At 47.2% G+C, this 69569-nt stretch overlaps 6 protein-coding genes and 1 long non-coding RNA gene across 12 annotated transcripts in view; 4 read left to right on the forward strand and 3 right to left on the reverse strand.

Annotated features, from left to right (window-relative positions):
* Positions 1-11714: 11714 nt before the first annotated feature.
* On the forward strand, positions 11715-12414 carry LOC121634142 (spermatogenesis-associated protein 45-like). Of its 2 annotated transcripts, none has more exons than XM_041976636.1 (2): positions 11715-11813; positions 11908-12414. In XM_041976636.1, exon 2 carries the CDS (start codon positions 11941-11943, stop codon positions 12367-12369), a length of 429 nt encoding a protein of 142 aa, XP_041832570.1. In that variant the 5' UTR covers positions 11715-11813; positions 11908-11940; the 3' UTR covers positions 12370-12414. The 2 variants fall into 2 exon arrangements, with proteins under 2 accessions (XP_041832570.1, XP_041832571.1); XM_041976637.1 differs by having other exon boundaries at positions 11715-12181; positions 12286-12363.
* Positions 12415-12795: 381 nt separating this feature from the next.
* Positions 12796-27006, reverse strand: tatdn3 (TatD DNase domain containing 3). The gene is given in 11 exon segments (XM_041975756.1): positions 12796-12924; positions 14956-15048; positions 18583-18695; positions 19488-19543; positions 20056-20117; positions 20119-20160; positions 20468-20530; positions 20689-20773; positions 25472-25545; positions 25792-25824; positions 26924-27006. Coding segments are annotated over 11 exon segments (798 nt in total). The 5' UTR covers positions 26972-27006.
* LOC121634143 lies at positions 15960-17094 on the forward strand. Its single transcript, XR_006009194.1, has 3 exons — positions 15960-16027; positions 16104-16167; positions 16600-17094. It is a non-coding gene; the product is annotated as an uncharacterized LOC121634143 (long non-coding RNA).
* Positions 26986-31143, forward strand: nsl1 (NSL1 component of MIS12 kinetochore complex). Of its 2 annotated transcripts, none has more exons than XM_041976634.1 (6): positions 26986-27352; positions 27575-27647; positions 27758-27891; positions 28159-28213; positions 30653-30720; positions 30794-31143. In XM_041976634.1, exons 1-6 carry the CDS (start codon positions 27173-27175, stop codon positions 31040-31042), a joined length of 759 nt encoding a protein of 252 aa, XP_041832568.1. In that variant the 5' UTR covers positions 26986-27172; the 3' UTR covers positions 31043-31143. The 2 variants fall into 2 exon arrangements, with proteins under 2 accessions (XP_041832568.1, XP_041832569.1); XM_041976635.1 differs by having other exon boundaries at positions 27097-27352; positions 27761-27891.
* Positions 31144-35725: 4582 nt separating this feature from the next.
* Positions 35726-37767, forward strand: batf3 (basic leucine zipper transcription factor, ATF-like 3). Of its 3 annotated transcripts, none has more exons than XM_041975964.1 (4): positions 35726-36120; positions 36243-36347; positions 36548-36592; positions 37492-37767. In XM_041975964.1, the coding sequence occupies exons 1-4, from the start codon at positions 36046-36048 to the stop codon at positions 37717-37719; spliced, it is 453 nt and encodes a 150-aa protein (XP_041831898.1). In that variant the 5' UTR covers positions 35726-36045; the 3' UTR covers positions 37720-37767. The 3 variants fall into 3 exon arrangements, with proteins under 3 accessions (XP_041831898.1, XP_041831899.1, XP_041831900.1); XM_041975965.1 differs by having other exon boundaries at positions 37495-37767; XM_041975966.1 differs by lacking the exon at positions 37492-37767 and adding an exon at positions 36899-37484.
* An 8661-nt stretch (positions 37768-46428) lies between these two features.
* Positions 46429-48950, reverse strand: atf3 (activating transcription factor 3). Its single transcript, XM_041975963.1, has 3 exons — positions 48763-48950; positions 47778-48144; positions 46429-47676 (listed from the first exon to the last, which is right to left on the reverse strand). The coding sequence occupies exons 2-3, from the start codon at positions 48141-48143 to the stop codon at positions 47401-47403; spliced, it is 642 nt and encodes a 213-aa protein (XP_041831897.1). The 5' UTR covers position 48144; positions 48763-48950; the 3' UTR covers positions 46429-47400.
* Positions 48951-62674: 13724 nt separating this feature from the next.
* The window catches only part of pex3 (peroxisomal biogenesis factor 3), a 12202-nt gene continuing 5307 nt past the window's right edge, over positions 62675-69569 (reverse strand). The window contains exons 9-12 of one of the 2 annotated variants that reach the window (XR_006009119.1): positions 69536-69569; positions 64783-64879; positions 63570-64587; positions 62675-63332 (exon numbers count right to left, since the gene is read on the reverse strand). The exon at positions 69536-69569 is cut by the window's right edge and continues 89 nt beyond it. Coding sequence is in view for 1 of the 2 variants with exons in the window: in XM_041975961.1 (XP_041831895.1) it covers positions 64504-64587; positions 64783-64879; positions 69536-69569 (215 nt within the window). In the remaining variant the exon portion in view is untranslated. Of the gene's footprint in view, positions 63333-63520; positions 64588-64782; positions 64880-69535 lie in introns of those variants that run through there. The other variant, XM_041975961.1, reaches the window with a different exon arrangement.

A 69569-nucleotide genomic window follows, 5' to 3' on the forward strand; every position in this document is an offset into this window, starting at 1 on the left:
TATATGTACCTGTCTAGATGTACCTGTCCAGGGGTACCTATCTAGATATACCTGTCCAGGTGTACCTGTCTAGATGTACCTGTCTAGATGTACCCGTCTAGATGTACCTGTCCAGGTGTACCTGTCTAGATATACCTGTCCAGGTGTACCTGTCTAGATGTACCTGTCCAGGTGTAACTGTCAAGATATACCTGTCCAGGTGTACCTGTCTAGGTGTACCTGTCCAGATGTACCTGTCTAGATATACCTGTCCAGGTGTACCTGTCTAGATGTACCTGTCTAGATGTACCTGTCCAGGTGTACCTGTCTAGATGTACCTGTCTAGATGTACCTGTCCAGGTGTACCTGTCTAGATATACCTGTCCAGGTGTACCTGTCTAGATGTACCTGTCCAGGTGTACCTGTCTAGATGTACCTGTCAAGATATACCTGTCCAGGTGTACCTGTCTAGATGTACCTGTCCAGGTGTACCTGTCTAGATGTACCTGTCCAGGTGTACCTGTCTAGATATACCTTTCCAGGTGCACCTGTCTAGATGTACCTGTCCAGGTGTACCTGTCTAGATATACCTGTCCAGATGTACCTGTCTAGATGTACCTGTCCAGGTGTACCTGTCAAGATATACCTGTCCAGGTGTACCTGTCCAGATGTACCTGTCTAGATGTACCTGTCCAGGTGTACCTGTCTAGATATACCTGTCCAGGTGTACCTGCTTCTCACCTGATAACTTGGACAGACTCCAGCTTCCCTGCGACCCTCGTTGGACGAAGCGGTGCAGAAAGAGGAGAAACAGCGTTTTAAGCTCCGCGGTTCTAAACTGAAGAGTTGAATGTTCATCCTCTGCAGATCTACAGGAATCTGTGTTTAAGCCGACAGACACACACTGGTGGGAACAGCCTGCTGAGTGGGTGTTCGGCCACTAGATGGCAGCACTACCTCCAGCAGGTATTCACTAAAAGCACCATCACACATGAACCCCTCTGGTATCAACCCACTATTTAATTTCCTTACGTCTACTTTTCTTTTTTATTTGCTTTTATTCACTCTTACTTGTTTTATTTCTTCATCATTATTTGTGTTTCTTTTTTGTCGTCTGTAAATTCAGACGTTCAGGGGCTGATTGTTCAGTCCTGCCGTGTTCAGCTGCAGAACATCTTAAAAAGCTGACGACGATGATGATGATGATGTAGACCCTTGTGGATGCTGGGTTGTTTGTAAGACTTCTGTCCGGCTTCAGGCCTGTTGGGGGGCATTACTGAACAGTAGCACAGCGGTGGACAGGTTCAGATGATAAAGGCTGAATCCCATTTCACCCCTTAGCCCTTCCCCTCCGTTAGGGGGTGTAGGGGTAGGGGTGTCCCAATTTCTTTTAGGACAGAGGGGTAGGGGTAAGGGGTAGGGCTATATACCCTTTCAAACGAAGATTTTTCAGAGGCCCACTTGAAACGGAGGGGTATGAAAAATGTCCTGTTCTATATGAGAAAGCAAGTGTTTCTACGTATCACGCTTTCTTGAGGTGCAGGGCAACACACACTCGCACAAAAAAAAAAAAAAAAAAAAAAAAAAGCCACAGAGAAAAAGAGCGTATACCAGCAAACACAATTAATTTTAATTGCATGCAAAATTCGTACATTACGTCCCACACATGCCTGTCGATAAGCAATAAGTCAATTAATTGCACTGTAAGGAAAAAATGAGCGCAACAAGTTTTAGATAGTTTTTATTAGCTCCCCCATCTTAATTCAGGTTTCACTATGCAGTATCTGGACTGAACGCTCTTGTGGAGTGATCTCTCTCATGTCATGTTTGACAGCAGCATGTTGCAGCACGAGACCGTGGTGAACCATAGCCTGTGCGAGCCGGTACGCTGCGTTTGTTTACAGGGCTACTGTCACGCATCGGTCGTGAGACTCATGCATTTGAATGGCTTCTTACGCTCTCACGCTAAACCTCTGATTTCTCACGCTGGAATACACTTTAAGAGCAATGCCGGCTAACGGAGAGGTTCTAGAGGATTCCCAGTGGGCCGCATTTCTTTTGTGCCAGTGTCCCGGGGTATATGTTAAAAAGACGCAGCGTCGCGTTGCAGCGTCGCGTCGCAGCAGCGTCACGGCAGCGTTGCAGCAGCATTGCAGCAGCATTGCAGCAGCGTCGCGTCGCAGCAGCAGTTCGCTCACCGCTCATAGATCAGACTGACACGCAGTGATGAGGGAGATATTTCAGCTTCACAAACAGCAACGATGCACAACATAGTTTTTTTAAATACAGCCGGTAGTTTTGCTGGTTTTTTCTGTTTGAGCTCTGTGTTTAATATTTTTTAATATATTTATTGTTTTTTTATTTAAAGTTTCTTCCAGTTCCTGTAAAATGTTCTTTGGTGACTACTGATGACGTATGTGACTGTTGAAGGGTGTCCCAATTCGTAGGGGTTGACTTTTCAGCCCTACCCCTTCTAGCTCCGTTTTAAGGGGTGAAATTGGGCCTTACACACCTGCGGCGAGTTGGGAGGAAGAAAACTTGAGCTGAAGATCTTTGGTCCTGATGAACCAGGTCTCATCCCGCACATCTGATCCAGGAATGATCACGACCCCACGAGCGAAACGTTCTGACCGATCAGCAGGGTCTCATTTCTAAAACATTCTGTAAGAAATAAACTTATAAAAGCACGCGCGCCGACACACAAGCTCCCTGTTTCCATCATCCACCCACAGCTGCACCTCACCGCCAGGACGGGTCAGTGGACGTTTGTAAATGAGCCAGCTGACCCTGGTAACCACGGCAACCACGGAGAAAAGAACACAGAAACCGAGGCGGGATCAATGAAGACATATGAGGGTGCTGAGGGAGGAAGAGGTGAGCTCTGAAGGAGGCGCCGGTGTCGTGCTGAGAACGGCAGGTCTGCACGTCTGCTTCACGTCGCGGGAACGCACACAACTCAGCGAAATCGTGTCGTTGTTTGAGACGTTTCACATCTACAATCGATGTTATTGTTGTTTATATTGTACTTCAGTCACATCTGGAGTCAAACTCTCGTTATTTGCTTCTTTAGCTCGTTTATGAAGTTTAACTTTTTCTGTCTGGTGTTCCTGCAGCGGTTCACCTGCTGTAAGGAAAAGCAGTTTATTTGTACGACACATTTCATGTACAGGACAATTCAAAGTGCTTTACATTAAACAAAGACATTACAGATATTTAGAAATAGTAAAAGGCATCAACACATAATCACAATAAAATAATAAATTACATTAAAATGATTAAAAGCAAGATAAGTTAAAAAAGTTACCGTACAGATTTCATGCATAGACATGAGAAAAGAAATGTTTTTAACCTAGATTTAAAAATGTCTACATTTGGTGAAAGTTTAATCTCCACTGGCAGTTTGTTCCATTTGTTTGCAGCATAACAGCTAAATGCTGCTTCTCCATGTTTAGTCTGGACTCTGGTCTGGACTAGTTGACCAGAGTCTTTGGATCTAAGAGCTCTGCTAGGTTTATATTCTCTGAACATATCACAGATGTATTCTGGGCCTAAACCATTCTGGGATTTGTAAACAAGCAGAAGGGTTTTAAAATCTATTCTGTGACTGACTGGAAGCCAGTGTAAAGATTTCAAAACTGGTGTGATGTGTTCAGATCTCTTAGTCCTGGTTAAAACTCCAGCAGCAGCGTTTTAGATGAGCTGCAGATGTTTAATGCTCTTTTTAGGAAGTCCTGTTAAAAGACCATTACAGTAATCCAGTCTACTGGAGATGGTTCATGGATGAGTTTCTCCTGCTCTTACTGGGAGACTAAACTTTTAATCCTGTTGATGTTTCTGAGCTGGTAAAAAGCTTCTTAGTGAAGCTTTGATGTGGATGCTGAAAGTCAGATCTGAGTCTATCAACACTCCCAGGTTACCAACTTGGTTGGTAATTTTAAGAGCCCGAGTCTCCAGGTGTTTGCCAATGCTGACCCTCTTCTCTTTGCTACCAAACAGAATAATCTCAGTTTTGTCTTCATTTAATTGTAGAAAATTCTCCTTCATCCAGGTGTTTATTTGCTCCAGACACTGACACAATAAGTCTATTGGACTGCAGTCATCTGGTGACAGAGACACATAAAGTTGTGTATCATCAGCATAACTTTGATAACTAATACTATAGTTCTGTAATATTTTACCCAAAGGGAGCAGATACAAGTTGAACAGAAGAGGTCCAAGGACTGACCCCTGGGGGACTCCACAAGTCATGGCCACTCGCTCGGATTCATAGCTGCCGATCGTAAGAAAATAACTCCGGCCTTCTAAATAGGACCTGAACCAGTTAAGGACCGCTCCAGAAAGTCCAACCCAGTTTTCAGCCTGTGCAACAGGATTCTGTGATCTACAGTATCAAACGCAGCACTGAGATCCAACAGAACCAGGACTAATACTAGACCAAAAACCAGGACTAGTACCAGACCAGAACCAGGACTGATACTAGGCCAAAAACCAGGACTAGTACTAGACCAGAACCAGGGCTGATACTTGACCAGAACCAGGACTGATACTAGACCAGAACCAGGACTAGTACTAGACCAGAACCAGGACTGATACTGGACCAAAAACCAGGACTAGTACTAGACCAGAACCAGGACTGATACTAGGCCAAAAACCAGGACTAGTACTAGACCAGAACCAGGACTGATACTAGGCCAAAAACCAGGACTAGTACTAGACCATAACCAGGACTGATACTGGACCAGAACCAGGACTGATACTTGACCAAAAACCAGGACTAGTTCTAGACCAGAACCAGGACTGATATTTGACCACAAACCAGGACTAGTACTAGACCAGAACCAGGACTGATACTGGACCAGAACCAGGACTGATATTTGACCAAAAACCACGACTAGTACTAGACCAGAACCAGGACTAGTACTAGACCAGAACCAGGACTAGTACTAGACCAGAACCAGGACTGATATTTGACCAGAATCAGTATTCAACCTAATGTCATTTAACACTGTGACCAGAGCTGTTTCAGGGCTGTGATGAGGTCGGAAGCCGGACTGAAATTTATCAAGATTTCCACTTTCATTTAAAAAGTCATGAAGCTGGTGAAATACAACTTTCTCAATAATCTTGGAAATAAAAGAGGTTAGAGACGGTCTATAGTTGTTCGTTATAGAGGCGTCTAGAGTCCTTTTCTTTAGGAGGCTTAATAGCAGCTATCTTTACTGACTTGGGTAAAATGCCTGATGCCAGTGAGCTGTTAACTATCAGTAGGAGATCACTTTCTACTGAGGTAAAAACTGTTTCTTGTAGGACTTTTAAATCAACCATTTTAAATTGCGACATGACATCAGAATTATTTCCGGGTTTTAGACACAGACTAGTTTTCTTGTGTGACTGTGTGGAATTAATATTTTGCCTAATTGTTTTAATGTTTTGGCTAAAAAAGTTGGTAAATTGGTTTTATTTCTCAGTGGAAAGGAGCTCTGGGCTTATCTGTATAGGAGGATTAGTAAGTTTTTCAATCATAGCAAACAGAGAGAATTGTTGACATTCCTGTTAATCATTCCAGATAAATGCAGCTCTCTGGCCTTCACAGCTCATTGTTATAGTTACGCAGGCTTTGTTTGTACAGCTCAGAGTGAATTTGAAGTTCATTTTTCTGCCATTTCCGCTCAGTTTTTCTGCTTTCTCTTTTTAGGCTGGTAACCACAGTGGTGTTTCTCCATGGTGTTTTCTGTTTGATCAAAGTTGCTCCTGGTTCTTATTTATTCTTCTTCTTTCGTGTAGCACGTGACTGGTTAAACACACATAATCTTCCACTCAGATGATCCAGAAATGATGTTTTTTTCTTCTTATGTTTATTTCTTGTCATGTTTTGCTTGGGACAATAATAAAGGTGAAAGTTTGGTTCTGAGTTTCTATGTTTGTATGGCTCCATGTTTAATGGCTGCATTTCCATTAATGAAGTTTTATTTCTATAACTCTAGTGGATCAAAGTGCTGACAGAGATAAAACCAGGATAAAACAGCATCACGACTTTCTCACGCGACACGAATCAAAGGTGGATCTGAAAAAACAGCTTTTCATTCTTTCTTAAACAGGCAGGTTAACCAGGTAAGAAACAGCGAGGAGTCATAATAGACGAGTTACAAGGTGGAACCCGTTTCAACCGGTTTGGATTTTAGCTCCGTGAGGGGGTGCATCATGTGGCAAAGCAGGTCTTGCAGAGATTTGCTTCCCCTGGTTTATTAGTTTGTAAGTTACATGTAAGAAAGTCACACTAATGGCTGAACACACACTTGTTATGATGCAGGAAACACATCTCAGCTCCACCTGTTTGTATGTTTGCAGCAGCAGGGGGGCATTATTTGGCAGGGCAGATTGCTCACTAGTGTCATGGCTGAACTCTGGCTGGTTCATGTGTGGACACTCCTGAGACGGCCCTGGTCTGCTTCACACCTTTGTGGGGACATGGTAGCATCACACCTACACACTGATAACTTAAAGTACTAAGTACTAAGTACATCTCTCACATACGTTATTGCCTTATGAAGAACAATAACAGCTACATCGATTCTAGATGTGAAACCTCTCAAACGACGACTAACATGCCGTTCTCGGCCTGAACCGGCACCTTGGAGAGAAGGATGGTCTCCACAGGAGAACAGGACAGCCGGTAGAAGCACAGCGGCCTCATGGGATGTCTTCGTGTCCTCGGGCTTCTGAGTCGACAGGGTCCGGGCTGGAAAGGGGGCAGCCCCCGTCCCCTGGAAGAGGCCCTCAGAACTTCTCACGCACAGCGCTGCCTGCAGGCTACACCACCTACACCGCTTTGCACCAGGATGGAGTCATGTTGAATCAGCCCATCATGAGCTACAGTCTCGCTTTACATGAATAAAACATGCTTTCTCTTTACACTCAGAGTCGCTGTCATGGACATCCTGAGACCCTTCCAGCAGGACTGCAGTCAGCTGTGAGACTACTTACAGCCGAGGGTCCGGACTGCCATCCACCTGGACACTTTCACAGATCCCGATGTTTCTAAAAGCGGCTCCGAAGAGTTCGTGTTGCTGGTGTTAAACACAAACCTGTCGGCTAATCCGTCCGGTTACCAGGAGGCCAGAGTGGCCTGTAACTGCAGGGAGGACGTGGCTCCGGCGGAGCGCCCATCCTGACTTAACCTGACGTTTAACCTGCAGGCTTTTAATCCTGTTAATGAAACTTATGATTTCATGGTTTCACTGCGACTTTTCGAGGCTTTCTGTGACGCTGTGTCCAGTAAGGCTGTGCTGTAACAAACTTCCATGTTAGAACAAAGAGCTGCAACACAAAGCTGCATGTGCACCGCTCTGCTGCAGGGCAGGAGCTTTTATCGGTTTTCTGGACATTCAGGGATCCCAGTTCCGGTCCTCTGGTGCTCCGGTCCGTGGTCCTGCAGGCTTCCCATGATCCCCTGCTTCCACACACCTGACTCATATAAATGGCTCATTGGCAGACTGAGCAGACCGTCAGCGATCCCTGGTCCTGAATCAGGTCTGGTGCAGCCAGGGTGTCCATGTGCAAGTTATGTCACGTGTTAAAAACTCTTCACTTTTCCCTCCGAGGCCGAAGCTGCAGACCAAACCATTCACATAGAAGATCATTTACAGAGAATCAAATATCTAAATGTTCCTACAGTAACTCATCACCAGTGCGTGTAAATGTGTAGTTTTTTGTTGGTTTTTATTTAACTGCTGTCATTAAGAAGATGACATGAACTGTGTGACACTTTGAATGAGGTCCAGCCACCAGATGACAAATAACAAAGCTCCTGTGTGAAGTAAAAGCAGCATGTTAACAAGAAAGCTCCTTTTTGTATCTGAAAGTTCACCAAATCTTTTCTTTTCTTTATTTTTTGTTCCTAATCTCTGATTCTTGGTGACTGCTCGTTGTTTTATGTGCAGGTCGACATTTTATTTTGTCCAGTTGTAGTTAGTCCAGACTGAAATATGTTTTATGTTTTTAATTTGGAACAAGAACCTTAAATGTAGGAAAACTACGTTTGTTGGTTTTTCCACTGGCTGGTTGTGATGAGGACTGGACATGTGGCGTCTGAAGCCTTTATTCAACAGTTAGCCCCGTACCATGTCCAGGCTCCGAAAAGGAGGGAAAGGTGAAGGACTCTGGGAGTCTATAATAATAACAAAATGACCTAAAACTCAATGATAAACTTATATCACGTAAATGTTTTAGATACAACACAATGATGCCACTACGGTTCTCTGTTTTTAAACCCCCCCCTCTATATTTCCCTTAAATGGTTCAGTCCACCTGCTCCATCACCTGCTCCATCACCTGCTCCACCAGGCAGCAACAGACAGGCAGTGGATGGTAAGACAGCAGGGAGAGAGAACAGAGGGGTGGACAGTACGTCACCCAGTTCTTCCAGAGACGAGGTGGTCGGTTCGCTCTTCTGATGGAAAGTTGTGGAACATCACATGAACATGTCCCCCTCCCCTCATGAACATGTCCCTTTCCCTACCTGAACATGTCCCCTTCCCCACCTGAACATGTCCCCTTCCCCTCATGAACATGTCCCCTTCCCCTCATGAACATGTCCCCTTCCCCACCTGAACATGTCCCCTTCCCCTCATGAACATGTCCCCTTCCCCTCATGAACATGTCCCCTTCCCCACCTGAACATGTCCCTTTCCCTACCTGAACATGTCCCTTTCCCTACCTGAACATGTCCCCTTCCCCTCATGAACATGTCCCCTTCCCCACATGAACATGTCCCTTTCCCTACCTGAACATGTCCCCTTCCCCACATGAACATGTCCCTTTCCCTACCTGAACATGTCCCCTTCCCCACCTGAACATGTCCCCCTCCCCTCATGAACATGTCCCCTTCCCCTCATGAACATGTCCCTTTCCCTACCTGAACATGTCCCCTTCCCCACCTGAACATGTCCCCTTCCCCTCATGAACATGTCCCCTTCCCCTCATGAACATGTCCCCTTCCCCACCTGAACATGTCCCCTTCCCCTCATGAACATGTCCCCTTCCCCTCATGAACATGTCCCCTTCCCCACCTGAACATGTCCCCTTCCCCTCATGAACATGTCCCCTTCCCCTCATGAACATGTCCCCTTCCCCACCTGAACATGTCCCTTTCCCTACCTGAACATGTCCCCTTCCCCTCATGAACATGTCCCCTTCCCCACATGAACATGTCCCTTTCCCTACCTGAACATGTCCCCTTCCCCACATGAACATGTCCCTTTCCCTACCTGAACATGTCCCCTTCCCCACCTGAACATGTCCCCCTCCCCTCATGAACATGTCCCCTTCCCCTCATGAACATGTCCAGGTGACGCTGAGGAAGGAGGTGAGCAGCTAAGTGTTGAATTAACTGATTATTGTGGAGAAAAAACATATTAAAAATCATTGTGAATTATTAATAATGAATAAAAACTGTATTTATTTTAGACAGACGTGAACGGTTCTCAGCTGTCTCTGTAACGTAGGTCAGGTCAGTAGTTCGGACTCAACCTGTTTTCCAGTAGGAAGATTTCTAGAGGAGCAGACTGGGCGACTGTTTCAATCCAACCAGAGAAATGTTCCCATTTTCTAGAAGATTAACCAGCATCAACCATATAGCATCATATATGTTCCCCACTTATCCATCCATCATCCATCCATCCATCATCCATCCATCATCCATCCATCATCCATCATCCATCATCCATCCATCATCCATCATCCATCATCCATCATCCATCCATCATCCATCCATCCATCCATCATCCATCCATCCATCATCCATCCATCATCCATCATCCATCCATCATCCATCATCCATCATCCATCCATCCATCCATCATCCATCCATCATCCATCCATCCATCCATCATCCATCCATCCATCATCCATCATCCATCATCCATCATCCATCATCCATCCATCATCCATCATCCATCCATCCATCCATCATCCATCATCCATCATCCATCATCCATCCATCCATCCATCATCCATCCATCCATCATCCATCCATCATCCATCCATCCATCCATCATCCATCCATCCATCATCCATCCATCATCCATCATCCATCATCCATCCATCATCCATCATCCATCCATCCATCCATCATCCATCATCCATCCATCATCCATCCATCATCCATCCATCCATCCATCATCCATCCATCCATCATCCATCATCCATCCATCATCCATCATCCATCATCCATCCATCCATCCATCATCCATCATCCATCCATCATCCATCCATCCATCCATCCATCATCCATCATCCATCCATCATCCATCATCCATCCATCCATCCATCCATCCATCATCCATCCATCCATCATCCATCCATCATCCATCCATCCATCCATCATCCATCCATCCATCCATCCATCATCCATCCATCATCCATCCATCTATCATCCATCATCCATCCATCATCCATCATCCATCATCCATCCATCCATCATCCATCATCCATCATCCATCATCCATCCATCCATCATCCATCCATCCATCCATCATCCATCCATCATCCATCCATCCATCCATCATCCATCCATCCATCATCCATCCATCATCCATCCATCCATCATCCATCCATCATCCATCCATCCATCATCCATCATCCATCATCCATCCATCATCCATCATCCATCCATCCATCCATCATCCATCCATCCATCATCCATCCATCATCCATCCATCCATCCATCCATCATCCATCCATCCATCATCCATCCATCCATCCATCATCCATCCATCCATCATCCATCCATCATCCATCATCCATCCATCCATCATCCATCCATCATCCATCATCCATCCATCCATCATCCATCATCCATCATCCATCCATCCATCATCCATCCATCCATCATCCATCCATCATCCATCCATCCATCATCCATCCATCCATCCATCATCCATCCATCCATCCATCATCCATCCATCCATCATCCATCCATCATCCATCATCCATCCATCCATCATCCATCCATCCATCATCCATCCATCATCCATCATCCATCCATCCATCATCCATCCATCCATCATCCATCCATCCATCATCCATCATCCATCCATCCATCCATCCATCATCCATCCATCCATCATCCATCCATCATCCATCCATCCATCATCCATCCATCCATCATCCATCCATCATCCATCATCCATCCATCCATCATCCATCATCCATCCATCATCCATCCATCCATCATCCATCCATCCATCCATCATCCATCCATCATCCATCATCCATCCATCCATCCATCATCCATCCATCATCCATCCATCCATCCATCCATCCATCCATCCATCCATCCATCATCCATCCATCCATCCATCATCCATCCATCCATCCATCATCCATCCATCATCCATTATCCATCCATCCATCCATCATCCATCCATCATCCATCATCCATCCATCCATCATCCATCATCCATCATCCATCCATCATCCATCATCCATCCATCCATCCATCATCCATCCATCCATCATCCATCCATCATCCATCCATCCATCCATCCATCTATCCATCCATCCATCATCCACCATCCATCCATCATCCATCCATCCATCCATCATCCATCCATCCATCATCCACTGAGAAGAAAACCCAGATGACCCAGCTTTATTTATTTATTGAATTTCCCTTTGGGATTAATAAAGTATTTTTCATTCATTCATTCATTTTCATTCATTCATTCATTTCCAGCAGCATTTAAACTCACCATCCACGCAGGAAGCGTGAAGTGTCTCTAACTCCCTCGTGCACGTGTAAACTGATCTGTGCATAAAGCAGTTTTGTGCACCAGGTAGTTCGTGCACGTATTAAATCGTTTGCTTTGCACATTTTAAACATGAAGCTACAGATTTGTGAGTTGAAGTTTGTGAATCTTGTCTCCATAGCAACCGCCTACAAGCCGGCGGCGGTGGGAAGACATGTCCGGGTCTGAGGAGAGGACCCTGCTGGACCTGAACCTGCGCAGGGAGACCTGGTGTCAGGTGGAAATGGACCCCCGACAGGCCTGGGACCGGACCGCGAGGAAGCACTACCGGAAGCACCTGCGGACCAGCCCGGTGCTCCTGGCGGCCATGACCGACGGACCGCAGCGCGGAGCGGCCCGCACCGAGCAGCCGCTGCCGGTCCAACGTCCGGAGAGAAGACACTTTGCAGAGAGCTGTAAGTCCGGCTCATCACGCGGAGCCGAACTCCAGGTTCTGGTGACCCAGTTTCTACAATACTGTAAGAACGAGCCCGTTGGATCCTTTTCTTCTTTCTTTCAGGTAAATCTCACCTGGTGTAGAAGCTGCAGTCTGACCAGAACACAACCAGGATCAAACTGGACTAAACCAGAAGCCACGATGTAGCGTTATGAGAAGAAAAGTAAAATAGAAATAATCAGTGAATACTGATGATTACTGCAGACTGATTGTCAAGCAGGTCTTCAGGGTTTTCGGTTTCTTCATCAAACTTTAAATAAAAAATCGATCCGGAAGAGAAACGTCTGGATGCTTTTAATGTTCTTGTTGATAATAATTTCTCATTATTTTCTAACTTGTTAACCCAGAAATGAAAAAAGGGATCAAATAAAAACATGAACCATGAAAAGAACCTGAATGTGTCTGGTGAAGATGGGCGTCGCCATGACAACAGCTCATGCATGTTCACCTGTTTTATTTAATATGAAGCAAATTAAATCTATAGCCGAGCCAGAGCCACGCCCACCGCGGCCTCCTGAACCCCCCACCCTGATTCCCAGGTCCAGCTGTGCTTCCAGAAGCAGGAATGTTTGTTTACGTTTTAGGAGCCTTGGAGAAGATTCTGTAGGCGTTCTGAGCCGTGATGACCTGAACCTTCTGGGGAGACACTCCTTTAACTTCAGACATGTAACGGCAGGACAGAGCGATGTCCTCATTCCTCACCTGGGAGACGGGAGGAAAAGGAAGGAGAAGGAAGGAGAAGGGAGGAGAAGGAAGGAGACGAGAGGAGACAGGAGGAAAAGGAAGGAGAAGGAAGGAGACGGGAGGAGAAGGAAGGAGAAGGAAGGAGACGGGAGGAGACAGGAGGAAAAGGAAGGAGAAGGAAGGAGACGGGAGGAGACAGGAGGAAAAGGAAGGAGACGGGAGGAGAAGGAAGGAGAAGGAAGGAGACGGGAGGAGACAGGAGGAAAAGGAAGAAGGAAGGAGACGGGAGGAGAAGGAAGGAGACGGGAGGAGAAGGAAGGAGACGGGAGGAGACAGGAGGAAAAGGAAGAAGGAAGGAGACGGGAGGAGAAGGAAGGAGACGGGAGGAGATGGGAGGAAAAGGAAGGAGAAGGAAGGAGACAGGAGGAGAAGGAAGGAGAAGGAAGGAGACGGGAGGAGACAGGAGGAAAAGGAAGGAGAAGGAAGGAGACAGGAGGAGAAGGAAGGAGAAGGAAGGAGACGGGAGGAGACAGGAGGAAAAGGAAGAAGGAAGGAGACGGGAGGAGATGGGAGGAGAAGGAAGGAGAAGGAAGGAGACGGGAGGAGACAGGAGGAAAAGGAAGGAGAAGGAAGGAGACAGGAGGAGAAGGAAGGAGAAGGAAGGAGACGGGAGGAGAAGGAAGGAGAAGGAAGGAGACGGGAGGAGACAGGAGGAAAAGGAAGGAGAAGGAAGGAGACGGGAGGAGACAGGAGGAAAAGGAAGGAGACGGGAGGAGAAGGAAGGAGAAGGAAGGAGACGGGAGGAGACAGGAGGAAAAGGAAGAAGGAAGGAGACGGGAGGAGAAGGAAGGAGACGGGAGGAGAAGGAAGGAGACGGGAGGAGACAGGAGGAAAAGGAAGAAGGAAGGAGACGGGAGGAGAAGGAAGGAGACGGGAGGAGAAGGAAGGAGACGGGAGGAGATGGGAGGAGAAGGAAGGAGACGGGAGGAGACAGGAGGAAAAGGAAGGAGAAGGAAGGAGACAGGAGGAGAAGGAAGGAGAAGGAAGGAGACGGGAGGAGACAGGAGGAAAAGGAAGGAAAAGGAAGGAGAAGGAAGGAGACGGGAGGAGAAGGAAGGAGACGGGAGGAGATGGGAGGAGAAGGAAGGAGACGAGAGGAGATGGGAGGAGAAGGAAGGAGATGAGAGGAGACAGGAGGAAAAGGAAGGAGAAGGAAGGAGACAGGAGGAGAAGGAAGGAGAAGGAAGGAGACGGGAGGAGACAGGAGGAAAAGGAAGGAAAAGGAAGGAGAAGGAAGGAGACGGGAGGAGAAGGAAGGAGACGGGAGGAGATGGGAGGAGAAGGAAGGAGACGGGAGGAGATGGGAGGAGAAGGAAGGAGACGAGAGGAGACAGGAGGAAAAGGAAGGAGAAGGAAGGAGACAGGAGGAGAAGGAAGGAGAAGGAAGGAGACGGGAGGAGACAGGAGGAAAAGGAAGGAAAAGGAAGGAGAAGGAAGGAGACGGGAGGAGAAGGAAGGAGACGGGAGGAGATGGGAGGAGAAGGAAGGAGACGGGAGGAGATGGGAGGAGAAGGAAGGAGACGAGAGGAGACAGGAGGAAAAGGAAGGAGAAGGAAGGAGACAGGAGGAGAAGGAAGGAGAAGGAAGGAGACGGGAGGAGACAGGAGGAAAAGGAAGGAAAAGGAAGGAGAAGGAAGGAGACGGGAGGAGAAGGAAGGAGACGGGAGGAGATGGGAGGAGAAGGAAGGAGACGGGAGGAGATGGGAGGAGAAGGAAGGAGACGAGAGGAGACAGGAGGAAAAGGAAGGAGACGAGAGGAGACAGGAGGAAAAGGAAGGAAAAGGAAGGAGAAGGAAGGAGACGGGAGGAGAAGGAAGGAGACGGGAGGAGATGGGAGGAGAAGGGAGGAGAAGGAAGGAGACGGGAGGAGATGGGAGGAGAAGGAAGGAGAAGGAAGGAGACGGGAGGAGAAGGAAGGAGAAGGAAGGAGACGGGAGGAGACAAGAAGACTGGAACATCTGTGTCTCAACAAGGACGTGTATTGAGTGCAGCTGAACGTTCGTGTCTCTGGAGTCCCAGCGAAGGAGAATCCGTTTCCAAGCAGATGTGTTCCAGAGGGAGGAGTTTGATCAGCTTCTGTCTCTGTTAAACACAAACACCGTCTCTACGTCACGCCGTCCCCTCGCCTTTGTCCGCTGGACGCTTTTATTTCTCTGGTTTTTCACCACAACAGGAGTAAAAACGAGACGTATTATTACAGTGTGTGAAGATTTATTTCATCTGTTGGATCAGCTGACGACCAGCTGATTAACTAGTTATTTCTCCCAAAGAGTAATTTGGGAGAAACTAGTTAGTGAGTTACAGCATTCTAACGGTAACTAGTCGTTCCGTGGGGGTCCGGGGTGGGGGCTGGCTGGGGGGCCTTGGGGGTCCATTGGCTCTGGCCGTTTCTCTGGATCGGTGGTCGGAAAGGGTCATTAGGTGGGAGACTGTGTGACTAACCGGATCCGGGGCCTTGGTGGCCTGGTGCTCCCTGGTGGCGGGCCAGGGGGCGACCGGGGAGGTCTGGGGCTGTCGAGGGGCTGGCCTGGGGCTGCGTGGCCCGGTTGGGGGGGGGGTGTCCCGGGGCACTGGTGCGTTGGGCTCTTGGCAGGGCCGGGCCTTTGCCCTTCTACCCGTGGGTGGTCCTGGGGAGGCGGGGGCGCCTACAGCGGCCAGCTGGGGAGTTGGCTGCCTGGGAGAGAGATCTCTCTTCCGGCTGTACCCCTCCCCGAGCCCCTCTCCTCCCCCGCCACCCACATCATACACACCACACATAGGGCTCTGTGGGGCGGGTGGAGTCGGTGGATTTGGCTGGGGGTCCACATTTCGGGATCCCCCAGTGGACCCCTGCGACTGCCTGCTCCACTAGATTTTAATCACAACCTAGACACTTTTAACGCGGGTGCCGAAACCGCTCTCACTGTGTTCTCTTGCCCTGCCTTTTGCTCTTTGATTCTCACGTGCCTTGTATGGCTTTGGTCACATGACTGCGGTCGACCAATTAGCTAGCTTTATCAAGCGCTACCCGGAAGCGATCGGTCACATGCGAGGGGAGAGCTACACAAATGTTTGCTACGAGGTATGTTTTGCTTCAGATTACTATTAACTCATCATGTCATGTTCTGAAACTTATTGCATGAACCGATGACTTGTAGGAGCCGACTATCAGTCCGAAACCGCCGCGAATGACTGCGCATTTAAATGAAATAAGCGGAATCGGTGAGTCCATGCTTCCTATATTGTTTGGTTGGTTAGCTTAGCATTAGCCACCCCATAGGATAACATGGGTCCGGTTAGCATTTGCTATCAATGCCAAACAGTGGACAGTATTGTTGTCTGAATGAATTGTATTTAATGTGACATGTCTGTTTATATTATCCATCCTTGTTTCTATTGAAATGTACTTATATGCATTTTAACTGCAAAGCTTTATTGCGACTGATTTATGTGACTGAAAGTTATTTAATTCAGTTACAAGTAATTGTTTTATTAATTGTTTGGAATACTTTGGATATATTGTATAATATTGACCTTACATGTGAAATTATTTATCCACTGTAATACAGTTAGTATTATTGTTTTGATATTTAGATTGGTGAATTGTGTACCCATAGATTTATTGGAATAACGTTGGTCCTGTTGTTTATACAGGCCAGATCTAGATGGCGAGCTAACCCTAATGAACCTGAATCAACTCAGCTGCTGAAGATTCCTACCAGGACCCCCTCCATCCCTCTGCTCAGCTCGGGCTGGTAGGAGGCTCCTGTAGCCGACACGAACTCTTGCACTCGCTCACGCACTTATTCTGCGACCCATTGCTCCAGCTACTTACACTATTCCATTCCCACACATGGACGTCTCTCTGAACTGGTACATCTGGGTCGTATGAACTGTTAACGTTCACTCTGCGTTGGACTGTGCGTGTGAGCTCTCCATTGATCTGTGCGCTCCCGATCAATGTTGAATTGAATATTAGATTTGAATATTGAACTGTTGTAAATAACCTTTGAACTGGGTAATTATTTGAATATTGAATCCTTGTAACACATTGTGGGTTTTACTCTTTAGAATGGCCATTCTCTCCCTCTGAATGTTAAATGTATGTTTTGTCTTTGTCTTTAATTATATTCAATACATGGTACCATCAAAAGCAACCCTTCCAGTCTCTGCCTCTTTCTCCTTGAGCTGAACCTTACTCTTCTGAACACTAGTCCATTACGATTATATTGCATAATGTTAGTACCTAGGGTCCCTCCTTTACTCACCCTTTAGTGATTAGTGACCATTTTGTGCAACATATATGCTACATACTAATATACATTGAGGGTCTCGGGGGGGCACATGGGCTGTGGGTGGGCGGACAGGAACCACCGAGGTGGCCCTTCCTCCATCCCCTCCCTTTGTGACCTCTCTCCCCCCGATTTTATTAACACAGTAGACACTACCACATTTAACAGTATTGCACTACACACATAACACACACACACACTGAGGGAGTCCTGCTGCCTGGCAGCAGTGGGACCCACCACCATCTCATGGCTCCTTCCAGTTTTTAATTGCAGTATAAATAGCCCACACTCACGCACACACAACTCAGGCGGGGGGGTGTTCGGTGGAGGTGGAGGTTCGGTGCCTGCCTGGAGTCCTTTGTGTCGTGCTGCTGGGCGCCGTTTGCCCTGGGGGCCGCCCTTGGTGCCGCATCGGGGGGCTAGAGAGACCTCTGGGAGAATGTATGAGGTTGTGTGAGTGTGTCATGGGCTGCCCCTGGTGTGTGTGTGTGTGTGGGGGGGGGGGGAACCTGCAGACATGTTCTTGTCCCTGGGGTGCTTAGCCTTGGTGTTGGGTTGGCATGGCTGGCGGTGGTTTGCCTGGGGCCCCGTCGGGTTCCTGGACGGGGCTCTGCTGGGGGGAATGGGTGGCCTTGTGGCCTTGGGCCTGTTGAGTGCCTGCACATGGCCACACACGCTCGTTCACACGTGCATGCTCACAAACGTGCTCGTCTCTCCATCTGCTTCTGACTAGATGTAGCTGATGTTTGTGTGTTGGTACGTTTATCTGCAGGTACGTTTGATGACTGCTGTACTTTTTCATATCATCCTTTTCCTATTTTCTTTATGTATCATGTAGTACTGTGGTAGTTTATATAGTTTTTTTGTGGTGTGTTTTAGGAAGCCTAGACAACTGTTATTTACACATTTTAATCCTGTCCTTTTCTACCTTTTTTTTCCACCTTCTTTTTCCTCTCTCTTCACTTTTCCTCTATCTCCCTGTCAGGTTCGGTAACGACAAAAACTGAAGAAAAAAAGATTACAATAAAAATAATAAAAATATCAAGGGCAGCCATGTATATAACATGTCTCCCTTGGTAGAGCAAATCTGTCAAGCAAAGTGTGGGACACAGACCACCGTTCTGTATGTTAGGATGCTGGACAGGACAGAGTTAAAAAAAAAAGTTACTAGTTACTGTTAGTGAGTTTCAGCATTCTAACAGTAACTAGTTACTGTTATCTATACCGAGGATGCTGATTGGACGGCTCTGCCTCCTTCTTCGCCATCATACCTTTTTTCCCATTAATACAGCTGATGAACCAAAATCCAGTAAAACCGCATGGATTATTTCCTAAATTCACCAACCTGTTGGTTCCTGCAGACAGCAGGTGGAAAAGAGAAGAAGAAACCAGCTTTCACACCTTCCAGACCAACCCGCAGTTTCCCAGCAAAGTTGTGGAGCAGAGCTCGGCTGATACCTGGCCAAGAGAGGGCGGAGCTAAACATGACTGTCCACTGGAGGGCGGAGCTAAATGTGGCCAAAAGATAGCTGAACATGACAGGGTGGTGCTAAACATAGCTAACCAGGGGAGGGCGGGGCTAAACATAGCTAACCAAGGGAGTGTGGAGCTAAACATAGCTAACCAAGGGAGTGTGGAGCTAAACATAGCTAACCAAGGGAGGGCGGGGCTAAACATAGCTAACCAAGGGAGGGCGGGGCTAAACATAGCTAACCAAGGGAGGGCGGGGCTAAACATAGCTAACCAAGGGAGGGCGGGGCTAAACATAGCTAACCAAGGGAGGGCGGGGCTAAACATAGCTAACCAAGGGAGGGCGGGGCTAAACATAGCTAACCAAGGGAGGGCGGGGCTAAACATAGCTAACCAAGGGAGGGCGGGGCTAAACATAGCTAACCAAGGGAGGGCGGGGCTAAACATAGCTAACCAAGGGAGTGTGGAGCTAAACATAGCTAACCAGGGGAGGGCGGAGCTAAACAAAGCTAACCAGGGGAGGGCAGGGCAAAACATAGCTAACCAAGGGAGTGTGGAGCTAAACATAGCTAACCAGGGGAGGGCGGGGCTAAACATAGCTAACCAGGGGAGGGCGGGCCTAAACATAGCTAACCAAGGGAGTGTGGAGCTAAACATAGCTAACCAGAGGAGGGCGGGGCTAAACATAGCTAACCAGGGGAGGTCGGGGCTAAACATAGCTAACAATGAGAGGTCTGACTTAAACATGGCCACATCTGCATGATATGAGGGAAAACTCACCGTGTTCTTTCATGGTTTCTATGGTAACCCCAGCTGCTGATCGTGAGTGGATGTTCCTGACAACAGAAAAGACAGAAAGGAGGAGGAGTCCCCTTCATCATCATTATCATTGTTTTACAGCTTTTTTTATGAAAATGAAATGTTACATGTGACCTGTGATGATCAGCTGTGACATTAACATCTGATGGTTGTCAATCAATAATCAATGCATGATGATTGTACTTGATCCTGATCATGAAAATCAGTTTTTATACCTGACCTGTTACTGACCTGTTACCGACCTGTTACTGACCTGTAACAGACCTGTTACTGACCTGTAACAGACCTGGTTAGACCTGTTACTGACCTGTAACAGACCTGGTTAGACCTTTTACTGACCTGTTACTATCCTGTTACTGACCTGTAACAGACCTGTTACTGACCTGTAACAGACCTGGTTAGACCTGTTACTGACCTGTTACTGACCTGTAACAGACCTGTTACTGACTTGTAACAGACTTGTAACAGACCTGCATCAGAAAACATGTCAAAAACACGTATGAAGCGGCTGCGTGTCATTCTGCCTCACACAGGCAGGTCCAGCTCCTTGGCGATGTCTAGCTGTTTAACGAAGACCTGGTTGTCTCGGTCCGCGCTGAGTCAGAGCGCACCACGGTGTGAAGTCCAAACCGATCTGAAACCAGAACAAGGAAAAACATCTGTCATTCAGCATTATCTCCTCTCATTGTTTTTCTAACTCATGTCCTGAAAATGCCTCCTTAAATAAACTGATGGAACAATTTCTGAAAGGTAAATTCCAGTCGGTAAAAAGTTTTCAATCTGCTGCAGACGAAACAAAGTCCTGGAATTTCAGACTGGACCTGAACCAACATACAATCCCGTTCCTGGACCAGTTTCTTTTTTAAAAGCAATGTGTGAACCTACGGAGGCGGGTCCTGCTGTGGATTTAAAGGAAGGTAGAAAAGGTTTGTAGAGTTCACCTCTCCAACAGCAACGAGCCGATTTCTGTGGACGTAGAACCGTGACCGGGCGGCATCCAGGTCCTGCAGGAAACACGGATCATTAAAGAAAAGCTTCACACGCGTTCACAGTCTGAACGGGTCAGAAACACCTACCAGCCTCCATCTTCCTCGCCTGAAACACAACTAATATTTCCTGATCCAGACGCTCCGGATCAACATCTGCTCAGGTGTTTTCCTACCTGAGGCATGGCGCTGCGCCGCTCTAACCCCCCACTGGTCTGCAGCAGGTGGACACCAAAACACGGAGACACCAGATCTGGAAACCTGGAAGAAGGAATTCAGGATAACTTCAGGAATGAGAAGGAGCCGCCTAGCTGAGAGCAGCTGTCTACACATGAAGGTCCGTTTAGTCTGGTTCTGTTAGCTCTGCCAGTTCCGACCCGCCCACCGGGTTACAGAGAACATCTCCGGCCCGTCCGCCGGGTTACAGAAAACATCTCCGGCCCGTCCGCCGGGTTACAGAAAACATCTCCGGCCCGCCGGCCGGGTTACAGGTAACATCTCCGACCCGCCCGCCGGGTTACAGAGAACATCCCTGACCCGCCCGCCGGGTTACAGAAAACATCTCCGGCCCGCCCGCCGGGTTACAGAAAACATCTCCGACCCGTTCGCCGGGTTACATAAAACATCTCCGACCCGCCCGCCGGGTTACAGAGAACATCTCCGGCCCGCCCGCCGGGTTACAGAAAACATCTCCGGCCCGCCCGCCGGGTTACAGAGAACATCTCCGGCCCCCCTGCCGGGTTACAGAGAACATCTCTGACCCGTCCGCCTTGTTACAGAAAACATCTCCGGCCCGCCCGCTGCTTCATGGTGGAAGTTTAACTCAGCTTCAGTTTTTATTTTCACCATTTCATTCTTTACCAAACAAAAATTACCAATTTCTGTCTTTTCACCATTTTTTTATTTTACAACTTTAAAATAAAAAAATCAGACCTCGTCTTCAGCTGCAGAGAGAGCTACATGTAATCTGATTACCTTTCTTGTATCTGCAGAGCGAGCTATGTGTAATCTGATTACCTTTCTTGCAGCTGCAGAGCGCGCTACATGTAATCTGATTACCTTTCTTGCAGCTGCAGAGCGCGCTAGGTGTAATCTGATAACCTTTCTTGCATCTGCAGAGTGAGCTACGTGTAATCTGATTACCTTTCTTGTATCTGCAGAGCGAGCTATGTGTAATCTGATTACCTTTCTTGCAGCTGCAGAGTGCGCTACATATAATCTGATTACCTTTCTTGCAGCTGCAGAGCGCGCTAGGTGTAATCTGATTACCTTTCTTGCATCTGCAGAGTGAGCTACGTGTAATCTGATTACCTTTCTTGCAGCTGCAGAGCAAGCTACTTGTAATCTGATTACCTTTCTTGCAGCTGCAGAGCAAGCTACTTGTAATCTGATTACCTTTCTTGCAGCTGCAGAGCGAGCTACATGTAATCTGATTACCTTTCTTGTATCTGTAGAGCGAGCTACTTGTAATCTGATTACCTTTCTTGCAGCTGCAGAGCGCGCTACATGTAATCTGATTACCTTTCTTGCAGCTGCAGAGCGCGCTACATGTAATCTGATTACCTTTCTTGCAGCTGCAGAGCACGCTACGTGTAATCTGATAACCTTTCTTGTATCTGCAGAGCGAGCTACGTGTAATCTGATTACCTTTCTTGCAGCTGCAGAGCACGCTGCATGTAATCTGATAACCTTTCTTTGCAGCTGCAGAGCGCGCTATATGTAATCTGATAACCTTTTTTTGCAGCTGCAGAGCGCGCTACGTGTGATCTGATTACCTTTCTTGTATCTGCAGAGCGCGCTATATGTAATCTGATAACCTTTCTTGCAGCTGCAGAGCGCGCTATATGTAATCTGATAACCTTTTTTTGCAGCTGCAGAGCGCGCTACGTGTAATCTGACTACCTTTCTTGCAGCTGCAGAGCACGCTACGTGTAATCTGATAACCTTTCTTGTATCTGCAGAGCGAGCTACGTGTAATCTGATTACCTTTCTTGCAGCTGCAGAGCACGCTGCATGTAATCTGATAACCTTTCTTTGCAGCTGCAGAGCGCGCTATATGTAATCTGATAACCTTTTTTTGCAGCTGCAGAGCGCGCTACGTGTGATCTGATTACCTTTCTTGTATCTGCAGAGCGCGCTATATGTAATCTGATAACCTTTCTTGCAGCTGCAGAGCGCGCTATATGTAATCTGATAACCTTTTTTTGCAGCTGCAGAGCGCGCTACGTGTAATCTGACTACCTTACTTGTATCTGCAGAGTGCGCTAGGTGTAATCTGATTACCTTTCTTGCATCTGCAGAGTGAGCTACGTGTAATCTGATTACCTTTCTTGCAGCTGCAGAGCAAGCTACTTGTAATCTGATTACCTTTCTTGCAGCTGCAGAGCGCGCTAGGTGTAATCTGATTACCTTTCTTGCATCTGCAGAGTGAGCTACGTGTAATCTGATTACCTTTCTTGCAGCTGCAGAGCAAGCTACTTGTAATCTGATTACCTTTCTTGCAGCTGCAGAGCAAGCTACTTGTAATCTGATTACCTTTCTTGCAGCTGCAGAGCGAGCTACATGTAATCTGATTACCTTTCTTGTATCTGTAGAGCGAGCTACTTGTAATCTGATTACCTTTCTTGCAGCTGCAGAGCGCGCTACATGTAATCTGATTACCTTTCTTGCAGCTGCAGAGCGCGCTACATGTAATCTGATTACCTTTCTTGCAGCTGCAGAGCACGCTACGTGTAATCTGATAACCTTTCTTGTATCTGCAGAGCGAGCTACGTGTAATCTGATTACCTTTCTTGTATCTGCAGAGCGAGCTACGTGTAATCTGATTACCTTGTATTTGCAGAGCGGGCTACGTGTAGTCTGATTACCTTGTATCTGCAGAGCGCGCTACATGTAATCTGATTACCTTTCTTGCAGCTGCAGAGCGTGCTACATGTAATCTGATTACCTTTCTTGCAGCTCTAGAGCAAGCTACGTGTAATCTGATTACCTTTCTTGCATGCAGAGCGCGCTACGTGTAATCTGATTACCTTTCTTGCATGCAGAGCGTGCTACATGACACGTGTAATCTGATTACCTTTCTTGTATTTGCAGAGCGAGCTACGTGTAGTCTGATTACCTTGTATCTGCAGAGCGCGCTACGTGTAATCTGATTACCTTTCTTGCAGCTCCAGAGCAAGCTATGTGTAATCTGATTACCTTTCTTGTATTTGCAGAGTGAGCTACTTGTAATCTGATTACCTTTCTTGCAGCTGCAGAGCGTGCTACATGTAATCTGATTACCTTTCTTGCAGCTCTAGAGCAAGCTACGTGTAATCTGATTACCTTTCTTGCATGCAGAGCGCGCTACGTGTAATCTGATTACCTTTCTTGCATGCAGAGCGTGCTACATGACACGTGTAATCTGATTACCTTTCTTGTATTTGCAGAGCGAGCTACGTGTAGTCTGATTACCTTGTATCTGCAGAGCGCGCTACATGTAATCTGATTACCTTTCTTGCAGCTCCAGAGCAAGCTATGTGTAATCTGATTACCTTTCTTGTATTTGCAGAGTGAGCTACATGTAATCTGATTACCTTTCTTGCAGCTCTAGAGCAAGCTACGTGTAATCTGATTACCTTTCTTGCATGCAGAGCGCGCTACGTGTAATCTGATTACCTTTCTTGCATGCAGAGCGTGCTACATGACACGTGTAATCTGATTACCTTTCTTGTATTTGCAGAGCGAGCTACGTGTAGTCTGATTACCTTGTATCTGCAGAGCGCGCTACATGTAATCTGATTACCTTTCTTGCAGCTCCAGAGCAAGCTATGTGTAATCTGATTACCTTTCTTGTATTTGCAGAGTGAGCTACATGTAATCTGATTACCTTTCTTGCAGCTCTAGAGCAAGCTACGTGTAATCTGATTACCTTTCTTGTATCTGCAGAGCGAGCTATGTGTAATCTGATTACCTTTCTTGCAGCTGCAGAGTGCGCTACATATAATCTGATTACCTTTCTTGCAGCTGCAGAGCGAGCTAGGTGTAATCTGATTACCTTTCTTGCATCTGCAGAGTGAGCTACGTGTAATCTGATTACCTTTCTTGCAGCTGCAGAGCAAGCTACTTGTAATCTGATTACCTTTCTTGCAGCTGCAGAGCAAGCTACTTGTAATCTGATTACCTTTCTTGCAGCTGCAGAGCGAGCTACATGTAATCTGATTACCTTTCTTGTATCTGTAGAGCGAGCTACATGTAATCTGATTACCTTTCTTGCAGCTGCAGAGCGCGCTACATGTAATCTGATTACCTTTCTTGCAGCTGCAGAGCACGCTACGTGTAATCTGATAACCTTTCTTGTATCTGCAGAGCGAGCTACGTGTAATCTGATTACCTTTCTTGCAGCTGCAGAGCGTGCTACATGACACGTGTAATCTGATTACCTTTCTTGTATTTGCAGAGCGAGCTACGTGTAGTCTGATTACCTTGTATCTGCAGAGCGCGCTACATGTAATCTGATTACCTTTCTTGCAGCTCCAGAGCAAGCTATGTGTAATCTGATTACCTTTCTTGTATTTGCAGAGTGAGCTACATGTAATCTGATTACCTTTCTTGCATCTGCAGAGTGAGCTACGTGTAATCTGATTACCTTTCTTGTATCTGCAGAGCGAGCTATGTGTAATCTGATTACCTTTCTTGTATTTGCAGAGCGAGCTACGTGTAGTCTGATTACCTTGTATCTGCAGAGCGCGCTACATGTAATCTGATTACCTTTCTTGCAGCTCCAGAGCAAGCTATGTGTAATCTGATTACCTTTCTTGTATTTGCAGAGTGAGCTACATGTAATCTGATTACCTTTCTTGCAGCTCTAGAGCAAGCTACGTGTAATCTGATTACCTTTCTTGTATCTGCAGAGCGAGCTATGTGTAATCTGATTACCTTTCTTGCAGCTGCAGAGTGCGCTACATATAATCTGATTACCTTTCTTGCAGCTGCAGAACTCTGCTGAATTCTCCGGCTTCTTCTGTAACTGTAATTGAAGTCTTTACTCCAGCCTGCTCTCATGCACAGAAAGACAAAGATTCATGTTTTTCTCTTTCAGATAAAAGAAGAAACCATTTCATTCTGAAACTATCATGATGGAAATACTCGGAATCACATGTTGGATGAACATGACCCAGCAGGAAAAGTGTGTTTGTCTAAATCATCATGTTACTGAGTCCAGGTTCAAATACATATTACACATTATTATTACTAGAATAAAGACATGGATGTTTACACGTGTACTTATGTACGTATACCTCTCTGCTTCTCTGGATCACGTCTTCCAAATCCTACAAATGAGAAAAGAGTTCCTGATTTATTTGCTCATCTGTAAACAGTCCTGCTCCACCTTCACTTCTTTCCATTTTCCTTTCATTTTAAATTTTCCTGGAATCTTTTAAAGTGATTCCGAACTCAAGGGACGGAACAGAGTTGTGTTGAAGTACCAGCTTAAATCAATAAAACTGCATCCTCTCTAAACGTAGAGACACATGTCCGTAATTCAAATACACTTTTATATTGCTGGCTGGCTGGTAGCAAGCAGGCAGCAAGCAGGCAGCAAGCAGCAGCTTCATCATCATCATCAGCAGCTTCATCATCATCATCATCAGCAGCAGCTTCATCATCAGCAGCAGCAGCAGCTTCATCATCAGCATCAGCAGCAGCTTCATCATCAGCAGCAGCTTCATCATCATCATCAGCAGCAGCAGCTTCATCATCATCATCAGCAGCAGCAGCTTCATCATCATCATCATCAGCAGCAGCAGCTTCATCATCATCATCAGCAGCAGCAGCTTCATCATCAGCTTACGCTGGTTTTATGAATTAAATGTCAGCCTTCATTTGTTTCATGCTTACATTGTTTTCAAGCATCCAGTCGCCTCCAAGCACCTGCAGGAGTAAAGGCCAGGAGTGGACATCTGTGCTGCTTTGACCAGGTATATTTTTCTTTCCTTTAACATGTCTGGACAATTTTAGTTTTGTTTTAAGGTAACTGCTTTTCCCTTGGAGCTCTTCTGCTAGGATGAGCATCAGGGTGCTAACCACGGCCGCTTTATTAAAGGGAGGGGTTCCAAAGGGTGGGTGGTCTTTGCATGTGTTTAGTTGGGTTTTAAGTGTTATCATTTGGTTCTTTGTTTTTAATTCCATGTATGGTAGTCTGGTTATTAACACCTCCCCAAATACAGTACAGTCTCATTGTTTCTTTTCTTTGGCCTAAAGTCTTTCAGTACAGAAATACAGTCCACCCTCTTTATATGTCCAACATCCAGACCATTAACATTTGTTCCGGTTTATTCTGGTTCCTGGTTATTTAGCGCTTGGTCTCACGTGTGTGGGTGTGTGTACACAAATATCTAGCCCAACAGGTATTTGTTTGTGACGTCTCACCTGTTCAAACTCACGCGCTGACAGATGACAGTGACAGTCATAATCCATTGAATAAGAAAATAAAACCGCCACAGAAAAAGAAAACTTCTAGAAGACTAAACGCTCCCGGCTTGTTTTAGCCGCACAGTTAGCAGTTAGCCGGAACCATCTTCTCTCATCGCTGCAGTTCCTAGAGGGGCGGCTTTAGTAGAAAGACGAGGAAGTCAATTTCAACTTCCGGTTAATATCCGAACATAGTTGGCGGTTAAAATGGAGCAGACGAGGAGTGAAACCGGGGAGGAAAGTCAGGATTACAGGGTTCAGACAACGTCGAAGAGGAAAGTTGTGGCGCAGATCAGCAGATTTAAAGCGGTTTTAAGCAAAGTTCTGGACGGACAACCGGAAGTTGCAGAAGAAACGAAGAGACTTTTACTGGAGGAGCTGCTGGCGGTGGGATCCTACTCAGGTTTACATGTCAGGTTTAACATGATAGGTTAACATGTCAGGTGTAACATGATAGGTTAACATGTCAGGTTTAACATGATAGGTTAACATGTCAGGTTAACATGTCAGGTTTAACATGATAGGTCATGTCTGTCTGGTTAACGGGTAGAGTTAAACCGGTTCCCCTGGGTCCCGTTAACGGGAGGGAATCGCTGTTTCTCCTTGCAGAACTTCGAGGCGGCGGTCCAGGCCAACGTCGTGGTGAACGGGCAGTCCTGGGAGGACGCTCCTGATGTTGAAGGTGATTTCTGTCCTTCACTCTCTGGTCTGACCTGAGATCTTTATCATGACACTCCCGCCGTAGAGAAGTTTTTATCCACAACATTGACCAGTTTCCTCTCGCATGGCCAGTAGATGATGAGGCCGTCGATCTGCAGAGCCTCCTGGATGATACCATCGTTGAGACCACCAGGAAGCGCCGCACATACCCCAAAAAGATCCTCCCCCATGTCGTCCACACCCTCAAGGCTGAACGCAAAGTTATGGTGGGTCTTCATTGCTTTCTTTATTTCCAGGTCGGAGAACTTTGAAAGCCTAATGTGATTAAATAAACGTGGCAGACTGTGAAAGGAACGGCAGCTTTGTTTAGGAGAAGTAGTGAGTAAACGGTTTTTATTTATTTATTAGATACTTCCAGGTACACAAAGCCAATGAAAGATCCATGACAACAAAGTCGTTTGGTTGGAAATGAATCCAGAAAGTGGAAGCAGATGTAAAATAACTGATGTTCTTCTTCTCCGTTTGCGTTTCAGGGTCTGTACAAGCAGGAAGTCAAACCTCAGGAGATCCCCAGAGATCTGGATAGAGGTCTGATCCGTCACACGTTCACAAATATGATGATCAGCAGGAAATGTTTTCTTTGACCTGGAAATCCTTCACAGGATCCATCCTTAATCTGATGGATCCTAAAAGGCCTGGAGGTTCCAGGGTCTCCGATCGGCCGTGTCACACTGTGGATCGGCAGGGACGGAAGGATTAGTGTTGCTTAAAGCAACGGTTAGATGATGCAGTCTTGTTGCATTGGTTAAAAATGACTTGCGTCTCCACTGTGCAGGTAAAAATTCTTGTTTTAAACATGCAAAACTTGATTTTTCAACCTCCTGATTCGCTGAGCAAACGACCAGTTTTTAGACTCCTCTTCATTTGACACGATCACGTTGAGCCATGGATCTGCTGCAGGAAACATCCAGACCTTCAGGACCCCTGTTACCCATCCCTGGTTGGACATGGTGCATTTAAGTACTGCTGGGACACTTTCTGTCCGTCCTGCTGGGATCCAGAGAGACTAAGATCCAGATAGTGGACTCCAGTTGGACTGACTTGCAGCATCAGACAGAAACAAGTCTGCTGTTGGACGTCTGTCCAACAGGGGACATCTGCTGGAGCAGCTCAGCCTTGAACACCGAGCAGCGTGGCCTCGAACGTTAAACAACGCGGCCTCGAACGTTAAACATCGCGGCCTCGAACGTTAAACAACGCGGCCTCGAACGTTAAACAACGCGGCCTCGAACGTTAAACAACGCGACCTCGAACGTTAACGCGACCTCGAACGTTAAACAACGCGGCCTCGAACGTTAAACAACGCGGCCTCGAACGTTAAACAACGCGGCCTCGAACGTTAAACAACGCGACCTCGAACGTTAAACAACGCGACCTCGAAGGTTAAACAACGCGACCTCGAACGTTAACGCGACCTCGAACGTTAACGCGCCCTCGAACGTTAAACAACGCAACCTCGAACGTTATCGTGGCCTCGAACGTTAAACAACGCGACCTCGAACGTTAACGCGGCCTCGAACGTTAAACATTGCAACCTCGAACGTTAAAACAACGCGACCTCGAACGTTAGCGCGGCCTCGAACGTTAAACAACGTGACCTCGAACGTTAACGCGGCCTCGAACATTAAACAATGCAACCTCGAACGTTAACGCGGCCTCGAACGTTAAACAACGCGACCTTGAACGTTACACAACGTGACCTCGAACGTTAACGCGGCCTCGAACGTTAAACAATGCGACCTCGAACGTTAATGCGGCCTCGAACGTTAAACACCGTGACCTTGAACGTTAAACAACGCAACCTCGAACGTTAATTCGGCCTCGAACGTTAAACAACGCAACCTCGAACGTTAACGCGGCCTCGAACGTTAAACAACGCGACCTTGAACGTTACACAACGTGACCTCGAACGTTACACAACGTGACCTCGAACGTTAACGCGGCCTTGAACGTTAAACAATGCGACCTCGAACGTTAACGCGGCCTCGAACGTTAAACAACGTGACCTTGAACGTTAAACAACGCAACCTCGAACGTTAACTCGGCCTCGAACATTAAACAACGTGGCCTCGAACGTTAAACAACGCGACCTTGAACGTTACACAACGTGACCTCGAACGTTAACGCGACCTCGAACGTTAAACAACGCGACCTCGAACGTTAACGCGGCCTCGAACGTTAAACATTGCAACCTCAAACGTTAAAACAACGCGACCTCGAACGTTAACGCGGCCTCGAACGTTAAACAACGTGACCTCGAACGTTAACGCGGCCTCGAACGTTAAACAACGCGACCTCGAACATTAACGCGGCCTCGAACGTTAAACAACGCAACCTCGAACGTTAACGCGGCCTCGAACGTTAACGCGGCCTCGAACGTTAAACAACGCGGCCTCGAACGTTAACGCGGCCTCGAATGTTAACGCGACCTCGAACGTTAAACAATGCGACCTCGAACGTTAACGCGACCTCGAACGTTAACGCGACCTCGAACGTTAAACAACGCGACCTCGAACGTTAAACAACGCGACCTCGAACGTTAAACAACGCGACCTCGAACGTTAAACAACGCGACCTCGAACGTTAACGCGACCTCGAACGTTAACGCGACCTCGAACGTTAACGCGACCTCGAACGTTAAACAACGCGACCTCGAACGTTAAACAACGCGGCCTCGAACGTTAACGCGACCTCGAACGTTAAACAACGCTACCTCGAACGTTAACGCGACCTCGAACGTTAACGCGACCTCGAACGTTAAACAACGCGACCTCGAACGTTAAACAACGCGACCTCGAACGTTAACGCGACCTTGAACGTTAACGGGGCCTCGAACACGGTCTTGAACATGCATGTGGAGTTGAGTAAAATGTCAGGAACATTTCATGAGAACATGTCAGCGTTCTGCAGAAGCTCCAACTGTTTCTGCCTCTAGAATTATAACCAGGCTTCTGTTTTCTGTCTCAGACAGCGCTATGAAGGATCTGTCTGCAGGGGCTCCTGTCCTGGTGAAACAGGCCATCCAGGTGATAAAGGTACGACACCAAAACCTTCATCGGGTCTTTCTGCTCATCTGTGTTTACTTCACCATCCCTTGTTATCCTGCAGTCCATCAACACTCTCCTGAGTCAGGCTGAAGGCCTCTGCGGAGTCCTGAACATGAAACCCAGCCACGCCTCCCAGGAGGTCCACAGAGAGGTGCTGAACATCCAATCAGATGCTCTGCCTCACGCCAACGGAGCAGCCAGGAACAGGCAGCCAATCAAAAGAGCCATAGAGGAAGCGGCAGCTTCAAAGGGATACATGCCACGCACCAAGAAGCCGGATCGGAGCACGAGTCGGGACGAGTCAGAGTGACACTTCCTGTAAACCGGAAATGGAAGAATGAAAATCTGTTGGCGTGTTTTTATTCTACGTTGCTGTATCTTTCTTTTAGACATGAATAAATATCTCCAGCAGATGTCGTTCCCAGAAGCTCCATACAGGGAAGACCTCGCAGATCCACTCCCAAGCTTTTTCATCTTTAGGCTGATAAACATTCACTGATTGGTTGGTTTTCCATTTCCATGCAGTTTCCAGATTCCTGAACAGTAATTATGTCCTGGAGCCGAAACTGTCTCATGATCAGTCCTTCAGCCTGAAAACAACTTCTGTATCTACGGCTTTTCTTCTACTGAAATGAGCTCAGTCCAGGTGAACATTCACATCCTGTTTGTTAAACATAGACACGTTTGTTGTAGTCGGCCAGTTTAACTTCTCTACCTGCTGGTGTCAAATAAAACAAACCGAGCTGGATTCTCACTGAATTTGCTTGAACTCGGGTGGAATTTCATTCCCTCCACCGTTTGGTGCAGACATTAAAGCAAAGGGTTGGCATGGTGACGCTCTCCTCATTCCTAGGGTGGAGGCTGTTCCCATGGTTACAGTGTGCTACATACACACGTCAGGTTACTGGAATCAGTTTCAGTTCAATACTGGTCTAACACCAGAACCCAGAGGAACTCCATGACTTACTCTGATGTGTGAGGAGGACTCCTCGTTTACATGAGGTGTGTGAGGAGGACTCCTCGTTTACATGAGGTGTGTGAGGAGGACTCCTCGTTTACATGAGGTGTGTGAGGACTCCTCGTTTACATGAGTGTGTGAGGAGGACTCCTCGTTTACATGAGGTGTGTGAGGAGGACTCCTCGTTTACATGAGGTGTGTGAGGAGGACTCCTCGTTTACATGAGGTGTGTGAGGAGGACTCCTCGTTTACATGAGGTGTGTGAGGAGGACTCCTCGTTTACATGAGGTGTGTGAGGACTCCTCGTTTACATGAGTGTGTGAGGAGGACTCCTCGTTTACATGAGGTGTGTGAGGAGGACTCCTCGTTTACATGAGGTGTGTGAGGAGGACTCCTCGTTTACATGAGGTGTGTGAGGAGGACTCCTCGTTTATATGAGGTGTGTGAGGAGGACTCCTCGTTTACATGAGGTGTGTGAGGAGGACTCCTCGTTTACATTAGGTGTGTGAGGAGGACTCCTCGTTTACATGAGTGTGTGAGGAGGACTCCTCGTTTACATGAGTGTGTGTGAGGAGGACTCCTCGTTTACATGAGCTGTGTATGAGGTGTGTGAGGAGGACTCCTCGTTTACATGAGGTGTGTGAGGAGGACTCATTTACATGAGGTGTGTATGAGGTGTGTGAGGAGGACTCCTCGTTTACATGAGGTGTGTGAGGAGGACTCCTCGTTTACATGAGGTGTGTGAGGAGGACTCCTCGTTTATATGAGGTGTGTGAGGAGGACTCCTCGTTTACATGAGTGTGTGAGGAGGACTCCTCGTTTACATGAGGTGTGTGAGGAGGACTCCTCGTTTACATTAGGTGTGTGAGGAGGACTCCTCGTTTACATGAGTGTGTGAGGAGGACTCCTCGTTTACATGAGTGTGTGTGAGGAGGACTCCTCGTTTACATGAGCTGTGTATGAGGTGTGTGAGGAGGACTCCTCGTTTACATGAGGTGTGTGAGGAGGACTCATTTACATGAGGTGTGTATGAGGTGTGTGAGGAGGACTCCTCGTTTACATGAGTGTGTGAGGAGGACTCCTCGTTTACATGAGGTGTGTGAGGAGGACTCCTCGTTTACATGAGGTGTGTATGAGGTGTGTGAGGAGGACTCCTCGTTTACATGAGGTGTGTGAGGAGGACTCCTCGTTTACATGAGTGTGTGAGGAGGACTCCTCGCTTACATGAGGTGTGTGAGGAGGACTCCTCGTTTACATGAGTGTGTGAGGAGGACTCCTCGTTTACATGAGGTGTGTGAGGAGGACTCCTCGTTTACATGAGGTGTGTGAGGAGGACTCCTCGTTTACATGAGTGTGTGAGGAGGACTCCTCGTTTACATGAGGTGTGTGAGGAGGACTCCTCGTTTACATGAGGTGTGTGAGGAGGACTCCTCGTTTACATGAGGTGTGTGAGGAGGACTCCTCGTTTACATGAGTGTGTGAGGAGGACTCCTCGTTTACATGAGTGTGTGTGAGGAGGACTCCTCGTTTACATGAGGTGTGTATGAGGTGTGTGAGGAGGACTCCTCGTTTACATGAGGTGTGTGAGGAGGACTCCTCGTTTACATGAGGTGTGTGAGGAGGACTCCTCGTTTACATGAGGTGTGTGAGGAGGACTCCTCGTTTACATGAGGTGTGTGAGGACTCCTCGTTTACATGAGTGTGTGAGGAGGACTCCTCGTTTACATGAGGTGTGTGAGGAGGACTCCTCGTTTACATGAGGTGTGTGAGGAGGACTCCTCGTTTACATGAGGTGTGTGAGGAGGACTCCTCGTTTACATGAGGTGTGTGAGGAGGACTCCTCGTTTATATGAGGTGTGTGAGGAGGACTCCTCGTTTACATGAGTGTGTGAGGAGGACTCCTCGTTTACATGAGGTGTGTGAGGAGGACTCCTCGTTTACATTAGGTGTGTGAGGAGGACTCCTCGTTTACATGAGTGTGTGAGGAGGACTCCTCGTTTACATGAGTGTGTGTGAGGAGGACTCCTCGTTTACATGAGCTGTGTATGAGGTGTGTGAGGAGGACTCCTCGTTTACATGAGGTGTGTGAGGAGGACTCATTTACATGAGGTGTGTATGAGGTGTGTGAGGAGGACTCGTTTACATGAGTGTGTGAGGAGGACTCCTCGTTTACATGAGGTGTGTGAGGAGGACTCCTCGTTTACATGAGGTGTGTATGAGGTGTGTGAGGAGGACTCCTCGTTTACATGAGGTGTGTGAGGAGGACTCCTCGTTTACATGAGTGTGTGAGGAGGACTCCTCGCTTACATGAGGTGTGTGAGGAGGACTCCTCGTTTACATGAGTGTGTGAGGAGGACTCCTCGTTTACATGAGGTGTGTGAGGAGGACTCCTCGTTTACATGAGGTGTGTGAGGAGGACTCCTCGTTTACATGAGTGTGTGAGGAGGACTCCTCGTTTACATGAGGTGTGTGAGGAGGACTCCTCGTTTACATGAGGTGTGTGAGGAGGACTCCTCGTTTACATGAGGTGTGTGAGGAGGACTCCTCGTTTACATGAGTGTGTGAGGAGGACTCCTCGTTTACATGAGTGTGTGTGAGGAGGACTCCTCGTTTACATGAGGTGTGTATGAGGTGTGTGAGGAGGACTCCTCGTTTACATGAGGTGTGTGAGGAGGACTCCTCGTTTACATGAGGGTATGTGAGGAGGACTCCTCGTTTACATGAGGTGTGTATGAGGTGTGTGAGGAGGACTCCTCGTTTACATGAGGTGTGTGAGGAGGACTCCTCGTTTACATGAGTGTGTGAGGAGGACTCCTCGTTTACATGAGGTGTGTGAGGAGGACTCCTCGTTTACATGAGGTGTGTATGAGGTGTGTGAGGAGGACTCCTCGTTTACATGAGGTGTGTGAGGAGGACTCCTCGTTTACATGAGTGTGTGAGGAGGACTCCTCGTTTACATGAGGTGTGTATGAGGTGTGTGAGGAGGACTCCTCGTTTACATGAGGTGTGTGAGGAGGACTCCTCGTTTACATGAGGTGTGTGAGGAGGACTCCTCGTTTACATCAGGTGTGTGAGGAGGACTCCTCGTTTACATGAGGTGTGTGAGGAGGACTCCTCGTTTACATGAGGTGTGTGAGGAGGACTCCTCGTTTACATGAGGTGTGTGAGGAGGACTCCTCGTTTACATGAGGTGTGTGAGGAGGACTCCTCGTTTACATGAGGTGTGTATGAGGTGTGTGAGGAGGACTCCTCGTTTACATGAGGTGTTTATGAGGTGTGTGAGGAGGACTCCTCGTTTACATGAGGTGTGTATGAGGTGTGTAAGGAGGACTCCTCGTTTACATGAGGTGTGTATGAGGTGTGTGAGGAGGACTCCTCGTTTACATGAGGTGTGTGAGGAGGACTCCTCGTTTACATGAGGTGTGTATGAGGTGTGTGAGGAGGACTCCTCGTTTACATGAGGTGTTTATGAGGTGTGTGAGGAGGACTCCTCGTTTACATGAGGTGTGTATGAGGTGTGTGAGGAGGACTCCTCGTTTACATGAGGTGTGTATGAGGTGTGTGAGGAGAACTCCTCGTTTACATGAGGTGTGTATGAGGTGTGTGAGGAGGACTCCTCGTTTACATGAGGTGTGTGAGGAGGACTCCTCGTTTACATGAGGTGTGTATGAGGTGTGTGAGGAGGACTCCTCGTTTACATGAGGTGTTTATGAGGTGTGTGAGGAGGACTCCTCGTTTACATGAGGTGTGTATGAGGTGTGTGAGGAGGACTCCTCGTTTACATGAGGTGTGCATGAGGTGTGTGAGGAGAACTCCTCGTTTACATGAGCAAACTGACATCTATTAGCTAAATACGACATAAACCAGCCTGATCCGGTTCCTTCAGTCCCGGTGACGCAATCAAGCCTCTGCGGCGAACCAGTCTGGTCCAATGGGGCCAGAACAGACAGTAGTCTGTTATCTGGGGTCTTTGGATCCATTTCTGTAATGCTGACTGAAAGTAAAAACAAACATAACCAGGTGAAGGCTGAGGGAAAGTGCAGCAGAGCTGAAGAAACCTCTGACTGAAGATGCACCGCTCTCCTTGGCAGCAGCCTTCCCTTTTCCCCAGACGTCCTCTTGGCACAGTCCAGAGAAAGTTCAGGTAAACTAGGCCTCCAGTCCTGTGACGTATGTGAACTGCCGTCTTCACTTCTGTTAAAAAGGACACGAAATTGAAAAGTGAGAAGAAAGCTGATGTGAAACTTGCAGCTCGCTGGTTTGAGGCTCGCTGCCCAGTCCAGAAGTCGCAGTGTTCCCACAGTGCCACCGTGCCGCTCGTCCTCTGGTTTTCCTCCAGTAATCCAGCCTGCGTGATGTCAGACTGCAGCTCTTCCTGCTCGACGCCACAGATGGACACGACAACCAAGCAGCTGTTTGAGGCGTGGGGGGTAAGACGGATCACATCGTTCTGCTGAAGGCTCAGAAGACTTTCCTTAAAACCAGGACTTACCAGCTCACATTAACCTGATTTCCTCGTCTTCCGTCTCGGCCGGGTGTTCTTGCTTGTCAGTGTTCAGAGGATGAAGACAGGAGGACGACGAGGAGAGAGAAGAACAGAGTTGCTGCTCAGAAAAGCCGAAAGAGACAAACCCAGAGAGCCGACTTGCTGCATGAGGTGTGTTTAAAGATGCTCTTTTAAAGAGTTTTGTTCACATCGTCTCTGGAGTTCAGGGGCCAGTTCCAGGGATCGGGTTGTGTTCATCCTGAGTGGAGGGAAGTACCACCTCCCTTACCACCAAAAGAAATGAACGGGGAGTCATTGCCACAGTTTGTAAATAATTTTCTTCTAATTTTATCTTCACTACTTCCTGTCAGGCCTGTGAGCTGCTGGAGCAGAAGAACAGGAAACTAAGGAAAGAGGTAAAAGCAAAGCGAAGCTAACACAGGCACCATCATTTATTTATTACTGGAAAACGAAATATACTCAGCAGTTTATTGAAGAAATAAAAACTACGGAGTCTATTCTGTACAAATGTGGATGCTGACATACAGCTACAATCAGTGTGAGCTTGAAGTGCAGACTCAGATTTAAATTGAGGACATTTACATCCAAATTGGAGGAAAGATTTAGGAATAACAGCTCTTTAAAACGTAGCTGCCTTTTTTAAGAGACCTAAAGTAATTGGACAGTTAACTTTAAAGCTATTTCATGGACTGTTCCCTCAGCAGGTAAAAGCTCGAGCTGATTCCAGGTGTGGCATCGAATCTGTTGCTGTCCACCTACAACATGCAGTCAAAGGAGCTCAAGGAATGTGAAACAAACCATCTTCAGTCTGGAGAACAGAAGATATCCATCAGAGAGACAGAGATGTTAGAAGTGACCTAAACAGTTTGGTTTCTGAGAAAACGAGGAATTCAGAAAGTCTGGAAGAGAACGGATGTTTGCTGGATCGTTTCCATAGTGATGAAAAACCCCTTTACAACATCCGCCTAAGAGAAGAACCCTCTCCAAGAAGCAGGTGTCTCCGTATCTAAATCTAAGTGCAGAGGGTTCACCACAAGCTGCAAACCAGCAATCAGCCTCAAGAATAGAAAGTCCAGATTCGACTTAACCAGGAAGCATCTACTGTTCTGTACTGAAAACTGTTCTACTGTCCATATAGTTCCGGGTCTGACTCTAGAAAAGACTTTTGCAGAGTTTATAAGATAATGTTTCATTAAGAGACTATTTTTAAAGCAGAATTTAAATGAATTTGAAGTTGAAAAAAACTTTATAGCAGGTATTGAACATGTTGCTAAACCAGTAAAACATTTGTGTGCAGGTGGATTTTCTGTCAGAGGAGCAGCATCTCCTGACTGAAGCTCTCAGAGCACACGAGCCCTCCTGTCCCATCATGCACTGCTCCTCTGCTTCAACCAGCATGCAGCCAGACAACATTCCCGCTCTGTGTGAGGACAGGGATCCATCACCTGTGTTTAAAGTGACAGCGAGCCTCTGGAGCTCCGTTCAGGATCAGACTTTATTGTCATTCAGTCAAGACCATTAAAGAATCTGCAGAATGAAATTTGGTGCACATGGTACAGAAAATAAAATTTCAACCAGGTTCTACATGAACTGCTTTTAGTTTGTACTGATTCATGAAACTTTGACAGAGAGTCCAGATGTTTGACCCGCTGTGATGTATGAAAACATAAAACTGTCCCGCTCACTTCTCACCACCATCATCATCATCAAATGATGCGAGTAAAGAGCTTCATTTCACCACGGGGTCGTGTTAGAGTCACGGTGGATCCACAAACCCTGGCTCGCCTGCATCAGAACAGAAATCTACTGTTTGGTTTAACTGGTGCACAAAAACATATCAGTTCCCCGTTTTAGCCACAACTCTGAGTTTCTCTTCCACTTTTCTCTCCTCTTCCTCACCGCGGTGAGAGAAGAGTTCATCTGGAGGAAGAGCGTGATGAAACCAGGTTTTTTGGAGTTTTGTAGACCCGGACAGCTCCGCCCCTCTGACAGCTAGAGACTGACGGTGGCGTCACAGCAGTCTCCGAAACCGAGTCCAGACCAGTTTCTAAATGAGTCGTTTCCCAGATCACCAGCAGACTTTAGCACCTCCAGCCTGCCGGACGTCAGCGCCACTCACAGGAATCCAGCTGCATCCTCTCAGACACGGAAGCTTGGACCCGAGAAAGTTAAGCACACACTCATTAAATGCCAAGACACACAGAACCGTTCACAGCTCAGTTCTGGTCTGCAGCCAAGACCTCAGAGATGCTTGATCCCTCATCTGAGCTCTTTGACTCAGGCCCTGCTCCGAGTGATCGGTTCCTGTGGGCGGGGCCTTTTTTTTAACCAGGGCGGGGCCTTTTATGTGGGCGTGGCCTTTTTATCAGGGCGGGGCCTTTAGTCAACTTTGAATTTAAATGAGGACAAATTCTAGTTTAATAATTTAATATTTGGCCCACATCGAAGTAGATTGGGTGTAAAATACCATTACAAAGAACGTTTGTAATGGTAACGAATTTAGATTTAAAATTTAGATTTAGATGTTCTATTTGACCATTAAGTGGTTAACAGTTACGTTAAATGTAGGAAAAATGGGCTAAATGTGAGAAAAGTGAGATAAATAATGAAAATGTGTCAGCTACAACAGTCCACGAGCGGGTAGCAGATAAACTCACTGCACGACGTTTCCCTGCGTCTTCGTTCCACCACATCCACTTCCGTCTCACGACAAACGGAAGCTTTCGCCTCGTCAGCCGTTTGAGAAAAGCTGCTGCAGCCGAGCACTGAGACCAACATCATACTGGACAAGATGAAAGTAAGACAGGCTGCAGATCCCAGAACACCTCAACACCATGGACTCATGGGAAAAATCCACGGATCAGTCACACGGACGAGCTTCATGACAGTAACAGCAGCTCCAACCATGAACCAGCCTGTCTCCTGGTGTTAGCCGCCCTCTGTCCGGGTCAGCGTCCCGTCCCTTTGTCTTCCAGCTGCTGTGCAGAATCCTCTGGTTGTTTTTATAAAAACAAAACAAAGTGTTAGCTGTGAAAACATGTAAACAACAATAATATCTGTTATTTCAGCTCTTTTGGAAAATATTTCCTCCTGGACTCAGACAGGATCAGGCTAAGACCTGGTGACGGTCTCAGCTTCAGGTTTTCCTCTCAGTATCCGTACGATGAGGCTTCCTCTCTGAAAACCACCGTAAACACCATAACTTCACACGCTGGTGGTTGCGCCCAGAATGAGGAAAACGTGGTCATTGACAGAAAGGGTTGAACCTGAAGATGTGAGGTCTGTCCTGAAACTCGGCCTTCCTGACAGCAGCAGCCTGAACACCACTAAATTAAAAACAAACTTTCATTATTAGGCCGCGTCTCTCTCGACGGCTAATCCAGCATCGACCTGGGAATCAAACTCGTGTTGTTTCTGGATTCTGAGCTGAAATGCTGCTGGTCTGGATGATCCACCGTAATCCAGCCTGAATCTGTTCCTGCTGCATCTCACTGCAAACCTGTAAAAAGAAGCCAACACATTCCCACGCCATCAGAAAACATTCCTTTCTGCTGAAGCGAGCAGGTTCTCAGTAAATTCCCTGGAAAAGTCCCAGCTGGGAAACGTTTTATCTTCACTTTATCATTTACAGCCGCTGAAGAGGCTGAAGTTGTGTTTAAAGACTTGATGACACACTTGTAAGTAAATGGAAACCATGTCCACCCACATTCCTGCCGAAGGTAAGTTAACCTGCTGGTCCAGACGGGACGGTCCGGAGTCAGTAGGATAAGAACGGTGCTCATTTCACCGGTGCAGGTCTGGCTTGAACCATCTCAGCGCCAGGTTCGCATCTGCTGAGGCTGCAATTTCAGGTTTAACACCTAGCTTGATCTACGTCTCTGTTGGGATGAATCAGATTTACTAATCAGAGCCCAGATGTGAACGTCTGAAGCCTTGTTTTTACCCCAGAGAGCGAAAGGTCAACCTGCTGCATGCGAAGGGGCTCCGTGGAGTTTTCCCCCAAATAAAAGCCAAAAACCGCTGACATCGTCCTCCCTGTCTCAGGGTGGACGCCCACATGTTATTCCTCCCTGTCTCAGGGTGGACGTCCACATGTTATTCCTCCCTGTCTCAGGGTGGACGCCCACATGTTATTCCTCCCTGTCTCAGGGTGGACGTCCACATGTTATTCCTCCCTGTCTCAGGGTGGACGTCCACATGTTATTCCTCCATGTCTCAGGGTGGACGCCCACATGTTATTCCTCCCTGTCTCAGGGTGAACGTCCACATGTTATTCCTCCCTGTCTCAGGTTGGACGTCCACATGTTATTACTCCCTGTCTCAGGGTGGACGTCCACATGTTATTCCTCCCTGTCTCAGGGTGGACGTCCACATGTTATTCCTCCCTGTCTCAGGGTGGACGTCCACATGTTATTCCTCCCTGTCTCAGGGTGGACGTCCACATGTTATTCCTCCCTGTCTCAGGGTGGACGTCCACATGTTATTCCTCCCTGTCTCAGGGTGGACGTCCACATGTTATTCCTCCATGTCTCAGGGTGGACGCCCACATGTTATTCCTCCCTGTCTCAGGGTGGACGCCCACATGTTATTCCTCCATGTCTCAGGGTGGACGCCCACATGTTATTCCTCCCTGTCTCAGGGTGAACGTCCACATGTTATTCCTCCCTGTCTCAGGGTGGACGCCCACATGTTATTCCTCCCTGTCTCAGGGTGGACGTCCACATGTTATTCCTCCCTGTCTCAGGGTGGACGTCCACATGTTATTCCTCCCTGTCTCAGGGTGGACGCCCACATGGTATTCCTCCCTGTCTCAGGGTGAACGTCCACATGTTATTCCTCCCTGTCTCAGGTTGGACGTCCACATGTTATTACTCCCTGTCTCAGGGTGGACGTCCACATGTTATTCCTCCCTGTCTCAGGGTGGACGTCCACATGTTATTCCTCCCTGTCTCAGGGTGGACGCCCACATGTTATTCCTCCCTGTCTCAGGGTGGACGTCCACATGTTATTCCTCCCTGTCTCAGGGTGGACGTCCACATGTTATTCCTCCCTGTCTCAGGGTGGACGTCCACATGTTATTCCTCCCTGTCTCAGGGTGGACGCCCACATGTTATTCCTCCCTGTCTCAGGGTGGACGTCCACATGTTATTCCTCCCTGTCTCAGGGTGGACGTCCACATGTTATTCCTCCCTGTCTCAGGGTGGACGCCCACATGTTATTCCTCCCTGTCTCAGGGTGGACGTCCACATGTTATTCCTCCATGTCTCAGGGTGGACGCCCACATGTTATTCCTCCCTGTCTCAGGGTGAACGTCCACATGTTATTCCTCCCTGTCTCAGGGTGAACGTCCACATGTTATTCCTCCCTGTCTCAGGTTGGACGTCCACATGTTATTACTCCCTGTCTCAGGGTGGACGTCCACATGTTATTCCTCCCTGTCTCAGGGTGGACGTCCACATGTTATTCCTCCCTGTCTCAGGGTGGACGTCCACATGTTATTCCTCCCTGTCTCAGGGTGGACGCCCACATGTTATTCCTTCCTGTCTCAGGTTGGACGTCCACATGTTATTCCTCCCTGTCTCAGGGTGGACGCCCACATGTTATTCCTCCCTGTCTCAGGGTGGACGTCCACATGTTATTCCTCCATGTCTCAGGGTGGACGTCCACATGTTATTCCTCCCTGTCTCAGGGTGGACGTCCACATGTTATTCCTCCCTGTCTCAGGGTGGACGTCCACATGTTATTCCTCCCTGTCTCAGGGTGGACGCCCACATGTTATTCCTCCCTGTCTCAGGGTGGACGTCCACATGTTATTCCTCCCTGTCTCAGGGTGGACGCCCACATGTTATTCCTCCCTGTCTCAGGGTGGACGTCCACATGTTATTCCTCCCTGTCTCAGGGTGGACGCCCACATGTTATTCCTCCATGTCTGAGGGTGGACGTCCACATGTTATTCCTCCATGTCTGAGGGTGGACGTCCACATGTTATTCCTCCTTGTCTCAGGTTGGACGTCCACATGTTATTCCTCCCTGTCTCAGGGTGGACGTCCACATGTTATTCCTCCATGTCTGAGGGTGGACGTCCACATGTTATTCCTCCCTGTCTCAGGGTGGACGTCCACATGTTATTCCTCCCTGTCTCAGGGTGGACGTCCACATGTTATTCCTCCCTGTCTCAGGGTGGACGCCCACATGTTATTCCTCCCTGTCTCAGGGTGGACGTCCACATGTTATTCCTCCCTGTCTCAGGGTGGACGTCCACATGTTATTCCTCCATGTCTCAGGGTGGACGCCCACATGTTATTCCTCCATGTCTCAGGGTGGACGCCCACATGTTATTCCTCCCTGTCTCAGGGTGAACGTCCACATGTTATTCCTCCCTGTCTCAGGGTGGACGCCCACATGTTATTCCTCCCTGTCTCAGGGTGGACGTCCACATGTTATTCCTCCCTGTCTCAGGGTGGACGTCCACATGTTATTCCTCCCTGTCTCAGGGTGGACGCCCACATGGTATTCCTCCCTGTCTCAGGGTGAACGTCCACATGTTATTCCTCCCTGTCTCAGGTTGGACGTCCACATGTTATTACTCCCTGTCTCAGGGTGGACGTCCACATGTTATTCCTCCCTGTCTCAGGGTGGACGTCCACATGTTATTACTCCCTGTCTCAGGGTGGACGCCCACATGTTATTCCTCCCTGTCCCAGGGTGGACGTCCACATGTTATTCCTCCCTGTCTCAGGGTGGACGTCCACATGTTATTCCTCCCTGTCTCAGGGTGGACGTCCACATGTTATTCCTCCCTGTCTCAGGGTGGACGCCCACATGTTATTCCTCCCTGTCTCAGGGTGGACGTCCACATGTTATTCCTCCCTGTCTCAGGGTGGACGCCCACATGTTATTCCTCCCTGTCTCAGGGTGGACGTCCACATGTTATTCCTCCCTGTCTCAGGGTGGACGTCCACATGTTATTCCTCCATGTCTCAGGGTGGACGCCCACATGTTATTCCTCCCTGTCTCAGGGTGAACGTCCACATGTTATTCCTCCCTGTCTCAGGTTGGACGTCCACATGTTATTCCTCCCTGTCTCAGGGTGGACGTCCACATGTTATTCCTCCCTGTCTCAGGGTGGACGTCCACATGTTATTCCTCCCTGTCTCAGGGTGGACGTCCACATGTTATTCCTCCCTGTCTCAGGGTGGACGCCCACATGTTATTCCTCCCTGTCTCAGGTTGGACGTCCACATGTTATTCCTCCCTGTCTCAGGGTGGACGCCCACATGTTATTCCTCCCTGTCTCAGGGTGGACGTCCACATGTTATTCCTCCATGTCTGAGGGTGAACGTCCACATGTTATTCCTCCCTGTCTGAGGGTGGACGTCCACATGTTATTCCTCCCTGTCTCAGGGTGGACGTCCACATGTTATTCCTCCATGTCTGAGGGTGGACGTCCACATGTTATTCCTCCCTGTCTCAGGTTGGACGTCCACATGTTATTCCTCCCTGTCTCAGGGTGGACGTCCACATGTTATTCCTCCCTGTCTCAGGGTGGACGTCCACATGTTATTCCTCCCTGTCTCAGGGTGGACGTCCACATGTTATTCCTCCCTGTCTCAGGGTGGACGCCCACATGTTATTCCTCCCTGTCTCAGGGTGGACGTCCACATGTCATACTGGACACATTCTGGTGAAAACCGGATCCAGTTTGAACACCATCTTTACTGGAGACGTCTTCAGTCCTGGCCAATTAAGAAGCTGGAGTTTCTTTTCTTCTTCGGTGGTCGTTTCGCCCCCTAGTGAGCAGCTGTTGTTACTGCGTGTCGTTGCCAGGCTGCTGATATTTCCTCACAACTGGGAAGATGCTGTAGATTCATTAAAAAAGAAAACTGAGAAACCAAATACTGAAGACACCAGCTTTCTCTCACAGGTTCTTAGTAAGAATTTATGTAAACTTGAGCTCATATCAAGTTTATTTTCAGGCTTTAGGCTGAGGAACTGGTTCCAGGAGCCTCATGTCTGAACCTGAGCGTAGCGAAGTCGACCACAGGTGGCGTCTGCAGGGAAAACAGGAAGTGCGGCGCACAAAAACTTCCAGATTTATCAAAGCGTCGGCACGCATGTCCCACGCCTGTTTCCATTTTATAAACCAGAACCAACTCTAAAGCGGTGCAGGTGAGGGAGCGCCTTGCCCCGCCCACATGGTGGCTGTAAAAGGTCAGGTGGACGCCTGTGACACATATTCATCACATCATTTCCATGACGGCTCAGGAGGGAAGAAGAGGGAAGAAGAGGAATTCTCCGGAATGAGAGACTGAGATGCTGATGGACCACGATGGAAAACTAGAACAGGTTTTATGTGGTGGGGACGGCGTGGTCATCACCAGGTCAGAAAGGTGAAGGAGGGCAGCAGGTGGAGAAGCTGTCAACGCCGTGTCAGAGGAAGACGACAGAGGAGGATCAGCTCATTAAGTTCGTTGTTTTCATGTAGAAAATGAACAGATACACCTGAGACTGGTAGCAGCTTATTTAGTGTAAATAATATTTCTTTCTAGGTGCTGGGTGTTCCAGCTGGGTGGGCGGGGCTCCAGCTGTGGGTGGAGCGGGTGAGGCCAGAGACTCCACCCAGCAGCCGTGTCCTCAGAGGACGTCCTGCAGGTGACAGGGACACCATCACCGCTATTAACCAGGTGGACAAGGAGCTGCAGGAGACGGTCTGGATGGACACTGGGACAATTATAAAGGATTGTGTAAGAATAAATAAATAAACAAAGGAAATCCAGCTCATGTGTGTTTCATAAGCGTTGCATCACTTCTAGACGTCCAGTCTGCTGGACCTCAGAATAAGACACCAACGTTTAGGTTCCACGTCTTCTTTTACTGGCTGGTTCATGCTGGCAGCAGACTCTCCACCTCCTCATCTCCTCGGTTTGATTCTGGACCAGTGATGTCCCGTTTCCTGTTTTCCCAGATTTTGCCGTGGAGGTAGGAACATTCTCCCAGCAGGTTTGGTTTGTAGAAATCCCAGAGGCTGACTGCATTTGGCGTACGCCGGTTTCTGTTCCCCCGCCAGCTTTCTGGTCTGTGTTGGTGTTTGACCTTCAACCCGAGCAACCAGACATCATGATGCTCCTCTTTCATCAGCTGGTTTGCCTCCACTTGTTTATTACATCAGTTTCCCCAACAATGACACGTGATCTTCCTCTACGTCACATACCCCTATCCTTCTGTAGACTGACAACATCTCAGAAAACCCCGAAGACAAGCGACAGGTGTCAATAATGAAGATTTCATTTTCAGTGAAACAGTTTCAGCTCAGCAGGTAAAAACTGACTTTTTATTTTTGAAAACATTCAAAATCTTTATTGTCATTGACCCAAAGAACAACGAGACAGCAAAACAAAAAAAAAAAAAATTGAGGATGGCGCTGTCAGCCGCGCCGTCCTGAATGCTGACTCATCGTTCTTAGTGACGAGTTCGAGCACGGCTGCCGTCTGCATATTTAATGATGGAAACGGAGCGCAGCCATGGGTGTAGAGGGCGACTGTAGGGCAGACTTTCACTGTACCGCCACTGGACTCTACCAGACTTCTACTGGACTCCACCAGACTTCTACTGGACTCTACCAGTCTTCTACTGGACTCTACCAGTCTTCTACTGGACTCCACCGGACGTTCTACTGGACTCCACCAGACTTCTACTGGACTCCACCGGACGTTCTACTGGACTCTACCAGACTTCTACTGGACTCTACCAGACTTCTACTGGACTCTACCAGACTTTTAGGTACAAATGGTTCAAACTAGGTTTTAGCCGGCTAACAGCGCGCCTTAGCTTTAGCCCGCCTACCTCCGTTAGCTGGTTAGCTACCGTTGCTCAGGGTTCGCTCGGTTAGCTCTTAGCCACAGGCAGTTTGATGGCTGTCAGTCATCCACCCCCACCTTCATGTTAACAGCTGCTCTCAGGCATTTACACGTCTGTCAAGAATCTGGAATCTGATTGGCCGGACAGTTGTCATAAAGAACAATCTGAGAAAAAGAACCTTCAGTCCTGGTTGCTGAAAAAACACCAAGGACTCGTTTCCAGTTTCCTCCCAGCAGCACGTCACGATGAAGAGCAGGAGGACGATGAAGAGCAGGAGGACGATGAAGAGCAGGAGGACGATGATAAATTAAAAAAGCTGTTCATGCTGCTTCATGGAGGACGATGAAGGAAACAAACATCATCCACAAAAACAATTTCCAGGTTTTTTAATAAGTGCTGATTTTTACATTTTTCCTTGTTTCCTGTTTACTAACAAAACAACCTGATTCAGCTTCTACAGGACAAACAAACAAACAAACAAACAATGACAGCAGGGTCTACAGGTCCTGAGTGGTTGGTAGCAGCAGAGTTCCCCATGTTAGAGAACAAGCAGACAAGGTTGCTATAGCAACATCCAATCATACAGCAATCATTTAATAAATACATTTTTCTCCAAAAATCCCAGACATGCCAGACCAGTCTGACCAACCGGACCAGTCTGACCAACCGGACCAGTCTGACCAACCGATCCAGTCTGACCAACCGGACCAGTCTGACCAATCGGACCAGTCTGACCAACCGGACCAGTCTGACCAACCGATCCAGTCTGACCCATCGGATCAGTCTGACCAATCGGACCAGTCTGACCAATCGGATCAGTCTGACCAATCGGACCAGTCTGACCAATCGGACCAGTCTGACCAACCGGATCAGTCTGACCAACTGGACCAGTCTGACCAGTTCTGAGTGGATTACAGCAGTAAAAGGACAGAAAGTTTATCTTTCTGCTAGATTTTGGTGCTTCAGCGTTTCTTCTTGGCCCAGATTGTTTGTGATGCTTTAAAAAACCACAACATGATACATGTCAAGGTTAAGGTCACCGTCTTCATGTCCACCCGGCAGCTGCGGGTCCAGGAAGTCGTCCACCCGGCAGCTGCAGGTCCAGGAAGTCGTCCACCCGGCAGCTGCGGGTCCAGGAAGTCGTCCACCCGGCAGCTGCGGGTCCAGGAAGTCGTCCACCCGGCAGCTGCGGGTCCAGGAAGTCGTCCACCCGGCAGCTGTGGGTCCAGGAAGTCCACTTCCTGTCTTCTAGCACCCTGAACAGGACGATGGATCCACCTCAACCTCGGTCGGTGCTACGTGGATGAGTGGAGGTGGAGGGATGGAGTGTCTCAGACCTGGAGGGTCATAGACTGCTGGGACACTGAACGCTGTCCAGGGTCAGAAGTCCTCCGTGGAGGGGCGTGACTGAGGAGGAGAGGTTGTGGAGCTGTAAGGTGCTCTCCTGGATGTGCTGGATGAAAAGGTTCCTCTCGTCCTCGGGCGTCTGGCCGTTCTGGGCCCGGACGATGCAGGTGGGCCGGTGCAGGTTGAGCATGTAGACCAGCTGCTGCTTCTGCTGCTTCAGTTCTTCGATCTGAGCTTTCAGGTCGGCGTTGACGCTCTCCAGCTTCTCAGACTCCTAAAGAGAAGAGAGAGAAGGAGGCTCAGACTAATCAGATCCTCGACATGAGGCAGGTCATCAGGATCAGCTCAGAGGTCTCAGACTGATGGAGAACCTACCTTCTGCAAGGACTCAGTCTTCTCCTTCTTCTTGTTGCGGCACTTAGCGGCTGCAATTTTGTTCCTCTCTCTCCTCCTCTTCCTCCTCTCGTTCTCCTCTGGTGTCGCCTCTCTCCTCCCCCCGGTCCCACATGGCAGCTGCTCGAAGCCTCGGTCGGAGCTGGAGCTGGTGCCGTCTGAGCTCGGGTCGACGCTCAGCCCGTTGGACAGCCGCTTGGCCTGGATGGCGAGCCGGAGCTCGTCCTTCACCACGGGAGAGAAGTCGGCGAAGTCGTCCAGGGTGAGCGTTCCCGGCGGGGAGAGGCACGGGACCACGGCGGAGCAGCTGATGTCGGCCAGAGTCGGAGCCGAGTGCTGCAGCATCATCCTGGAGACCCGGGACACCCAGAGGGACACAGCCAATCAACACCTGGAGCTTCTGGCTCAGTTTTATACACAAATACTTTAAACTGGATCAGATGTGAGAAAACAAAGTGGGTAAAGTGAAACTGGGATTTACAGAGACGCAGTAAACTGTTGTCATGGTGAGCTGAGTCTGGCAGGTTTAGTTATTCTGCTGAGTAATGATCAGGAAATGCTTGTCATGCATCCAGGAAGGAGGGAAACTGGTTTATTCCCAGTTTAACTTCAGAAGAGAGAAAACCAGTTCAGCTCCCAACAAGTCAGAGAAAAATCATTTAACAAATAATTCACGTCATCGTCATTTCCTGTTACTGTCCAGCTGATCTGGCTGCTTTTATTTATCCTCTGTTGTCATGTATATTATGGGATGTCTTCCTGACTTTGGCGTCACAATGTTTGTGTTTACTAATAACTCAGTAAACACAAACACGTCCCTGCGTTTCGAGCCTCCAACACATCAAACACACAGAAAATAAAACTTTCATCGTTTCATTCAGTCCGACACAGAAGCGCGTGCAGCGTTGACCGCGTCCCGGGACACAGCGCGCGCTCGTGGACCGGGACCGGGTCCGCTTCAGCCTACCTGATAGGGCTCAGTAGGAACCGGACCAGGAGAGCCAGGAACCGCAGCAGAACAACCAGAAACCGGAGCAGGAGGATCCCGGTGTGTAAGAACGGAGCCGAACCGCCGCTGCTTCTCCTCCGGTGCCGCTGCGCGCGCCGCAGCTTTCGTTACGTTTCTGTCAGCTGGGTTGCATCACCCGCTTTTATAAGGCCGGAGGGGGCGGGGCGACGCTGGCGACGTCAGCGGAGGGAGCCTCGCGGTGGTGGAGCTAAAGATTGAAGAGGTGACATCATCCTATTTATAGACTGCGAGCCAGTGATGATGCAATCCAAAGCGGGACAGCCCCTCCTCTTCCTCGCTCCTCTTCCTCGTCTTCCTTCAGCTTGTCAGTATTTTCCTCCAACTCTTCTTCTCTATTTTTCGTCCTTTAACAAGTTTTTAACCTCCTTTTTCTATTTTCTCTCTTCTCCTCACTCATCCTGTTCTCCCAGACCATCCTCCTCTTCCTCCTCCCTGTTGTCTTTCTTTCATCCCTCCATCATCAGACCTTTACTTTCTCTTCTTTACCTCCTTTATTTACCACTATTATTCCTCTTTCTATCATCTTTCATCCCTCCTTTCCTCTGATTTCCATCCTTCCTACCTTTTCCCCCTACCATCTATCTTCATCGGTCTCCTTGATGTCCACCTTGACCCTCCTCTTCCTCACACTCAGACATCTTCCTCTTCATCAGCAGCGACCATAATCAAACTTTAACGTTTAATAAGAACCATCATCCCGCTGTTCCGTCTCCCGGTTCTGACACTGACTTGGATTCCTTATCTGAAAATATTTTCATTCAAAGTTCTCGTGAGTTCTGAAATGTTTCCAGGTTTTTCCAGGACCTTCCAGGTGATTCTTGTTCTAACATGTCTGAGGTTTCTGACTCTTTAGCAGGGATGTCAGACTCTGGTCCTTCAGGGCCGCAGGTTTTAGATGTTTCCCTCAGGGATGTCAGACTGGTTTCATTTCCAGCTAAAATCATCTCATATTGTAATACAGAAACCTCCAGTTTCAGCATAAATTCTTTCACTTTCAGCAGCTCCAGGATTTCTCATAAGTTAAGAAATGAGAAAACATCGTCATCAGGGTGAAGGTTCAGGGTTTCTCTGAAGATTGGACGTCTGATAACAGCTGACTGGGTTTTCCTTTCCAGGAAAGACTTGATGCTAAAAGCCATTTTCCACTGAGTAAATTCTTCAGGCTGTTAGTTGTAAAGCTATTATTCCATTACAGTCATTTAGCAGCCACTTTTATTTAAAGGGCCTTACGTGGTCAGGCAGTAGCATTATGGGTCTTGCCTAAGGACCCAACTTGAAGGTGTTAATATTCGTCCTCTGGGGACATGAACTCTGGTCTCCTACATGGGAGGCGAATGCTCTGCCAGGTGAACTAACCAGTTAATGATCATCACACGGATTTCCCTGCAGAGGAAACAAAAACCTGCTGTGACCTAATAAAAGATTAACCAACCAGGACTGAGATTTACGACCTGAAACTTGGGAACTGGGAAGTTTAGCAGGCTTGTCAGTTTTGACCAATTCACCTCTGGATCAGCTATGGGCGGAGTTTATTCCAAGAGCCAATGAGAGTGCGAAGGAGACACAACAGAGGAAAAATATCACCAACAAGGAGCAGAAAGTGATCTGTTGGTCAAACTTCTCAGAGAATCTGTGGAAAGGAAGGTCTTTACCAAAGGAGATTTAATTTAATAACCAGCAGATCGATGGCTTAACCTGAAAGATGGCTGGAAATGATCAACAATCCGGTTGTGATAAATATTCTGAAGTTGACAAGTCTATGAACAGCTTCTGAGACCAAAGAAACTTCCTACTGATATACATCCATTTATAAACCCTGTGGTGGACCTGGGAGGATAAAATGTGGGAAGTTAAAGGCCCCGTGGTCATGTTGGGGCCCCAGCATGACCCATTCTGTCTCCAGGAGCTTCATCTGAGGTTTTTAACCTTTCAGACTGACAGTCAGGCTAACAACTAGGCTAACAGTCAGGCTGACAGCTAGGCTAACAGGCTAACAGTCAGGATAACAGCTAGGCTAACAGGCTAACAGTCAGGATAACAGCTAGGCTAACAGGCTAACAGTCAGGATAACAGCTAGGCTAACAGGCTAACAGTCAGGATAACAGCTAGCCTAACAGGCTAACAGTCAGGATAACAGCTAGGCTAACAGTCAGGCTGACAGCTAGGCTAACAGGCTAAGAGTCAGGATAACAGCTAGGCTAAGAGTCAGGCTGACAGCTAGGCTAACAGGCTAACAGTCAGGATAACAGCTAGGCTAACAGTCAGGCTGACAGCTAGGCTAACAGGCTAACAGTCAGATAACAGCTAGGCTAACAGTCAGGCTGACAGCTAGGCTAACAGGCTAACAGTCAGGCTAACAGCTAGGCTAACAGTCAGGATAACAGCTAGGCTAACAGGCTAACAGTCAGGCTGACAGCTAGGCTAACAGTCAGGCTAACAGCTAGGCTAACAGGCTAACAGTCAGGCTAACAACTAGGCTAACAGTCAGGCTAACAGCTAGGCTAACAGGCTAACAGTCAGGCTGACAGCTAGGCTAACAGTCAGGCTAACAACTAGGCTAACAGTCAGGCTAACAGCTAGGCTAACAGGCTAACAGTCAGGATAACAGCTTTCAGTTTTTATCCAGTCTGATAATCTTTGCTCTTTATTGATTATGTAGCAAGAACAACTAACGGTTCAGTTATATAATTTAACTGATCAAGTTCAAGTTTATTTATTTAGCACATTTTCTGCAACAGCAGTTGCCCAAAGTGCTGAACAATAGAACAAAAACACTCCACAGTGGAAAATAAAACACTACACAATAAAACAATAAAAAAAAAACAATTAAAATAAAAACAAAAAACAAAATTGATAAAAAAAAAGATAAAATCAATAAAATAATAAAAACTAGAAAACTAAAATAAAATAAAACACAAATGTCAAGCTCAATTTTATTCAAATGCCAGCAAAGACGTAGGTCGTCATGATCGTCATTTTCAATAAATAAAGTTACAGCAACGGATACAAAAGCTGAACATGCTAATGTTAGATCATCAGCTGATCAACATGCAGGTTGCTTTTAATAAATATAGTTTTCCCACACAGGTGTTTCACCTGTACAGGTAGCCTTCTGGTGGCGTACTTATACAGGTAGCCTTCTGGCGGCGTACCTGTACAGGTAGCCTTCTGGTGGCGTACTTATACAGGTAGCCTTCTGGCGGCGTACCTGTACAGGTTGCCTTCTGGCGTAGGTGTAGTTTCTGGATGTCTGGCTATGAATTCTACTGAAACAGGTCCCTGGTGTGGGGGAACAGAAAGTAAAAGGCTGGACTCACAGACCAGAACCCAGACCAGAAATAAAAAACTGAAGCAAAAACCATTAACCATGAGAGCTTTAATCAGTCAGAGTGATTGGTTGCCATCCTTTCAGACTGAGGTTATGAAAGTGTGCATCTCCAGGTTGGCTTCTGGTTCAGGAATTTTTATGAGGAAACAGCTCGCTCTAAAATCCACTGGGTATAAATACTTTGACTATAGATCAATAACTTTAAAGATGATGTGTGAATGAAGCTAATCAGAGCTGACTTGTTTGTATCTTTATTTCTGGATATGAAGAAGACACAGACGCATATAAACAGAGCGGTGATGAAAGGTTTATGAGGACTAGGCGGCGATCCACACTGAAGTCACCAGCGACTATTAATACCATCTGATCACAGACCCGGATAAAGACCAGGCTTCCTGTTTCTGGGTTCAAGTCAGCATGTGACGTAGCGAGAGGAGAGGATAGTAAAAGAGAGGGGAGGATATAATAAGATATAACAAATATAATATAACGCAACGTAAAATAATATAATGTAATATAATATAATATAACATAATAAAATATAATATAATATATATACTGATGGCGGAAGCTGACATGCAAGGTGCCAACCACGGCCCATCAGTAGCAGTTAGTGGTTCGGTGTCTTACTCAGGGACACCTCGACATGAACTCTCCGAAACTAGATGAAAAAAGTATAAACTAGAAAAATAAAATAGAAACTAGACTAATAGAAACTAGATGAATAAAGCATAAACTAGAAAAATAAAATAGAAACTAGACTAATAGAAACTAGATGAATAAAGTAGGAACTAGACGAATAGAAACTTATCAAAGTAGAAACTAGATGAATAAAGTAGAAACTAGACAATGGAAACTAGACTAATAAAGTAGAAACTAGGCAATGGAAACTAGACTAATAAAGTAGAAACTAGATGAATAAAGTAGAAACTAGATAAAGTAGAAACTAGATGAATGAAGTAGAAACTAGATAAAGTAGAAACTAGATAAAGTAGAAACTAGATGAATAAAGTAGAAACTAGATGAATAAAGTAGAAACTAGATGAATAAAGTAGAAACTAGACAAATAGAAACTAGATGAATGAAGTAGAAACTAGATAAAGTAGAAACTAGATAAAGTAGAAACTAGACAATGGAAACTAGACTAATAAAGTAGAAACTAGACAATGGAAACTAGACTAATAAAGTAGAAACTAGATGAATAAAGTAGAAACTAGATAAAGTAGAAACTAGATGAATGAAGTAGAAACTAGATAAAGTAGAAACTAGATAAAGTAGAAACTAGATGAATAAAGTAGAAACTAGATGAATAAAGTAGAAACTAGATGAATAAAGTAGAAACTAGATAAAGTAGAAACTAGATGAATAAAGTAGAAACTAGATGAATAAAGTAGAAACTAGATAAAGTAGAAACTAGATGAATAAAGTAGAAACTAGATGAATAAAGTAGAAACTAGATGAATAAAGTAGAAACTAGATAAAGTAGAAACTAGATGAATAAAGTAGAAACTAGATAAAGTAGAAACTAGATGAATAAAGTAGAAACTAGATGAATGAGATGGTTTTATGTCGAGGTGAAAGTTAAATTTTCTTGGGCGTTCTGTCTGCAGGATGAATCAGACTCTGAACTCTGATATCAGATAAACTGAACTTATTTCGAAGCAGAAGTGAGCATTTCAGGTAAACCGTCTCCATGGCAACCTGCTCCGGTTGCTGCCGTCGTCGGCCTCCATCTCCCTTCCTGCAGCTCCTCTAACGGCTGAGACCTGGAGAAGCGGGGAGTTTCTGGAGGACAGAAAGTGGAAGTTCAGTCAGAGAAAAGTGAAAGTTGTTTTAGAATTAAAACAAAAAGCAGGTTTTCAGCTCATCGGCATCCTGAGATCCGCACGGAGCAGAAGCAGCTAGAGGGGATCTGCTGTGATGTAGTAAATATTTATTGAATTTGTTTTGAGGAATAAATCATTTTTAATTGTCTAGATTCTGTTTCTATAATTATTATCATTATGATATTATCATTATTATAATAATTATGACATTATCATTATAATTATTATTATTATATTATAATTATCATTACTATAATTATTATTATATTATCATTATTATATTATCATTACTATAATTATTATTATATTATCATTATTATATTATCATTACTATAATTATTATTATATTATCATTATTATATTATCATTACTATAATTATTATTATATTATCATTATTATATTATCATTACTATAATTATTATTTGATTGTTATTATTTACTCAGTTAAAAGGTTAAAATGTTTTGTGGGATAAAAACTCAATAAAAAACTTGGAATAAATTATATTTTATTCTTAACATGTTTTTTATGTTAATATTTAATCTTTATAAATTTATTATTTCATTTTCATTCAAATTTTATCTTATTCCCGGAACTGATGACATCATCCCTTCCAGGGCGCTACAGCTCTTCCTCCTTCTCCTCTTCTTCACTTTCTACTTCATCATGGCGGGATATCCGGGAATCCCCCTCCCCCCTCTACTACTGTAGCCTGTTAGGATCAGCTGATGTCCGACCGTAAACCGGAGCGACATGATGAAGGTCTGCTTCCGGAAATAATGATGATGATGATGTTTACTGTCAGAAAGCTGCTTTGCTTTGCCCAGTAGTTTCTTGATGAAGATGATGAAGAAGCTGAACAGAATTTAACTGGGGTGTTAACTGGTGGTGGTGTTACAGGTTTATCCCTTCAGGTTTCCATGGAAACCAGGACCAGAGTGAGGAAGCTCAGACTAAAACTGAGATAATAATGAGAGCAGCTCCACATGCGCGCACACGTGCACACAGTGAGGTGGCTGGTTCTGGTGAACCGGGTCATTGCTTCTGGTTCTGTTTCAGGCTGGACAGTCATCACTGTTTAGCACACAGGGGTCACTCAGCATCTTTCTATGGTTCTGACCCTGATACCGGACCGGCTCCAGTTCTGACCCAGATACTGGACCGGCTCCGGTTCTCACCCTGATACTGGACCGGCGGTTCGGACCCTGATACCAGACCGGCTCCAGTTCTGACCCTGATACCACACCGGCACCGATTCTGACCCTGATACTGGACAGGCTCCGGTTCTCACCCTAGTACCGGACCGGCTCCGGTTCTCACCCTGATACTGGACTGGCGGTTCGGACCCTGATACCTGACCAGCTCCAGTTCTGACCCTGATACCAGCACCGGTTCTGAGGGTAGGAACGTAGATCAACCGGTAAATCGAGAGCTTTGCCTTTTGGCTCAGCTCCTTCTTCACCACGACAGACCGATGCAGAGTCCACATCACTGCAGACGCCGCACCGATCAGCCTGTCCATCTCCCTCCATCCTTCCCTCACTCCTGAACAAGACCCCGAGATACGTGAACTCCTCCACTTGGGGCAGGACCTCACTGCCGACCCAGAGAGAGCATGCCACCCTTTTCTGGCTGAGGACCATGGTCTCGGACTTGGAGGTGCTGATTCTCATCCCAGCTGCTTCACACTCGGCTGCGAATCGCTCCAGTGAGAGCTGAAGATCACGACCCGATGAAGCCAACAGAACCACATCATCTGCAAAGAGCAGAGACCCAATCCTGAGGCCACCAAATCGAACCCCCCCCAACACTTCGGCTGCACCTAGAAATTCTGTCCATAAAAGTTATGAACAGAATCGGTGACAGTGGACAGTCTTGGCGGAGACCAACCCGTACTGGAAACGATTCTGGTTTACTGCCGGCGATGTGGACCAAGCTCTGACACCGGTCGTATAGGGACCGGACAGCTCGTTCAAGCGGGTCCGGCAGTCCCGGAGTACCCCCCACAGGAGTCCCCGGGGCACACGGTCGAATGCCTTTTCCAAGTCCACAAAGCACATGTAGATTGGTTGGGCAAACTTCCATGCCCCCTCAGAGACCCTGAAGAGGATGTAGAGCTGGTCCACTGTTCCACAACCGGGATGAAAACCACGCTGCTCCTCCTCAATCTGAGGTTCACCTATCCGACGGATCCTCCTCTCCAGCACCCCTGAATAAACCTTACCGGGGAGGCTGAGGAGTGTGATCCCCCTGTAGTTGGAGCACACCCTCCAGTCCCCATTTTTGAAGACGGGGACCACCACCCCAGTCTCCCAGTCCAGGGGAACTGTCCCCGATGTCCATGCGATGCTGCAGAGGCATGTCAGCCAAGGCAGCCCTACAGCATCCAGAGCCTTAAGGAACTCTGAGCGGACCTCATCCACCCCCGGGGCCTTGCCACCGAGGAGCTTTTTAACCACCTCACCAACCTCAGCCCCAGAGATGGGAGAGCCAACACCAGCCAACCCAGACTCTGCTTCCTCATCGGAAGACATGTTGGTGGGACTGAGAAGGTCTTCGAAGTATTCCCTCCACCGCCTCACAACGTCCCGAGTCGAGGTCAGCAGCCCCCCATTCCCACTGTACACAGTGTTGATGGAGCACTGCTTTCCCTTCCTGAGCCGCCGGATGATGGACCAGAATCTCCTTGAAGCTGTCCGGAAGTCATTCTCCATGGCCTCTCCAAACTCCTCCCATGCCCGAGTTTTTGCCTTAGCAACCGCCGAAGCTGCGCTCTGCTGATACCCATCAGCTGCCTCTGGAGTCCCACAGGCCAAAAAGGCCCGATAGGACTCCTTCTTCAGCTTGACGGCATCCCTTACTGCCGGTGTCCACCAACGAGTTTGGGGGTTACCGCTACGACAGGCACCGACGACCTTATGGCCACAGCTGCGGCTGGCCGCTTCAACAATAGAGGCACGGAACACAGCCCATTCGGACTCAATGTCCTCCGCCTCACCCGGGACATGGTTGAAGCTCTGCCAGAGATGGGAGTTGAAACTCTTTCTGACAGGGGACACTGCCAGACGTTCCCAGCAGACCCTCACAACACGCTTGGGTCTGCCAGGCCTAACCAGCATCCTCCTCCATCATCTGAGCCAACTCACCACCAGGTGGTGATCAGTTGACAGCTCCACCCCTCTCTTCACCCGAGTGTCCAGAACATGTAGTCGATCATCGAACTGCAGCCTAGAGTGTCCTGGTGCCAAGTGCACATGTGGACACTCTTATGTCTGAACAAGGTGTTCGTTATGGACAATCCATGACGAGCACAGAAGTCCAGCAACAAAACACCCCTCGGATTCAGATTAGGGGGGCCGTTCCTCCCAATCACACCCCTCCAAGTCTCGCTGTCATTGCCCACGTGAGCATTGAAGTCCCCCAGCAGAACGAGGGAGTCCCCAGAAGGAGTGCTCTCCAACACTCCCCTCTAAGGACTCCAAAAAGGGTGGGTACTCTGAACTGTTATTTGGTGCATAAGCACAAACAACAGTCAGGATCCGTCCCCCCACCTGAAGGCGGAGGGAGGCTACCCTTTCGTCCACCGGGGTAAACTCCATCATACAGGCGCCAAGTCGGGGGGCAATGAGCATGCCCACACCTGCTCGGCGCCTCTCACCGGGAGCAACTCCATAATGGAAGAGGGTCCAGCCCCTCTCAAGGACAGTGGTTTCAGAGCCCAAGCCGTGTGTCGAGGTGAGTCCAACTATATCTAGCTGGAACCACTCAACCTCACACACTAGCTCAGGCTCCTTCCCTACCAGAGAGGTGACATTCCACGTCCCTAGAGCTAGCTTTTGCAGCCGAGGACGAGACCACCAGGGTACACGCTTCTGGCAGCCGCCCAGCTCACACTGCACCCGACTTCTACGGCCCCTCCTGCAGGTGGTGAGCCCACTGTTGGGGAGACCCATGTCACCCTTTCAGGATGAGCCCGACTGGGCCCCATGGGCAAAGGCCCGGCCACCAAGTGCTCGCCTCTGTGCCGTTCATCCAGGCCTGAAATTCCACTCCAGATATAAGTTAGTTTTGTGTCTTGGATTTCAATTCTACATTTCAGTGAATTTTTGTTCTAGATTTCAGTTAATTTTTTATAGAGCTTCCAGCTAATTTGTTGCAGATTTAAGAGAACTTTAGTCATAAATTTCCATACATTTTTCTTCCAGGTTTTAGAGAATTTTGGCAAATTTTCGTGAATCCAACAAACTTGTGGATCCAGATTTCGGTGAATCCTTCCTTCTTGATCATCACTAACTCACTGTAAAAGGATCCATCTCGCTCTGCCAATTACTTCTTGTTCTTGTGGCTGTCGCCATGGCGACGCAGGCTGGACATCCACCTCCCAGCCACTAACAGACAGAGTGGTGCGCGAGCGAGGGAGGAACAGACATAAAGGAAGAGAAAGAGGGACGCTGGCGGAAGGGCCGCGTTCCATTTAGCGGAGTTCAGACCTGTCTTTGTTTCTTTATTTTCCAGCAGATTTCAGAAGGAGACAAAGATTCCTGAGATATCAGCTGTTTGGCTGTTTACATGTCCCTCCTATCTCAGAATCAGACTAAGAGAAAACTTTCTGGTTTCTGGCCTGAACTCTGAAGGGAATTGCCGTCGTCTGCAGTTTAGACCCAGATCTCATCAACAGGAGACGGACACAGGACGATGACAGGAGTTTAATGACCTAAACTGTGTGTAGGAAACCAGGCAGACAAGCCGAGTCATGGTAAGGACTGACAGACGTGCTGAGTCATGGTAAACACAGCAGAAATGCCACTCAGCATGACTCAGCGTGTGTGCAGTGTTTACAGTTTCCCAGCAGCTTTAGTCTTTTTCCTCCCCTCTTCTTAGCCGGTACAGAAACCTGATCCGGATTACAACATAATTCCTTTCCAGCTCGTCTCATGTAACTACGAGTCATTTCATCTCGATGCAGCGCTGCATTTCTGCATCGCCAGTGCATTTCATCACAAAGCCGTCACAGCTTATCAAATCTCTGGAGGTCACTCACACTTCTTTGGGGATAAGTAGACTTTTTAGTAAACTTTATAAACACATTTAAAAACATGTTGAACAAAGTGCTGTACATGTAGGAGAGGTAACCCAGACTAAAGTGCTTAAATGACGAAAGCTAACAATATGGACCTGGTTCAAGCTAGCAGCAGCGAGAAGAACCACGTTGATCCAGGTGAGGGAACTAATGCGATGAAGAATAACAGCTGGTCCACTCTGCGATGAAGGGCTTGTAGAAGAGTTCACAGAAGTAAAATGTTCTAAATTCTTTGTATGTTAAATAAAAATGGGAGCAGGACATCCTCCAGCTGTCTGCTCGGTTTTCTACGTGTAAAACACGACAATCTTCCACCAAACCTGAAGGCCGGAGGGAATCTGGAGGGATGGACATTCATTCCTGCTTTCTCACATGGCTTTACATCAAGTACTAAACTTCAACCACTGTGGGACAGGATTCTTAAGACTTGTGAGGATGTATTTGATATAAAGATCCCCAAGATCCTAATAATGTTCCTGGGATTGATACCTGGTGCCACATCTTCACCCAAAGATGTTTGTCTCTTCATCATGTTCCTACCTACATGTAAAGAGGCAGAAGAAACGGGGTGAAATGTGATCTTCCTGGCTACCATCAGAGGAAGCACGCTGTAACGAAAATACATGGAAAAACGGATTCTCTCAGGACTAAAGCAAGAACCCACACCAGAACTAGGCATAAATGGATCATGTACGAGAAAAACAGAGCCCAGTTCCCACTTTTCATGACACCAGATGAATAAATCTGCGATGCAGACAGGAACTCCTCCCATTCTCGCTGTGGGAAAGGTGTGTTCTGACATGTCTGTTTTGTATGAAAATGATAGTTTTGGTAGATGAGATGACATCACCCTTCTGATCAGCAGTGTGACCTCAGCTTGGAGCTTCATGAATTCCTAATGAGTCTTTTCTCTCCGCATCCAATCAGCAGACCTCTGCAATATAAAGTAATGAGGCCTGACAGCTCTCAACCAATCAAATTCCAGAACACAGATTGCTGCCTGGTGTTCAGAGGGAATCAAAAATGTAGATACAACCTGATACTGGATCATTATGTTGCCAGTGTCCACGAGGAATGAAGTGATGACAGAGGTATGAAAGAAGGGTGGAGGTGATAAAGACTGAGATTAAATGAAAAATCAGAGAGAACCAGATGATCTCAGAGTCTGAGTCAACCATGACTCATATCAGCATTTAGCTACCCTGCAACCAGAGCCAACCATGACTCGGCTAGATATAAACATTTAGCTACCCTGCAACCAAAGCAAACCATGACTCGGCTAGATATAAACATTTAGCTACCCTGCAACCAGAGCCAACCATGACTCGGCTAGATATAAACATTTAGCTACCCTGCAACCAGAGCCAACCATGACTCGGCTACATATAAACAGGAAGTGGAACAAACTGCCAGTGGAGATTAAACTTTCACCAAATGTAGACATTTTTAAATCCAGGTTAAAAACATTTCTTTTCTCATGCGTCTATGCATGAAATCTGCACAGTAACTTTTTTTAACTTATCTTGCTTTTAATCATTTTAATGTAACTTATTATTTTATTGTGATTATGTGTTGATGCCTTTTACTATTTCTAAATATCCGTAATATCTTTGTTTTATGTAAAGCACTTTGATCCTCCTACACAGATAAGCCCTGAGCTCCTTTCCACTGAGAAATAAAACCAATTTGCAAACTTTTTTAGCCAAAAAATTAAAACAATTAGGCAAAATATTAATTCCACACAGTCAAACAAGAAAACTAGTCTGTGTCTAAAACCCGGAAATAATTCTGATGTTATGTCGCAATTTAAAATGGTGAATTTAAAAGTCCTACAAGAAACAGTTTGGCATCTGAAATCAACAACATGCACTCTGGACATGATCCCATCCGACTTTTTAAAACCAGTTTTTACCTCAGTAGAAAGTGATCTCCTACTGATAGTTAACAGCTCACTGGCATCAGGCATTTTACCCAAGTCACTAAAGATAGCTGCTATTAAGCCTCCTAAAGAAAAGGACTCTAGACGCCTCTATAATGAACAACTATAGACCGTCTCTAACCTCTTTTATTTCCAAGATTATTGAAAAAGTTGTATTTCACCAGCTTCATGACTTTTTAAATGAAAGTGGAAATCTTGATAAATTTCAGTCCGGCTTCCGACCTCATCACAGCCCTGAAACAGCTCTGGTCAAAGTGTTAAATGACATTAGGTTGAATACCGATTCTAGTCAAGTATCAGTCCTGGTTCTGTTGGATCTCAGTGCTGCGTTTGATACTGTAGATCACAGAATCCTGTTGCATAGGCTGGAAAACTGGGTTGGACTTTCTGGAGCGGTCCTTAACTGGTTCAGGTCCTGTTTAGAAGGCCGGAGTTATTTTGTTACGATCGGCAGCTATGAATCCGAGCGAGTGGCCATGACTTGTGGAGTCCCCCAGGGGTCAGTCCTTGGACCTCTTCTGTTCAACTTGTATCTGCTCCCTTTGGGTCAAATATTACAGAACTATAGTATTAATTATCAAAGTTATGCTGATGATACACAACTTTATGTGTCTCTGTCACCAGATGACTGCAGTCCAATAGACTTATTGTGTCAGTGTCTGGAGCAAATAAACACCTGGATGAGGGAGAATTTCCTACAATTAAATGAAGACAAAACTGAGATTATTCTGTTTGGTAGCAAAGAGAAGAGGGTCAGCATTGGCAAACACCTGGAGACTCGGGCTCTTAAAATTACCAACCAAGTTCGTAACCTGGGAGTGTTGATAGACTCAGACCTGACTTTCAGCATCCACATCAAAGCTTCACTAAGAAGCTTTTTACCAGCTCAGAAACATCAACAGGATTAAAAGTTTAGTCTCCCAGAAAGACCATGAGAAACTCATCCATGCATTCATCTCCAGTAGACTGGATTACTGTAATGGTCTTTTAACAGGACTTCCTAAAAAGAGCATTAAACATCTGCAGCTCATCCAGAACGCTGCTGCTAGAGTTTTAACCAGGACTAAGAGATCTGAACACATCACACCAGTTTTGAAATCTTTACACTGGCTTCCAGTCAGTCACAGAATAGATTTTAAAACCCTTCTGATCATTTACAAATCCCAGAACGGTTTAGGCCCAGAATACACCTGTGATATGTTCAGAGAATATAAACCTAGCAGAGCTCTTAGATCCAAAGACTCTGGTCAACTAGTCCAGACCAGAGTCCAGACCAGAGTCCAGACCAGAGTCCAGACTAAACATGGAGAAGCAGCATTTAGCTGTTATGCTGCAAACAAATGGAACAAACTGCCAGTGGAGATTAAACTTTCCCCAAATGTAGACATTTTTAAATCCAGGTTAAAAACTTTTCTTTTCTCATGTCTATGCATGAAATCTGCACGGTAACTTTTTTTAACTTATCTTGCTTTTAATCATTTTAATGTAATTTATTATTTTATTGTGATTATGTGTTGATTATGTGTTAATGCCTTTTACTATTCTAAATATCTGTAATGTCTTTGTTTTATGTAAAGCACTTTGAATTGTCCTGTACATGAAATGTGCTATACAAATAAACTGCCTTGCCTTGCCTTGCCTATATATGTATATATATATATATATATATGATTGGTCGTTGTTTTCCAGGTTCCATCTTTCATATTATTCATCTCTTTTTACATTAAAAAGAAAAACCTTGGCAGGATCCATGAATGAGCTCATCACCGTGTTCTTCTGTCAGGCAGAATCAGCTGATGGCTCATGTGATCCGTCATGTGAGTAACATGTTTAGAACACGTTTATCCCTTAACTGTTTGAACCAACATGTGGACTTTCGATCGGGTCATGGTGGAGCTCAGCTCAGATGAAGGAGGAGGCGGGAAAAGCCATAAACAAGCTGGACTTCAGGATGACTCACAGCTGGATCATGTTAATGAAGTCATGTGACCCCCTGCTTCCTTATATGGTTGGACCTCAGCTGGTCAGGAGAGAAGATGAAGTCATGCTGAGTCATCGTCAACCAGGAAAACAGCTCAGATGTTCTCCAGATGAACTTTCCATTAAATCACCTTTTACTCAGTGGAACCTCTGTCTCAGGCTTCGTTTTATTTATCTTATTAATCAATAACTAATTCTCTATTTAAAGGATTTCCACAGATTTTTCCCACCATGGAGACGTTCTTCCCGGCGCAGTGCAGCAATCCATGAGAACCAGGATCAGTTCAACTTCCTGTTGGTAAAATCACTTCCTGTCTGTGATGGAACGCCTTCAACGTGGTCCGACGGTCTGAAACTAAAGACACAAGAACAAATGCTGTCTGTGACAAAGCCTAAAGATCCGGTTTGAACCGGTTTTCCACCAACTCTGGTTCATCCCCCGAGTTAGGAGCCTTGTTCCGGCCCGAGTTACATGAAAAACACACCTGTCCAGAGCAAGTCTATCATCAGTGGTCTGGGTCTACACACAACATAAAGACAAAATAAAATCTTATTTTAGATTTATTTTCTTTAGGATTTGTTATAAACGTACATTTCATTGGTCGTTCAGCTGATTCCAGTTTTCTGTGTGGAATTCTGGACGTTCATCAGAAACCTGGCGGGTCCGTCAGAGCAAGCCAGAAGCTTCCAGCTGACCAGAAACCACTGGGACCAGCTTTCAGCAGATCCGTGCCTCCATGTTCCACGCAGAGCTGTGTTCATACATCCCAGCAGAGGTTAACGTAAAACCAGGAGCCTTCAGACGAGCCGTCAGATAAAACCCCAGACCTCTGGACCCCCTCATCCTTCCATGGAGGGGGAATCTGGAAATACGCAAATATGGTGGATTGAGGACTGAGACCTGCAGGACATTCATGGGACTGCCCCAGATGTTAAAGGTCAGAGGAATCACTTCAGTCAGAGAAAACTGGAGTTGAAGTGAAGAAAATACAAAACTCAGGAAGAAACACGTAGAGGCTGCAGAAGAAACACTGCAGAGAACAGCGACGCCGTGTGGACAGAGCAGGAAGTACAGGATTCAGACAGGAAAACAGATGGTACACACCGGGAAGAGGCCGATAAACGACTGGGAATGGCTGATTAATGTGGGAAAACCGCAGATAATGTACAGAAAACGGGCAATAAACAACTAGAATTGTCTGGCAAACGATGGGAAACGGCCGATAAAGAGGATAAATGTCCTTAAATACAGATTAATTTTGAATGTCTGAGCTTCATATTTGAAAAGGTAAAAACGAGCTGGACAGGAAGTGACTTCCTCTCTTTCCATCTCATTCCATCTCAAGATGTCCCTGAGGGAAATAAACTTCTTCAGAATGTTTTCCAGGACTCCAGTTCCCATGATGCACCACAGTCACGGTCAGGTTATTGTCTTCATGCTGTCGGGAACGTCTTCCTCGGAGTGTCCTCGTCTCAGAGGACGCTGCCGTCTCACCGGTCATCCTCGTCTCCGTCCGTGCAGGTGGCTATTTCTGCAGCTCCTGCGGCGTGCTAAAGGTTTCGTAGACGTTGGCGGCGAACTCCTTCACCTGATCGTTCATCAGCAGGTCCTGGAAGAGAAGACGAGAAACCAGGAGGAAAACCAGATGTTAGTTCCAGATGGTTTTCAGGACTCGGACATGAACTGGGTTAAATGTGATGAAGCAGAGACAGAGATCAGCTCAATCGTTTGCTGCTTCCAGCAGTTTATTGGTGGAAGAGCTGGAAACAACATGGCCGAATTATTGATGGGATGTGGTCGGTACCTGGAGGAAGTGTCCGGGGGTCTCGCTGCAGATGCAGTTGATCTGGCCGTTGATGATGGGGATTATCTTGGCCAGCGGAAGCCTCACTGCAGACAGACTAATCACACAAGTTTAGTGATGGACATGAATGGACATGGACGGTCCTCCACATCACCACGTCTACTCATCTTTAGAAGCTATAGATTTGTCCCGCTCTGTATCAGCGGGTGTGGCGTGACTGGCTTTCTGGCTTCCTGTGAGTTTAATGAAGATTTCTGGGATTTCGTCACAGCTTCAGTCATTCTGGGTATAAAAGGACCAAACTAACATGTTACAGTCATTTTAGTTCAAATTTAATCAGCTATGTATTAAACAACAATGCCAGGGTGGCGCAAAAGGTCACGTAGAGGTCAGTGGGAGGGGCTTTTGCCAACCTAATGTTAGTAAAGTCTTCATGACTCTGGTTCTGTGCTGGGGCTAATTCTGGTCCTGGTTCTGTACTGGGGACAATTCTGGTCCTGGTTCTGTACTGGGGATAATTCTGGTCCTGGTTCTATACTGGGGATAATTCTGGTCCTGGTTCTGTAATGGGGATAATTCTGGTCCTGGTTCTGTAATGGGGATAATTCTGGTCCTGGGTCTGTGCTGGGGATAATTCTGGTCCTGGTTCTGTACTGGGGATAATTCTGGTCCTGGTTCTGTGCTGGGGACAATTCTGGTCCTGGTTCTGTGCTGGGGACTATTCTGGTCCTGGGTCTGTGCTGGGGATAATTCTGGTCCTGGTTCTGTACTGGGGATAATTCTGGTCCTGGTTCTGTGCTGGGGACAATTCTGGTCCTGGTTCTGTGCTGGGGACAATTCTGGTCCTGGTTCTGTGCTGGGGACAATTCTGGTCCTGGTTCTGTGCTGGGGACAATTCTGGTCCTGGTTCTGTGCTGGGGATAATTCTGGTCCTGGTTCTGTGCTGGGGATAATTCTGGTCCTGGTTCTGTGCTGGGGATAATTCTGGTCCTGGTTCTGTGCTGGGGACAATTCTGGTCCTGGTTCTGTGCTGGGGATAATTCTGGTCCTGGTTCTGTGCTGGGGACAATTCTGGTCCTGGTTCTGTGCTGGGGATAATTCTGGTCCTGGTTCTGTGCTGGGGACAATTCTGGTCTTGGTTCTGTGCTGGGGATAATTCTGGTCCTGGTTCTGTGCTGGGGACAATTCTGGTCCTGGTTCTGTGCTGGGGATAATTCTGGTCCTGGGTCTGTGCTGGGGATAATTCTGGTCCTGGTTCTGTACTGGGGACAATTCTGGTCCTGGTTCTGTACTGGGGACAATTCTGGTCCTGGTTCTGTGCTGGGGATAATTCTGGTCCTGGTTCTGTACTGGGGACAATTCTGGTCCTGGTTCTGTGCTGGGGACAATTCTGGTCCTGGTTCTGTGCTGGGGATAATTCTGGTCCTGGTTCTGTACTGGGGACAATTCTGGTCCTGGTTCTGTGCTGGGGATAATTCTGGTCCTGGTTCTGTGCTGGGGATAATTCTGGTCCTGGTTCTGTACTGGGGATAATTCTGGTCCTGGGTCTGTGCTGGGGATAATTCTGGTTCTGGTTCTGTACTGGGGATAATTCTGGTCCTGGTTCTGTGCTGGGGACAATTCTGGTCCTGGTTCTGTGCTGGGGACAATTCTGGTCCTGGTTCTGTACTGGGGACAATTCTGGTCCTGGTTCTGTGCTGGGGATAATTCTGGTCCTGGTTCTGTACTGGGGATAATTCTGGTCCTGGTTCTGTACTGGGGACAATTCTGGTCCTGGTTCTGTGCTGGGGATAATTCTGGTCCTGGTTCTGTACTGGGGACAATTCTGGTCCTGGTTCTGTACTGGGGATAATTCTGGTCCTGGTTCTGTGCTGGGGATAATTCTGGTCCTGGTTCTGTACTGGGGATAATTCTGGTCCTGGGTCTGTGCTGGGGATAATTCTGGTTCTGGTTCTGTACTGGGGATAATTCTGGTCCTGGTTCTGTGCTGGGGACAATTCTGGTCCTGGTTCTGTGCTGGGGACAATTCTGGTCCTGGTTCTGTGCTGGGGATAATTCTGGTCCTGGGTCTGTGCTGGGGATAATTCTGGTTCTGGTTCTGTACTGGGGATAATTCTGGTCCTGGTTCTGTGCTGGGGACAATTCTGGTCCTGGTTCTGTGCTGGGGACAATTCTGGTCCTGGTTCTGTGCTGGGGATAATTCTGGTCCTGGTTCTGTGCTGGGGACAATTCTGGTCCTGGTTCTGTGCTCGGGATAATTCTGGTCCTGGTTCTGTACTGGGGATAATTCTGGTCCTGGTTCTGTGCTGGGGACAATTCTGGTCCTGGTTCTGTGCTGGGGATAATTCTGGTCCTGGTTCTGTACTGGGGACAATTCTGGTCTTGGTTCTGTGCTGGGGATAATTCTGGTCCTGGTTCTGTGCTGGGGACAATTCTGGTCCTGGTTCTGTGCTGGGGACAATTCTGGTCCTGGTTCTGTGCTGGGGACAATTCTGGTCCTGGTTCTGTGCTGGGGACAATTCTGGTCCTGGTTCTGTGCTGGGGATAATTCTGGTCCTGGGTCCGTGCTGGGGATAATTCTGGTCCTGGTTCTGTGCTGGGGATAATTCTGGTCCTGGTTCTGTACTGGGGACAATTCTGGTCCTGGTTCTGTGCTGGGGATAATTCTGGTCCTGGTTCTGTACTGGGGACAATTCTGGTCCTGGTTCTGTGCTGGGGATAATTCTGGTCCTGGTTCTGTACTGGGGATAATTCTGGTCCTGGTTCTGTACTGGGGATAATTCTGGTCCTGGGTCTGTGCTGGGGATAATTCTGGTCCTGGTTCTGTGCTGGGGATAATTCTGGTCCTGGTTCTGTACTGGGGATAATTCTGGTCCTGGGTCTGTGCTGGGGATTATTCTGGTCCTGGTTCTGTGCTGGGGATTATTCTGGTCCTGGTTCTGTGCTGGGGATAATTCTGGTCCTGGGTCTGTGCTGGGGATAATTCTGGTCCTGGGTCTGTGCTGGGGATAATTCTGGTTCTGGTTCTGTACTGGGGATAATTCTGGTCCTGGTTCTGTGCTGGGGACAATTCTGGTCCTGGTTCTGTGCTGGGGACAATTCTGGTCCTGGTTCTGTGCTGGGGATAATTCTGGTCCTGGGTCTGTGCTGGGGATAATTCTGGTTCTGGTTCTGTACTGGGGATAATTCTGGTCCTGGTTCTGTGCTGGGGACAATTCTGGTCCTGGTTCTGTGCTGGGGACAATTCTGGTCCTGGTTCTGTGCTGGGGATAATTCTGGTCCTGGTTCTGTGCTGGGGACAATTCTGGTCCTGGTTCTGTGCTCGGGATAATTCTGGTCCTGGTTCTGTACTGGGGATAATTCTGGTCCTGGTTCTGTGCTGGGGACAATTCTGGTCCTGGTTCTGTGCTGGGGATAATTCTGGTCCTGGTTCTGTACTGGGGACAATTCTGGTCTTGGTTCTGTGCTGGGGATAATTCTGGTCCTGGTTCTGTGCTGGGGACAATTCTGGTCCTGGTTCTGTGCTGGGGACAATTCTGGTCCTGGTTCTGTGCTGGGGACAATTCTGGTCCTGGTTCTGTGCTGGGGACAATTCTGGTCCTGGTTCTGTACTGGGGATAATTCTGGTCCTGGGTCTGTGCTGGGGATAATTCTGGTCCTGGTTCTGTGCTGGGGATAATTCTGGTCCTGGTTCTGTACTGGGGACAATTCTGGTCCTGGTTCTGTGCTGGGGATAATTCTGGTCCTGGTTCTGTACTGGGGACAATTCTGGTCCTGTTTCTGTGCTGGGGATAATTCTGGTCCTGGTTCTGTACTGGGGATAATTCTGGTCCTGGTTCTGTACTGGGGATAATTCTGGTCCTGGGTCTGTGCTGGGGATAATTCTGGTCCTGGTTCTGTGCTGGGGATAATTCTGGTCCTGGTTCTGTACTGGGGATAATTCTGGTCCTGGGTCTGTGCTGGGGATTATTCTGGTCCTGGTTCTGTGCTGGGGATTATTCTGGTCCTGGTTCTGTACTGGGGATAATTCTGGTCCTGGGTCTGTGCTGGGGATTATTCTGGTCCTGGTTCTGTACTGGGGATAATTCTGGTCCTGGGTCTGTGCTGGGGATAATTCTGGTCCTGGTTCTGTGCTGGGGATAATTCTGGTCCTGGTTCTGTACTGGGGATAATTCTGGTCCTGGGTCTGTGCTGGGGATTATTCTGGTCCTGGTTCTGTGCTGGGGATTATTCTGGTCCTGGTTCTGTACTGACTCTTCACACCCTCTAAACAGTGAGGGAACAACAGTGTGTTCAGTGTGAGGCTTCGTCAGGTCCAATGAAAGACAAAGATAGTGGAGATCATTCCTGCAGCCGCCATCTCCCTTCAGAACAAGTTATCTGCTTCATCTTCTAATTAATTATTGTTTTAATAAAAAAAAACCTACTACAACATTGTAATTAAATAAAGTATAATCTAATTTCATTTTCAGCTTCCTGTCTGGTACCTGAATGAAGCTAAAATCCACTAAAACCTGTACAGGTGAAGTTAATGTTTTTTTATTTCTTTCTACGTTTTTAAATCTCCTGTCTTACCTGCCACGGGGACTGCAGAGCCTCTACTCAGTTCACATGAGGAATAAATCACATGTGGAGACAGAAAATCTGCTGGTTCCGGGCCCCAGCGGGAAGCCGGAATACAGCACACATGGAGGAAACAAACTTCCTTCCTAAACGTTGTAGAAAACGGGACATAAGGGTTAAACAAACTTACCTGTCAGGTGTGGAGCTGGGCGTTGAGTCACCTG

This window comes from Melanotaenia boesemani, chromosome 22 (assembly GCF_017639745.1).
Source record: "Melanotaenia boesemani isolate fMelBoe1 chromosome 22, fMelBoe1.pri, whole genome shotgun sequence".
Lineage (NCBI taxonomy): Eukaryota > Metazoa > Chordata > Actinopteri > Atheriniformes > Melanotaeniidae > Melanotaenia > Melanotaenia boesemani.

Excerpts from the sequence above, each read along its gene's own strand:
- LOC121634142 (XM_041976636.1), top strand. The coding sequence starts at position 11,941 with ATGTCCGGGTCTGAGGAGAGGACCCTGCTGGACCTGAACCTGCGCAGG.
- nsl1 (XM_041976634.1), top strand. The coding sequence starts at position 27,173 with ATGGAGCAGACGAGGAGTGAAACCGGGGAGGAAAGTCAGGATTACAGG. Across the intron at positions 27,353-27,574 it reads TACTGGAGGAGCTGCTGGCG|AACTTCGAGGCGGCGGTCCA; the intron begins GTGGGATCCTAC and ends TTCTCCTTGCAG. Across the intron at positions 27,892-28,158 it reads AGGCTGAACGCAAAGTTATG|GGTCTGTACAAGCAGGAAGT; the intron begins GTGGGTCTTCAT and ends TTTGCGTTTCAG.
- batf3 (XM_041975964.1), top strand. The coding sequence starts at position 36,046 with ATGTCAGACTGCAGCTCTTCCTGCTCGACGCCACAGATGGACACGACA. Across the intron at positions 36,121-36,242 it reads AGCTGTTTGAGGCGTGGGGG|TGTTCAGAGGATGAAGACAG; the intron begins GTAAGACGGATC and ends CTTGCTTGTCAG. Across the intron at positions 36,593-37,491 it reads ACAGGAAACTAAGGAAAGAG|CAGGTGGATTTTCTGTCAGA; the intron begins GTAAAAGCAAAG and ends AACATTTGTGTG.
- atf3 (XM_041975963.1), bottom strand. The coding sequence starts at position 48,143 with ATGATGCTGCAGCACTCGGCTCCGACTCTGGCCGACATCAGCTGCTCC. Across the intron at positions 47,677-47,777 it reads AGACTGAGTCCTTGCAGAAG|GAGTCTGAGAAGCTGGAGAG; the intron begins GTAGGTTCTCCA and ends TCTTCTCTTTAG.